Source organism: Salvelinus namaycush, chromosome 37, assembly GCF_016432855.1.
Source record: "Salvelinus namaycush isolate Seneca chromosome 37, SaNama_1.0, whole genome shotgun sequence".
NCBI lineage: Eukaryota > Metazoa > Chordata > Actinopteri > Salmoniformes > Salmonidae > Salvelinus > Salvelinus namaycush.
The window spans coordinates 28,718,688-28,790,776 of NC_052343.1; the positions used below are offsets into that span (position 1 = coordinate 28,718,688).

Here is a 72,089-nt window from a genome sequence, read left to right on the forward strand (position 1 = left end):
GTTAAGGCAAAAACCCAAAGGTTGCGAGGTCGAATCTCATCATGGACAACTTTTCAACTACATACAACTTTTAACCACTTTGCAACTACTTAGCATGTTAGCTAACACTTCCCCTAACCCCAACCCTAACCTTAACCTTTTTAGTTAACGCTTCCTCTAACCCTAACCTCAACCCTTTTAGCTAACCCTTCCCCTAACTCTAACCTTTACCCTTTAACCTTACTCCTAAGCGAAATGCCCTTAGACCAGGTTGACCTAGCGTATGGTCCAATTTATAACACTTGTTGGAGCAATCAGTAAATGAGCAAAGTTCCATGCTTACATGAGTCTATTCAATTCAGTACTTTCTGAGAAGAATATCACCAATCAGCTTTAGAATCAGCATCATACTGAGCACCATATAGCACTACTGCCCAAAATGTTTACGAATTGAATCCATTGTAACCTTGAAGCACAGAGTGCAGACTGACGATATTTGGAATGAGTTTGAGGTAACGGGTTTAAAACATTTTTGAGATACTACAACATAGTTAAGTATTTTGTTTGGGTTCTCCAGTCTTGTAGCTAAGACATTTTATTTGTGATAGCAGGAAGCATCCCATCCGTTTTGACTTGATCTCCTCCAAGTACCAGACAGCCTTTCAATCTTCTTATCGCAAAGGATTTCATTTCAAGCCCATGAGGATGTAGACAAAAACTTTCAGGTTATTTTGGTTTCAGAAATAATCATGTTAAAAGGCTAAGCATAGAGAAAACCAGTGTTCCTCTTAAGGCTTTGGATTAAAAAAAATATTTGGTTGATAATGCTTCACTTTTAAGAGACATCTGTGTTTGTTGCTAATAAAGATATTTCCTATGCCATCACACAAGCTTTGTGTTCACATCTGCTCTTTCAGGAGTGTTTACCTGTTTGTGGTAGTTAAAGATGCAATCCGGGATCTTAAGCATTTACAAATTCGTAACACATCATACGAAATGGATGACATTTTCTGGGACCCGTTTTGGCTCGTGAGCACTACTTTTCAAAACTACTGGCTAAAATTATACAGAACCTTTGGAGCATCACTTTAAGGCTTTATTGTGTTCTGAGGAAATCCAGTCAGTGAGATGACCTTTAACATCACACTAGCTAACCAGTACTCTCCATTCTCTGTGCTGTGGAAAGAAGGGCCACAGTTTTAAGTTGCCTGCAGTCATGGTCCTTCAAGACAATCAGCCTTGATTAACCTTCAAAGATACACAAAAATAAACATGTGCACGCAGACACACACACACACACACACACACACACACACACACACACACACACACACACACACAGACACACACACGCACACGCAGACACACACACACACACGCAGACACACACACACACACACACACACACACACACACACACACACACACACACACACACACACACACACACACACACACACACACACACACACACACACACACACACACACACACACACACTTGACAAGGTGATGAGTGATCTCTATTTATAGGGATGACCTTTGGAGAAACAACAATAAGCATCTGAAGGTGAACACTTGATGTGAGGGCTCTGATCTTATCAGTGAGGGAGGATGGCAGAGGCATTGGGGGTAAAGAGGGTTTTACTCCCTAACATGACAAAGACACTTGCGTGGTTTGCGTTGTGTGTTTGTGTGCATGTTGTTTGTGTCATTGCTATGCTATAACACTAAAAGGCCCACTCCCAATGACACACTTTCCTGGCTGACCCCCAGCGTTCTATAGACTGGCATGAGAAGCCAGAGCTGACCCCCAGCGTGCTATAGCCTGGCATGAGAAGCCAGAGCTGACCCCCAGCGTGCTATAGCCTGGCATGAGAAGCCAGAGCTGACCCCCAGCGTGCTATAGACTGGCATGAGAAGCCAGAGCTGACCCCCAGCGTGCTATAGCCTGGCATGAGAAGCCAGAGCTGACCCCCATCGTGCTATAGCCTGGCATGAGAAGCCAGAGCTGACCCCCAGCGTGCTATTGCCTGGCATGAGAAGCCAGAGCTGACCCCCAGCGTACTATAGCGTGGCATGAGAAGCCAGTTGGCAAACACTAGCGAGCATGACACAAAAAAGTGTGCTTTGTTCTGTCTCTGTTCTTTTTTCTATCCTGTCTCCCTTTCTTCTCCACTTTCTCCTGCTTTCTCTCTCTTCCAACTCTCTCCCCCCCTTCGTACCTCCCAGACACAGAGAGAGAGAGAGAGGGAGAGAGAGAGAGAGAGAGAGAGAGAGAGAGAGAGAGATAATGGAACAGTCACATGTGGAGTGAGGGGATTGACATGCTTTCACATTAGCCTGAGGGCTGTGTTTGTGTCGGAGTGGGTTGGGTAGTTTATTGATCAGTATTATCGGCCTAATCATGGATTGATCATCTACAGGCATGTGAGAAAAATAGGGGAGAGCAAGAGAAACAGGGAGAGTGAGACAAAGAGGAGAAAGTGAAGTAAGAGTGAACTGTTGAAGTGGCTTTGGTCTAACAATGGGTTACAGCCTGTTGTAAACTAGACCATTAGACCATTCACTCACTGGTCTACACACACACACACAAACACACATATTGTACACACACACACACACACACACACACACACACACACACACACACACACACACACACACACACACACACACACACACACACACACACACACACACAATGCCTCCTTTGGCCCCCGTGAAGTGAGGTCATGCTATAGTCTATAAGCTGATTTCCTGTGTAGTTGCGCAATAGCCTTGTGTTATACCAGACCAGGAGTGCATTTTAACACTACTGCTGGGTAGGATTAGCAGGAGTCATGCTGCTGGGACTATTCTGGGATTACTCCATCCTATTACTCCATCCGGATTTCCTTTTTTCATCAACCATGATAGGAGATTGTGAGAGGAGACAGCGGGAGAAAGAGATCGGGGGAATCTTGAGACAGTAGACTCACTACCCTCTGTCTCTTTATTCTCAGACAGACAGAGAAAACCGTCTGTGCATTGAATAGTGAGAGTCTGTCCTGAGAAAGAGCAAGAAGAAGGAAGGTCTACACTTGACAGGTTCAGCACACTTCCAGCTGTAAACAAATCTACACAAAAAAACATATAAAGTGTTGGTCCCATGTTTCATGAGCTGAAATCAAAGATCCCAGATATGTTCCGCACGCACAAATGTGTTTACATCCCTGTTAGTTAGCATTTCTCCTTTGCCAAGATGATCCATCCACCTGACAGGTATGGCATATCAAGAAGCTGATTAAACAGCATGATCATTACACAGGTGCACCTTGTGCTGGTGACAATAAAAAGCCAGTCTAAAATGTGCAGTTTTGTCACACAACACAATGCCACAGATGTCTCAGGTTTTGAGGGAGTGTGCAATTGGCATGCTGACTGCAGGAATGTCCACCAGAGCTGTTGCCAAATAATTTTATGTTCATTTATCTTCCATAAGCAATCTCCAACATTGTTTTAGAGAATTTGGCAATACTTCCAACCGGCCCCACAACTGCAGACCATGTTTAACCACACCAGCCCAGGACCTCCACATCCGGCTTCTTCACCTGCTGGATTGTATGAGACCAGCCACCCGGACAGCTGATGAAACTGTAGGTTTGCACAACCAAATAATTTCTGCACAAACTGTCAGAAACCCCCTCAGGAAAGCTCATCTGCGTGCTTGCCGTCCTCACCAGGGTCTTGACCTGACTGCAGTTCGGCGTCATAACCCACTTCTGTGGGAAAATGCTCACCTTTGATAGCCACTGGCACGCTGGAGAAGTCTTCTCTTCACAAATGAATGCCGGTTTCAACTGTACCGGGCACATGGCAGACAGCGTGTATGGCGTCATGTAGGCGAGCGGTTTGCTGATGTCAACGTTGTGAACAGAGTGCCCCATGGTGGTGGTGGGGTTATGGTATGGGCAGGCATAAATTACGTACAACGAACACAATTGCATTTTATCAATGGCAATTTGAATGGACAGAGATACTGGGACGAGATCATGAGGCCCATTGTCGTGCCATTCATCCACCACCATCAAATCAAATCAAAGTTTATTTGTCACGTGTGCCGAATACAACAGGTGTAGAATACAACTTGAAGCTCTCAACCTGCTCCACTACAGCCCCGTCGATGAGAATTGGGGCGTGCTCGGTCCTCCTTTTCCTGTAGTCCACAATCATCTCCTTAGTCTTGGTTACGTTGAGGGATAGGTTGTTATTCTGGCACCACCCAGCCAGGTCTTTGACTTCCTCCCTATAGACTGTCTCGTCGTGGTTGGTGATCAGGCCTACCACTGTTGTGCAGTCTACAAACTTAATGATGGTGTTGGAGTCGTGCCTGGCCATGCAGTCATGAGTGAAGAGGGAGTACAGGAGGGGACTGAGCACGCACCCCTGAGGGGCCCCTGTGTTGAGGATCAGCGTGGCGGATATGTTACCTACCCTTACCACCTGGGGGCGGCCTGTCAGGAAGTCCAGGATCCAGTGGCAGAGGGAGGTGTTTAGTCCCAGGGTCTTGAGCTTATTGATGAGCTTTGAGGGCACTATGGTGTTGAACGTTGAGCTATAGTCAATGAATAGCATTCTCACATAGGTGTTTCTCTTGTCCAGGTAGGAAAGGGCAGTGTGGAAGGCAATAGAGATTGCATCATCTGTGGATCTGTTGGGGCGGTATGCAAATTGGAGTGGGTCTAGGGTTTCTGGGATAATGGTGTTGATGTGAGCCATGACCAGCCTTTCAAAGCACTTCATGACTACAGACGTGAGTGCTACGGGTCAGTAGTCATTTAGGCAGGTTACCTTAGTGTTCTTGGGAACAGGCACTATGGTGGTCTGCTTAAAACATGTTGGTATTACAGACTAGGACAGGGAGAGGTTGAAAATGTCAATGAAGACACTTACCAGTTGGTCAGGGCATGCTCACAGTACACGTCCTGGTAACCCTGGTAAGCCTTGTTAATGTTGACCTGTTTAAAGGTCTTACTCACATCGGCTGCGGAGAGCGTGATCACACAGTCTTCCGGAACAGCTGGTGCTCTTATGCATGTTTCAGTGTTATTTGCCTCGAAGCGAGCATAGAAGTGGTTTAGCTCGTCTGGTAGGCTCGTGTCACTGGGCAGCTCTCGGCTGTCCTTCCCTTTCTAGTCTGTAATGGTTTGCAAGCCATGCCACATCCGATGAGTGTCAAAGCCGGTGTAGTACGATTCGATCTTAGTCCTGTATTGATGCTTTGCCTGATTCTGTCACGCCCTGATCTGTTTCACCTGTCTTTGTGATTGTCTCCACCCACCTCCAGGTGTCACCTGTTTTCCCCATTAGTCCCCGGTGTATTTATCCCTGTGTTTCCTGTCTCTCTGTGCCAGTTCGTCTTGTTTTGTCAAGTCAACCAGCGTTTTTCCTAGCTCCTATTTTTCCCAGTCTCTGTCTTTTCCTAGCCCTCCTGGTGTTGACTCTTGTCTGTCCTGACGTCATATCCACCTGCCTGACCACTCTGCCTGTTCTGACCTTGAGCCTGCCTATCCCCTTGTACTGTTTGGACTCGGACCTAATCACTGAACCCCTGCCTGTCCTGACCTCGAGCCTGCCTATCGCCTGGTACTGTTTGGACTCTGACCTGGTTTATGAACTCTTGCATGTCCCCGACCTGCCTTTTGCCTAGCCCTTTTGTTATAATAAATATCGGAGCTCAACCATCTGCCTCCTGTGTCTGCATTTGGGTCTCACTTTGTGCCCTTATAGTTTGATGGTTCATCGGAGGGCATAGCGGAATTTCTTATAAGCTTCCGGGTTAGAGTTCCGCTCCTTGAAAGCGGCAGCTCTAGCCTTTAGCTCAGTGTGGATGTTGCCTGTAATCTTTGGCTTCTGGTTGGGGTATGTATGTACAGTCACTGTGGGGACAACATCATCGTCATATCATGTTGATGAAGCCAATGACTGATGTGGTGTACTCCTCAATGCCATCGGAGGAATGCCGGAACATATTCCAGTCTGTGCAAAACAGTCCAGTAGTTTAGCATCTGCTTCATCATTAGAACATCACAACATAATTAAAGATGGTTCATCGGAGGGCATAGCGGAATTTCTTATAAGCTTCCGGGTTAGAGTTCCGCTCCTTGAAAGCGGCAGCTCTAGCCTTTAGCTCAGTGTGGATGAGATACCCTAGACATCCCTCCAGGATCTTAAACACATCAACTTTGTAAGATATAGTATATTACGAATTGAATTTGTAACATATACCAATTGAACAGGATGTAACATATATGAAATGTTTGACATCCTACACAATTTGATGACATGGTACACAAAAAAAGGGGACCACTTTTGGCTCTTGAGCATCACTTCCGGCTGAAATTATACAAAAGTTAGAGAGTGCAATTTAACATTTTCTAGACATCACTGTACTTGTAGCCTAACACCCCCTCCCACACACCCCCACTTTCTACAGCCTGTCATTTCCATATTTGCGTCTTTCACACGAACCTTGTGCCTTCATTCCTTATTTTCCGTGATGATATCATGACTCGGTAGCCCTACAGCTTGGGTTTTAGAGAGATTGAGCCATCGAGTTACAGAGCGGGGGAGAAGGCTATCCAGTCTCCCAGCTGCATGCTCTCTAATAACCAAAGCCTGGAGAAGAGAGGAGAGGGAGAGGGAGGGGGACTCAACAGGGAGGCAATGAAACGGACTCATCCGCGTAACTAGACACTACCAGTTCAGTTCGGTGGTCAGAGCATGCGAGAGCGTAGCTAGACCAACCGCATTCAGTTATAACTACAAAGGAATAGAGAGGGAGAAAATTGAAGTGTTCCAGCCTAGGGAGGCGGCGAGGACAGGAGTAACACATAGGCTACTGGCGGCTTTCGAGCGTCACGGGCATATACACCCCGTGTCCAGAATTTACGGCCATTCTTGGCATCAGCCTATTGTACAAAATTGCGGATTTATAACTGAGTGAAGTCGGGGATAGTCATCGACAGTCCTATCCCTCACAATGAAGAAAAACAATTCAGCTAAACGGGTAAGGTTCTGAAACGATGCAAGTGATGATCACTTCACCTTCAATGTAATAACGGGTTTCTGGTTAGCTGCTATTACAAAGAATGTAACAACAAGCTACAATGTAACGAGTGTTGTATTTAATAAACACGTCAATGCTATTTGATACGTTACTGACTCGGTTACTTTGTAGCCAAGTCTCAGTCCAAACTCCAAAGTGATGCATTTGTTAGACATGCTAATTTGCTTTATTTATTCATTGTCTAACTGGAGAATGTCCCCCACTATCTTAACTTGATCAACACGATTATATTTGACAAGAGATCTAGCAATGTAGAGTTTAAAAGTGTTCTGATGAAATGCTTGTTGTGGATGCTGTGAAAGACAAACGTTTTAAGGGAGTGCTCTTTTTGTGTATAACGGAATCATTTTAAAACGAGCTTTATTTTTTGGAATGTAATTGTCTAACGTGGTCGGTGCAGCCTAACTGAGATCATAAGATGGTGACAAAAACACTAGCCCAAGAAAAACTGTGCGCGCAAGGAATGTGACAGCATCTACATGACAAAGGAAATGACAGGGGGCTGAGTCGCCTCACAAAAAGACTCTCCTCTTTTTCTTGTCTGTTCAGTCCCACTTTCGAATCTAAACTAGGTGCTCTGGCAATTTCATGTCTTGAACTGCTACTTTGTTGCTTTCGTTGAATATGCAGGGCCCGCAGGACACAAACCAGCACAACACGCAGCCAGACAAAATCGGTTGGATTCGCAAGTTCTGTGGCAAAGGGATATTTAGGGAGATCTGGAAAAATCGTTTTGTAATACTCAAAGGGGACCAACTTTACATCTCAGAGAAAGAGGTAAGTGTCGCCTCTTCATTGAACAGCTGACATTTACACACCTTGACATTTTTTGGAGCATTGAACACGTATTTTTTAAACTTTTCAAATGCAAACAGAAACAGCACATCTTAGACACACATTTTGGGGTACATTGTAATAGTCCTTGTTGAGCATCAACACTGTGAAATATAGGCTACTTTATGACATCATACGGTGGTTTATAAATGACAGTATTTCCAGTGACAACATACAGTAAGTATATGGAAGTGTTTAACCATGTGGTCATGTAGCAGTCTCAAGAGATACCCTAGACATGCTCTCCTCTGTTCTGGATCCACTCAGACTGGTGGACCAAATCAGCCACTCCAAAAGCTTTGTGTGTGTGTATTTGTGTGTGTGTGTTCAGGTTCACTTAAGGCTTCACATAAATCTCTGTATCCTCCCGCCAAGCCTCATCTATCATCCCTCTGGGGCTGGTGAGCCAACGAGTTCTGTCTTTTTCTCTCTCTCTCTCTCATTCTCTCTCCCTCACCTTGTCTGTCTGTCCGTCCGTCCGTCCGTCCGTCCGTCCGTCCGTCCGTCCGTCCGTCCGTCCGTCCGTCCGTCCGTCCCTCCCTCCCTCCCTCCCTCCCTCCCTCCCTCCCTCCCTCCCTCCCTCCCTCCCTCCCTCCCTCCCTCCCTCTCCTTCTCTCTCTCCGTCTCTCTCTCTGCTTCTCTCTCATTCTCTCTCCCTCACCTTGTCTGTCTGTCTGTCTGTCTGTCTGTCTGTCTGTCTGTCTGTCTGTCTGTCTGTCTGTCTGTCTGTCTGTCTGTCTGTCTGTCTGTCTGTCTGTCTGTCTGTCTGTCTGTCTGTCCCCTCTCCTTCTCTCTCTCCGTCTCTCTCTCTGCTTCTCTCTCTCTCTCTCTCCCTGTCAGCAACAAACCTGAGCTGCAGCACACCTTCCACCTCACTGGATACCCAACATTATAGATGAAAAAACTCCACTGTATGTCTGCTCTACACTATACTTCAGTTCTTTGACCTACAGTGTCTGTTATCATTGCAGTCAGACGTCAGTTAGAGTGCTTTGAATGGCTGAAGTCTGATTCATTACTCCTGTTAGTTGTTCACAGCAAAACAGCTTGACAGAAGATTAGAAAGTATCCCCATCTCAAATCTACGCTCATAGAGTGTTTATTAATAGAGGAAGTCTCCAGAGAACTCTAGCACATGGGTCTAGCCTTATGACAGAAGGACTTGTCGTAGAGATAACCCTAGATGGTAATAAGGCGCGCAGTAAGTGCCGTGGTCAGGCTCACTGAGAACAGAGAGCTCCAGGCATAGCTACGAGACAGCACAACAGCACCCGCATGGTTGTGGTGTTGCAATATTAAGGCCTTAATGAACGTTGTGGTAACCATAGTGACAGAGCCAGCCTGTGATGTGTCAGGGTGATTGCTACAGATATTAAACAGAAGCAATAATGAGCCACATAGTCAGAGTCAATGTGGTGCTTGATACAAGGCAGAGGCCGTTTTAAACCGCTTAGCTGAGAGTTACAGGGAATTTGCTACAAACGCACATGTACGCACGCACGCGCACAAACACACACACACACACACACACACACACACTGACTGCGATCGGGCACTGACAGTTCTCTTGCTGGGCTTGCTTTAGAGTTGCAGGGTATTAGTATTCTGCCAAGCTCAGCTGAAGCTTACAGGAGGATGTGTTGGCAGCTTCTAAGGGACCACTTTAACACCTTACTCCAATAGTAAACAGAACTCCAGGGATCACAGTGGAATCTGACAGACTCTGAAGATTCCAAACTGTGATCGAATCAATCCTAACATATTCACAGCTTTGAGGGAAAGTAGCCTTTGAGAGTTGAATATCAAGGCATATGTGGCAAAGAAATGGGTTTTGGTCACTTGAAGAGGTCACCAAGCGTATCAATGTAGTGCCCTTTTCAGTCATTTGTCACAGAATGATAAATAAAACCACCCAGAGCTAAGTACCCCAAAATAACTAACCTCAGGAGACAATAGCAAAGGAAAGCTTCCCTTTGGAAACCCCACCAGATAGAACATTAGCTTTTATCATTGTCAGATAAAATGGTGAATTCATGATCATTTCCCATTGACATTCTGTCATGGAGCATGTTAAGGTGGGTGACGTCAGTGCAGCTTGTATATTCACCCACCAAGCCTTCACTTGAGTTGACTGCCATCACTTATTAAGTGTCAGCAGTCCTGAGAGAGATTTTTACGATGGAGGGAGCATGAGTCACAGGTCCAGTCTGTAATCAACCTGCTAGCCCCCTTTCCCTACACTTTTCCAAGGGTCTTTTTAGACCTGTGAGAATCTGATGGCTGTTAACAATATGGCTGGAACTCTATGCAGCCAACGGGTTGGCCAAATTCTATTCTTTCAGATCTGTAACTGATGACCCTGCGCAACAAGTAGCTTGGGTCCATATCAAGTGGCTAGCAGGTAGGTCTAAAGTCTATGGTCAACAAAGAAAGTGCCTTTCTCGACTTTCCTCGTGGCTTTTAGGGCCAAATGTCAACCCAGCATTATTTTTCAAGACAGTGCGGGCATGAGGTCAGGTTTCATGGAGATCTGAGAGGAAAGGCCTCCCCGTAGTTGGGACAGCTGTGAGGAGCGAGCTCTGGCAAGTGGGAGAGCGCCGATTTCACCTCGCTGACCAACCTGTTCCAGCCTGACGTCTGTCATGTTCTGATTCAGTCTCTGTCCACTTTCGCTATGATGTCTGGTGTGTTTCACTACACTTTTTACATACCTAACCACATTCCCGGTTCCCAATTCACTATGATGCTTATACTGTCCTCAACCAAAGAGACAACTAAGTTAGACTGGCAGATATGAGCCATGGACATATTGACTGAATTAGTTCCTTCTGAGTGTTGTTCTTTGCCCAAATAAGGAAGATGTTTCTTCCCTGTGGGGTATTTTGAAACAGTCTTTTTCTCTCTTCTGCTTTGTGTGTTAGAGGGTTATTGGTCAGAGCACCAAACAGTACTTCCTCTCAGAAACTGACCGCATAACCTTCTTCAAATGACTCGTCAAGACTTGGAGGGACAATCCCCTAGGTAACACCAGCACACAACAAGAAACTTTAGTCCATGAAGTTTATCAAATCAAATGTTATTTGTCACATCGAATACAACCGCGAAATGCTTACTTACGAGCCAACAATTCAAAGTTTTCAAAAAGTAAGTAAGAAAAATTTGCAAAATAACTAAATGAAAAAGAGTAACAGAAGAAAAGAACAATAAAGTGGCTATATAGAAAGGGGTACCGGTACCGAGTCAATGTGCAGGGGTACGGGTTAGTCAAGGTAATTGAGGTAATATGTTCATGTAGGTAGGAGTAAAGTGACTGTGCATAGATAATAAACAGAGAGTAACAGCAGTGTATGTGAAGAGTGTGTAGGAATGTGAATGTATGTGTATGTGTGTGGCGTCAATATGCATGTGTGTATGTGTTTTGTGTGTGTGTGTGTCCATATGTGTGTGTGTTGGAGTGTCAGTGTAGTATGTGTGAGTGTGTGGTTAGAGTCCAGTGAGTGTACATGGAGCCTGTGCAAAAGAGTCCGTGTAAAACATGTGAATAAACAATAATAAAATAAGACGGTCAATGTAAATAGTCCAGGTAGCCATTTTATTAACTGTTCAGCAGTCTTATGGCTTGGGGGTAGAAGCTGTTTAGAAGCCTCTTAGACCTAGACTCGGCGCTCCGGTACCGCTTGCCGTGCGGTAGCGGAGAGAACAGTCTATGACTTGGGTGGCCGGGGACTTTGACCATTTTTAGGGCCTTCCTCTGTCACCGCCTAGTATAGAGGTCCTGGATGGCAGGGAGCTCGGCCCCGATGATGTACTGGGCCGTACGCACTACCCTCTTTAGTGCCTTGCGGTCGGATGCAGAGCAGTTGCCATACCAGGCAGCGATGGATGCTCTTGATGGTGCAGCTGTAGAACTTTTTGAGGATCTGAGCTCACATGCCAAATCTTTTCAGCCTCCTGAGACGGAATAGGCGTTGTCGTGTCCTCTTCACGACAGTGTTGGTGTGTTTGGACCATGATAGGTCCTTAGCAATGTTCCCTCTAAGCTGCGCGCGGGTGCGCAGCTCCCCTGGGACTGCTGCGTAGAAGAAATATCAGCCTGCGCAGAGAAGCGTAAAATTGAACTTCACTCAACTTTCTAGAGATAACACTATCATCGTTTCCCTTTACTGTGGGAATTGTGATCGAATCAACGCAATATTAGCCACTTTCAATGCAACATACAGAAACAAAATTAACAATGCAAGACTTAGTATGCAAAACGAACTATGCAAGAGATTTTGTTGTAGGCAGAACGCATCAGAGTAGGATTCTATTGCATTGACAAGAACTCAGGCCCGTACTCTACACACACCGGTGCCCCTAAACCAATCAGAGCTGCAGTAGGCCTATATGCAAATAGATCAATCCATATAAGGATCTGTGCCAGTCACATTGAACTGGACTGTTTTTACAGCATGAGCGGTCATCAGTAGATGAGCTTGTTTTGAGGTCAAAGCGAGAGCTACATCTACCGACGTGTGCACATTTGGACATTTGTTCATATCCTTTGCTAGTTAGTGAGTTAATAGTCCAGTTTTAGATAATTTGTAGTCATCAATGGGGGGAGTGATTGCTTCCTACAAAAGCACAAAAGGTTTGCATTTTGAAAAGCGAGTCAGGTAAGGAGCTTTTTTTGTCTTAAAGGGGCAGTGTTGTGTCCAATAGGCAGAGGGTAGCATAATTTGTCTGATTCTCCGTAATAATGGTATGTGAATAATGATGCATTTTATTTTGTAAAGTGGTTTCTTGCATCAAACAACACAACAACATTTTCAGTCACCTCCTTTGTCTGAAGGATAAACAGGTTAATGTCAAGCCCTGCATGTTTTTTTCAAAAGTCAAAAGTCATGGAATGTAGGCCTATGTTGAACACCACACATTGGCTGAACGATAGAACAGCTATTTCCATGTTCAAATGTAATGGGATGCATTTCCCCCCTTGTTTCTGATGGTAGGCCACTCTGGTAGGCCTACATTATGATCAAATAGCTACAGTAGACTACTTGGCCACTGTTAAAACTAACTTAAAGCGGGTAACATTGGAACATTGATCCTTAGTGATGTGGACACCAAGAAGCTCTCGACCTGCTCCACTAGTGCCCTGTCAATGTGAATGGGGGTATGCTCGGCCCTCGTTTTCCTCTTTGTCTTGCTCACGTTGAGGGAGAGGTTGCTGTCCTGGCACCACACTGCCAGGTCTCTGACCTCCTCCCTATCGGCTGTTTCATTGTCGTCGGTGATCAGGCCTACCACCCTTGTGTCAACGGCAAACGTAATGATGGTGTTGGAGTCGTGCGTGGCCACAGTCTTGGGAGGGTCAGCGTGGCGGATGGTGTTGAGGGTCAGCGTGGCGGATGGTGTTGAGGGTCAGCGTGGCGGATGGTGTTGAGGGTCAGCGTGGCGGATGGTGTTGAGGGTCAGCGTGGCGGATGGTGTTGAGGGTCAGCGTGGCGGATGGTGTTGAGGGTCAGCGTGGCGGATGGTGTTGAGGGTCAGCATGGCGGATGTGGTGTTGAGGGTCAGCATGGCGGATGGTGTTAAGGGTCAGCGTGGCGGATGTGGTGTTGAGGGTCAGCATGGCGGATGTGGTGTTGAGGGTCAGCATGGCGGATGGTGTTGAGGGTCAGCATGGCGGATGTGGTGTTGAGGGTCAGCATGGCGGATGGTGTTGAGGGTCAGCGTGGCGGATGGTGTTGAGGGTCAGCGTGGCGGATGGTGTTGAGGGTCAGCATGGCGGATTGTGTTGAGGGTCAGCGTGGCGGATGGTGTTGAGGGTCAGTATGGCGGATGTGGTGTTGCCTTACCTCACCATCTGGGGGCGGCCCATCAGAAAGTCCAGGATCCAGTTGCAGAGGGAGGTGTTCAGTCATTATCATTCCTCTGTTATCTCAATACTGGAATACCCCGTAGACATGAATTCACTGGGTCTTAGTTCCTTTGGCTTGATGAGGTCTTATTCTATTGGGTTGATGAGGTCTTAGTCCATTGGGTTGCACACAAACCTCTTTTGTTTGATTTGTGAGTTATCAAGTCATGCCTGGCAGTGTGCTTTCACTTAAGCCGATAACCTCATTGCCCAGTGGATTTCTGAAACGCTCTGCACATGATTTGCTATCTTGAAGTGGAGCATGTGCTACAGGCGCCGATCCAGTTTGTCAGCTCAACACTGCTAAGCACTAGATCCATTTTGAGACTGTTTTCAGCCCACAGCCCCACACTATACTTTCTGCTTCCTCATTGGTATCATCATACTTCCTAACTAAAGGCTGCAGTGTTTATTTGCACTAGTTTCTCTTCCTGGACCTGTTCTTATTGAGTCAGTCAAGGGGATGGTATGAGGGAAAGCAGTGTGAGAAAGATCATCTGTTTGAATTTTAGATGAGCCTGATCAGTCCCAGAACGGGTGGATTTCACTTCACAACCACAGCTTTTCTTCAATGAAACCATTCTAGCAACCTGCTCAGTGATTCATTCAGTGTTGAGGCACATAAAGATTTAGCTCCTTACATTTGAATTAAAACATAGGCTTACCGCAAGCAGTCCGTTAGCCTTGGCTTTGTCCTGAAGGGGAGGAGATGTTTTCTGTTTGTCTAAAGGGAATGATGCAATGGAGGAAGGGAGGGAGGGACGAAGGGGGGAGAGAGTTGGAAGAGAGAGAAAGCAGGAGAAAGTGGGGAAGAAAGGGAGACAGGATAGAAAAAAGAACAGAGACAGAACAAAGCAAACTTCTTTTTGAAATGCACTTTTTTGTGTCATGCTCGCTAGTGTTTGCCAACTGGCTTCTCATGCCAGGCTATAGCACGCTGGGGGTCAGCGCCAGGAAAGTGTGTCATTGGGAGTGGGCCTTTTAGTGTTATAGCATAGCAATGACACAAACAACATGCACACAAACACACAGCGCAAACCATGCAAGTGTCTTTGTCATGTTAGGGAGTAAAACCATGCAAGTGTCTTTGTCATGTTAGGGAGTAAAACCAACAATGTTTATTGACGTCTGTTTGTCTTCTTCTCCATTTCTCTCTCTCTCTGTCTTTGATTGGACAGAGGTAATTCAATCTGGATGATTGTTTAATCCCCAGGCCTCACTCTCTCCCTCACACTCTCTCTCTCTCTTTCTCTCTCTCTCTCTGCTTTCTCTCTCTATCTCTGCTCTCTCTCTGCTCTCTCTATCTCTGCTCTCTCTCTCTCCTCTTTCTATCTCTGCTCTCTCTCTCTCTATGCTCTCCCTATCTCTGCTCTCTCTCTCTCTGCTCTCTCTCTCTCTCTCTGCTCTCTCTGCTCTCTCTATCTCTGCTTTCTCTCTGCTATCTCTCTATCCCTGCTCTCTCTATCTCTGCTCTCTCTCTCTGCTATCTCTCTCTCTGCACTCTCTCTCTGTCTACCTCTACCTCCCTTCCCTCTCTATCTACTTCTACCACCTCTACCTCCCTTCCCTCTCTGTCTACCTCTACCTCCTTTCCCTCTCTGTCTACCTCTATCTCCCTTCCCTCTCTGTCTACCTCTACCTCCCTTCCCTCTCTGTCTACCTCTACCTCCCCTCTCTCTCCCTCTGTGTTCTGAATGGGAGTGGTGGGTCTGTGCTAGTGAGCCTCCAGCTGCCCATCAGGAGGGTGAGGGGAGTAGTGGGTTAGATGAGGATGGGCTGCTAGTTTCCATGCCAACCTATAGAAGTCTCCAAAGCCTGGCACGGGGCAGACCATAAGTCCTCATCCTCCCTCCGGAAAGATGCCATGCTGAATGTAATCATGGGCTGGACTCAAGGTGTGAATGAGATGAACAGAAACCACTCTGTGTCTGGTAATAATAACAGTTTGGTGGGGGCTTGTATGTGTCCTATTTCACACATGTACAAGTGGGTATTGGAAGTGTATTTTTTGCATATCCCACCTCCCCTGAGACACCCTCGGAGAGTGGGGTCACGGCCAGGGTCAGCCATTATCAACGGTGACCTTTGGAGCAATTAGGGTTAAGTGCCTTGCTTAAGGGAACATCAGCAGATTTTTCACCTCATCGGCTCAGGGATTCAAACCCGGGACTTTTCTTACTGCCCCAACGCTATAATCGCTAGGCTGCCTGCCGCCCAGATGCATATGTTATGGTTGTGCTGCTTGTGCATTGTGCATTTTGGACTCACCCCTTGTTACAAAGATGCAGAGTTGTTGAATCCAGCAGACTGTTTAGGGGACTGGTATTGAGTCAAGGATGAACCCAAATGAGGAGCCTTCCATTTTAAAAGTGGATAGCAAAGGCTAGTTTATAGTGACACCTCAATGCCTAGGTGTTCCACATGTTCTAGAAGACAGGGTGGAGGGGGGCATGACTCATTAATGCACTGGTCCAAACTGCCTGATTCCAGTGCTGCTGTACTTTTAGCGTTTGCATCAGGGCCATTAAACTCTGGCAGGGAGGATGATGATGGATTCAACAGGCTGTAAACGCTCAGTACTCTTTTTCTCATTTTAATGTATTTAGATCACACTCCAGCCTTGCCAGAAATGCTATGTTAACTCAAATGTTATCCACTGACTGGGGGAGTTGTGGTAAGAGCAATGTAACAAGACAAAATGATCTTTAAATGAAAAAGGGGTTTTTGGGGGTTGGAATATGGAGAAGAGTTTGAAGGTACCTGCCTAGATGGGACACACCTCACCTATCCACTCAGAATGTTGTTGTCAAGATCAAAACAAGGTTGGATGGGAGATGAATAGTTGTAGCTCAGAATGTTTTGCTGCAGAAACGGTAATGATATAAAGTAGGCCAGAGTAAGAGCGGTGTTTCCCACACCATTACTGAGGCGGGCCTCCGTTGCTTCCAACACAACAGGCTGGTGCAGTAGGTAATGGATAAGCATGGCCAGAGTAAGAGCGGTGTTTCCCACACCATTACTGAGGTGGGCCTCCGTTGCTTCCATCACAACAGGCTGGTGCAGTAGGTAATGGATAAGCATGGCCAGAGTAAGAGCGGTGTTTCCCACACCATTACTGAGGTGGGCCTCCGTTGCTTCCAACACAACAGGCTGCTGCAGTAGGTAATGGATAAGCATGGCCAGAGTAAGAGCGGTGTTTCCCACACCATTACTGAGGCGGGCCTCCGTTGCTTCCAACACAACAGGCTGGTGCAGTAGGTAATGGATAAGCATGGCCAGAGTAAGAGCGGTGTTTCCCACACCATTACTGAGGTGGGCCTCCGTTGCTTCCAACACAACAGGCTGCTGCAGTAGGTAATGGATAAGCATGGCCAGAGTAAGAGCGGTGTTTCCCACACCATTACTGAGGCGGGCCTCCGTTGCTTCCAACACAACAGGCTGGTGCAGTAGGTAATGGATAAGCATGGCCAGAGTAAGAGCGGTGTTTCCCACACCATTACTGAGGTGGGCCTCCGTTGCTTCCAACACAACAGGCTGGTGCAGTAGGTAATGGATAAGCATGGCCAGAGTAAGAGCGGTGTTTCCCACACCATTACTGAGGCGGGCCTCCGTTGCTTCCAACACAACAGGCTGCTGCAGTAGGTAATGGATAAGCATGGCCAGAGTAAGAGCGGTGTTTCCCACACCATTACTGAGGTGGGCCTCCGTTGCTTCCAACACAACAGGCTGGTGCAGTAGGTAATGGATAAGCATGGCCAGAGTAAGAGCGGTGTTTCCCACACCATTACTGAGGCGGGCCTCCGTTGCTTCCAACACAACAGGCTGGTGCAGTAGGTAATGGATAAGCATGGCCAGAGTAAGAGCGGTGTTTCCCACACCATTACTGAGGTGGGCCTCCGTTGCTTCCAACACAACAGGCTGGTGCAGTAGGTAATGGATAAGCATGGCCAGAGTAAGAGCGGTGTTTCCCACACCATTACTGAGGTGGGCCTCCGTTGCTTCCAACACAACAGGCTGGTGCAGTAGGTAATGGATAAGCATGGCCAGAGTAAGAGCGGTGTTTCCCACACCATTACTGAGGTGGGCCTCCGTTGCTTCCAACACAACAGGCTGGTGCAGTAGGTAATGGATAAGCATGGCCAGAGTAAGAGCGGTGTTTCCCACACCATTACTGAGGTGGGCCTCCGTTGCTTCCAACACAACAGGCTGCTGCAGTAGGTAATGGATAAGCATGGCCAGAGTAAGAGCGGTGTTTCCCACACCATTACTGAGGTGGGCCTCCGTTGCTTCCAACACAACAGGCTGGTGCAGTAGGTAATGGATAAGCATGGCCAGAGTAAGAGCGGTGTTTCCCACACCATTACTGAGGTGGGCCTCTGTTGCTTCCAACACAACAGGCTGGTGCAGTAGGTAATGGATAAGCATGGCCAGAGTAAGAGCGGTGTTTCCCACACCATTACTGAGGCGGGCCTCCGTTGCTTCCAACACAACAGGCTGGTGCAGTAGGTAATGGATAAGCATGGCCAGAGTAAAAGCGAAACAGAATTTTTTTTGGATTGATGGGAAGTGTGGGATGATGATGAGAAAGGATTGGAGCAGGTCTGATTAGAGGCCCAGCATTAGATGCTATCAGAATGATCTCACACGTACAGTAGAAATAATTCAGAGGATGCTATGACTCCCTGTCAGCTGCGTCTGACTCATCCCTGTAATGGGATCCTGTTAGGCCCTGCAGGTCCTCCTATTGAACAGCACCACTTATACTCCCTCTATGGAAAAGCATTTTACTATACAGCAGTGAAACAATGGAACCAACCCAAGTGTTTACCAGCGTTGCCATTAGCCAATTGTTTCCTCATGCATGTCAGTGTATGACCAGATTTATCACAATGGTACCTCATTGCTCCTGTGTCAAAGGTCAGTAAACAGTGTGTTGCTGTGTGGGTTATAAGGGTTGCGTTTGGAGAGTACCATCATTACCTGCTATTGTAATCTCCAACTCAGCTTAGCCAAAAAGGAGCTGGTGCGTTCCACTGAATTTGCTCTCTAAATTTGACACAAGTTATTTGCATGGCTTGGTTCAGACAGGCTTCACACTTTGAATGAACAAAATGAATAAAAACGTGTTAACGTCTAGTTGTAGAACCACGTCAACGGCACCCTATGTGTCCATTCCACTTCCTCATGGTGAGACTACGGGTGTCACGTTCCTGACCTGTTTTCCTTGTTTTTGTATGTGTTTAGTTGGTCAGGGCGTGAGTTGGGGTGGGCATTCTATGTTATGTGTTTCTATGTTGGGTTAAATGTGTTGCCTGATATGGTTCTCAATTAGGGGCAGGTGTTTGACGTTTCCTCTGATTGAGAACCATATTAAGGTAGGCTGTTCTCACTGTTTGTTTGTGGGTGATTGTTCCTGTGTCTGTGTCTGTTGCACCACACGGGACTGTTTCGTTTGTTCGTTCGTTTGGCTAGTCTTACCTGTTCGTGCGTTCTTCGTGTCTATGTAGAACGTTTGTAGCTTTTGTATTGCACTTACGTTTGTAGCTTCACGGTCGTTTGTTGTTTTGTTTTGTTATAAGTGTTCGTTTCGTGTTTAACTCGTCTCTAATAAAAGAGAATGTATTTTTCACACGCTGCGCCTTGGTCCACTCATTATCCTCAAGACGATCGTGACAGAATTAGCCACCAAACCGGGACTAAGCAGCAGCAGGAGCAGCGCATAAAGGATTCTTGGACTTGGGAGGAGATACTGGAAGGTAAGGGACCTTGGGCTCAACCGGGAGAATATCGCCTCCCTCGTGAAGAGCTGGAGGCAGCTAAAGCCGAGAGGAGGCGATATGAGGAGGCAGCACGGAAGCAAGGCTGGAAGCCCGAGAGTCAAACCCAAAAATGTCTTGGGGGGGGGGGGGCTACAAGGGAGTGTGGCGAAGTCAGGTAGGAGACCTGCGCCAACTCCCCGAGCTTACCGTGGAGCGCGATAGTACGGGCAGACACCTTGTTATGCGGTAGAGCGCACGGTGTCTCCTGTACGTGTGCATAGCCCGGTGCGGGTTATGGCAGGGCTAGATTGAGTATTGAGCCGGATGTCATGAAGCCGGCCCAACGCATCTGGCCTCCAGTGCGTCTCCTCGGGCCGGCATACATGGCACCAGCCTTACGCATGGTGTCCCCGGTTCGCCTACACAGCCTACACGCACTGGTCGGGCTACGGGGAGCATACAACCGGGTAAGGTTGGGCAGGCTCAGTGCTCAAGGGAGCCAGTACGCCTGCACGGTCCGGTATTTCCGGCGCCACCTCCCCGCCCCAGCCCAGTACCACCAGTGCCTACACCACGCACCAGGCTTCCTGTGCATCTCCAGAGCCCTGTTCCTCCTCCACGCACTAGCCCTATGGTGCGTGTCTTCAGCCCGGTACCACCAGTTCCGGCACCATGCACCAAGCCTCCTGTGCGTCTCCAGAGCCCTGTTCCCCCTCCACGCACTAGCCCTATGGTGCGTGTCTCCTGCCCATTACCACCAGTGCCTACACCAGGCACCAAGCCTCCTGTGCGTCTCCAGAGTCCTGTGCGTCCTGTTGCTGCTCCCCGCACTAGCCTGAAGGTGCGTGTCCTTAGCCCGGTACCTCCAGTTCCGGCACCACGCACTAGGCCTAGAGTGCGCCTCAGCCGGCCAGAGTCTGCCGTCTGCCCAGCGGCGCCTGAACTGCCCGTCTGCCCAACGCCGTCTGAGCTGTCCGTCTGCCCAGCGGCGCCTGAACTGCCCGTCTGCCCAACGCCGTCTGAGCTGTCCGTCTGCCAAGCGCCGCCTGAACTGCCTGTCTGTACTGAGCCTTCAAAGCCGCCCGTCTGTACTGAGCCTGCAAAGCCGCCCGTCTGTACTGAGCCTTCAAAGCCGCCCATCTGTCCTGAGCCTTCAGAGCCGCCCGTGTTCTCACTGTTTGTTTGTGGGTGATTGTTCCTGTGTCTGTGTCTGTTGCACCACACGGGACTGTTTCGTTTGTTCGTTCGTTTGGCTAGTCTTACCTGTTCGTGCGTTCTTCGTGTCTATGTAAAACGTTTGTAGCTTTTGTATTGCACTTATGTTTGTAGCTTCACGGTCGTTTGTTGTTTTGTTTTGTTATGTGTTCGTTTCGTGTTTAACTCGTCTCTAATAAAAGAGAATGTATTTTTCACACGCTGCGCCTTGGTCCACTCATTATCCTCAAGACGATCGTGACAACGGGACCAAATCTGACCTCACTATTTGCATTAAGACTCATAATTAGGGTTACAGTCACAGGGTCAGGTTCTCACCACGATCTACTACTCACTCCCCTCCTGTGTTAGTAGCACCCAACTGAAATAAAGGTTGAGGTGATTTAGGAATTATAAACAATTCATTCAATACTGTCAGAGTGTTTTTGGCTTTTGACACCATATCATTTGAACCTTCATCACCCTGTCTGTGGCTGTAACTGTCACTAACCGGCTGAGTTCTCCTGAGACCTACACGACTGAAGTGACAAAGCAGTGTTATGTGGGGAGACCAAGATTCTCTACCACCTAGTAGAATGCACTCAACCACTGTTTTTTAACCTGTCTAGCCCCTGCGTTCCGCTAGCGGAACTCCTCCCACATTCCACTGAAAAGGCAGAGCGCGAAATTCAAAAAATATTTTTTTAGAAATATTTAACTTTCACACATTAACAAGTCCAATACAGCTAATGAAAGATACACATCTTGTGAATACAGCCAACATGTCCGATTTTTTAAATGTTTTACAGGGAAAACACAATATATATTTATGTTAGCTCACCAACAAATAGAAAAAAGCACAGACATTTTTCACAGCACAGGTAGCAAAATCAAAATCAACCAAACTAACCTAGAACAAACCAAAGAAACCAAGAAACAACTTAATCAGATGACAGTCTTATAACATGTTATACAATAAATCTATGTTTTGTTCGAAAAATGTGCATATTTGAGCTATAAATCAGTTTTACATTACTGCTACCATCATAGCTACAGTCAGAAATAGCACGGGAGTAGCCAGAGTAAATACAGACACCAACGTCAACTACCTAATTACACATCATAAAACATTTCAGAAAAATATATGGTGGATAGCAAATGAAAGACAAAGATCTTGTGAATATAGCCAATATTTCCGATTTTTAAAATGTTTTACAGCGAAAACACCACGTATATTTATGTTAGCTCACCACCAAATACAAAAGACAGACAGACATTTTTCACAGCACCGGTAGCATGCAGGTAGCATGCACAAAGCCAACCTAACTAACCTAGAACCAACCTAACTAACCTAGAAACAACTCCCTCAGATGACAGTCCTATAACATGTTACACAATAAATCTATGTTTTGTTTAAAAAATGTGCATATTTGAGCTATAAATCAGTTTTACATTACTGCTACCATCATAGCTACAGTCAGAAATAGCACGGGAGTAGCCAGAGTAAATACAGACACCAACGTCAACTACCTAATTACTCATCATAAAACATTTCAGAGAAATATATGGTGGATAGCAAATGAAAGACAAAGATCTTGTGAATACAGCCAATATTTCCGATTTTTGAAGTGTTTTACAGCGAAAACACAATATATCGTTATATTAGCTTACTACAATAGCTATCACACAACAGCATTGATTCAAGGCAAACGGTAGCGATAGCACAGTTCGACAGATATATGAAATAGCATCCCAAATTGGGTCCTTATCTTTGTTGATCTTCCATCAGAATGTTGTACAAGGGGTCCTTTGTTCAGAACCGTCTTTGTTTGGATCCAGAACGAACTATTTCCCTCTTGAATTAGCAAGCACACTGGCCGTGCGGCGCTAACCTCTCCTTCTTGAACAAATTCCTCCAACGCATCACGTCTAAAGTCCCGAATAAATTTCAATAATATAATTAAACTATATTGAAAAAACATACTTTAGGATGATATTGTGACATGTATCAAATAAAATCGAAGCCGGAGATCATATTCACCACACCATCATATTTAACGACGGTTTTCCAGGAGGCGATTCCAGGTCCAACTTCGCGCCTTCCAAAAAAAAATAATGGCGGACCTCTCACTCCAAGAGGTTGTATTCAATCCCAGAACGAGATAATCAAGTCATTTCTGCTCTCACTTCCGCATGACACCCAGGGGAAGGTGTATGACGTGTTTCTACAGTCATAAGTGACATGCCCTTTTATAGACAAGCTCTTGAAGAGAGACCTCGCTTTTGGAAATCTCACTTCCGGATAGGAAATGGGCTGTAAAAAGAGTTCTGTTTCACTTAGAGAAATAATTAGAACGGTTTTAGAAACTAGAGAGTGTTTTCTATCCAATATTAATAATAATATGCATATTGTACGAGCAAGAATTGAGTACGAGGCCGTTTAAATTGGATACGATTTTCCCCAAAAGTGAAAACAGCACCCCCTGTCCTTAAAGGAAGTAGTACAAGAGTCAACCGTAGAGACAAGGGCTTGTTATGTCTGTCTACATATGAGAATACACTACCTCTATTTTTGTGAATGTGTTACCTCTACCTGTTGCTACAAGTTGGTGTCACTTGGCTGTGGCGTGCCACTGACAATTAGCTACTTCTATTATGTTTTAAAGATCTGAAGGGACTGGACAGGTGAAGCTATATAAAGATGGTTCCACCAAGCATCTCAATAGGCTCAGGGGAGTTTTCCTTCTATTGCTTTTACCCATTACCTTCATCTCTGCAAACACTGATGTGATGGGGTCGACGAGGCTAGTGGCTGTTTTCAGTCCAGGCATGGCTTCAGGAACCTCACCTGGTATGAGCACCGTGTCTGAGAAGCCATCACTCAGTTGATCCACACAGATGGAGAGGGGCTGTGACTCACATGAACACGGTGACTCATACTGCTGATGTAGGACGACATTTGGATTGTGCTGGCACAATTCTCAGTGTGATTTATATAGACATACTGTATATTAGAAACTGAGGTGTTGGGAGTTATTAACACTTGAACATTATGCAAGTGTGTTGAAAATTCCCTTAATTTTTTAAGGCAGAATTAGTTTTGTTCCTAACACAGTGAATACAGAACGCCACACAACATGGACAGAGAGCTTAAAAGCAATTTGTTGTTGTCTTCATTCCTTTAGTTTGTCCTCAACTCAGTAAGAACTGGGAGTGGGCATTGGTCAATACCCTAACCTGACAAAGGAGAAAGAGAGAGAGAGTGAGGGAGATCAAGAGAGACGGAAGTCAGCCTCGTGGGTTCTATACTGCTTTTCCTTTTCAAGCACTGAGGAAAGTAATCTGTCATGCTGTTCGTTTCTCCGTGCTCACGTGGCGTCTCATTCCATTCTGCCTCTGGATCAAGGCACTTCTCCAAACATTAGATTTTTTTTCTGGAGCAGCTGTGTTTTTCTCTTCAAAAGCACAGTTAACGGTTGGCTCTCCCGCCCCCTGCCTCCCTCCCTGTCCTCACCTGTTCCTCTGTCCAACAAGAGCCAGAGACCGCTGCCAAGTCGTGGCTATGGGAGCATGGGAGGGGGTACAGGGGGTGTTACTGAGGCTATTTCTGTATCTTTGATATCACCAGTGCATGTTGCCATGCTCCCATCCCTCCCATCTCACTGATAGCCGCCCAACGCTACTCCATGCAACTTTAATGAGATGGGCCCATACTGTATACCTTCCCTGGGTGATCTGATCTTTCTGGAGAAGGGAGATTGAGAGTGTGTGGATTCACGTTTTAGTGCCTGAATGTCTCATAATTTATTAATGTAGTAGTTAGAGATGCTCGCTGAATCTGGTGGGCATCTTGATCTGTACAGATGTGGCTGAAACTTTTTGGATGTTCTAGAGCAGTGGTTCCCAAACTTTTTATAGTCCCGTACCCCTTCAAACGTTCAACCTCCAGCTGCGTACCCCCTCTAGCACCAGGGTCAGCGCACTCTCAAATGTTGTTTTTTGCCATCATTGTAACCCTGCCACACACACACTATACAATACATTTATTAAACAAAGAATGGGTGTGAATTTTTGTCACAACCCGGCTTGTGGGAAGTGACAAAGAGCTCGTATAGGACCAGGGCACAAATAACAATAATCAATAATTTTGCTCTTTATTTAACCATCTTACATATAAAACCTTATTTGTTCATCGAAAATTGTGAATAACTCACCACAGGTTAATGAGAAGGGTGTGCTTGAAAGGATGCACATAACTCTGCAATGTTGAGTTGTATTGGAGAGAGTCTCAGTCTTAAATCATTTGTGCCTGTATTTTCATGCTAGTGAGGGCCGAGAATCAAATCTCAAATAGGTACGTGGTTGCAAAGGGCATCAGTGTCCCAGGGTAGGATACTCTGAGCGCAGCCCAATCCAGAAATCTGGTAGTGGCTTCTGATTAAATAAAATTTTCACAGAACCGTTTGTTGCAATTTCGATGAGGCTCTCTTGTTCAGATATCAGTAAGTGAACTGGAGGCAGGGCATGAAAGGGGTAACGAATCCAGTTGTTTGTGTCATTCGCTTTGGGAAAGTACCTGCGTAATTGCACACCCAACTCACTTAGGTGCTTTGCTAAATCACATTTGACATTATCCGTAAGCTTGAGTTCATTTGCACAGAAAAAATCATACAATGATGGAAAGACCTGTGTGTTGTCCTTGTTAATGCAAACAGAGAAGAGCTCCAACTTCTTAATCATAGCCTCAATTTTGTCCCACACATTGAATATAGTTGCTGAGAGTCCCTGTAATCCCTCCTAGATTCAGATCATTCAGCCTAGAAAAAACATCACCCAGATAGGCCAGTCGTGTGAGAAACTCGTCATCATGCAAGCGGTCACACAAGTGAAAATTATGGTCAGTAAAGAAAACTTTAAGCTCGTCTCTCAATTCAAAAAAACGTGTCATTACTTTGCCCCCCAGGCTTTCCCTTGGCAGCAAGAGCCTCTCGGTGGATGCTGCAGTGTACCCAAGTGGCGTCGGGAGCAACTGCTTGCACGCGAGTTACCACTCCACTATGTCTCCCTGTCATGGCTTTTGCACCATCAGTACCGATACCAACACAACTTGACCACCGAAGTCCATTTGATGTCACGAAGCTGTCCAGTACTTTAAAAATATCCTCTCCTGTTGTCCTGGTTTCCAGTGGTTTGCAGAAGAGGATGTCTTCCTTGACCCCCATAAACGTAACGGACATATACCAGGAGCTGTGCCAGGCCGCCACGTCTGTTGACTCATCCAGCTGTAACGCATAGAATTCACTGGCTTGTATAAGAAGCAGTAATTGTTTCAAAACATCTCTTGCAATGTCACTGATGCGTCGTGAAACAGTGTTTTTTGATGAAGGCATTGTCTGTATAGTTTCTTTGGCCTTTTACCCCAGCATTGTCCCAGCCATATCCGCGGCAGAAGCAAGAATTAAGTCCTCCACAATAGTATGGGGCTTGCCTGTCCTAGCCACTCAGTAGCTCACCATATAAGATGCTTCTAGTCCCTTCTTATTAATGGTATCTGTTGCTTTTATACATGTCTTACTACTCGAAAGTCGTCTTAATTCTCGCTCAAAAAACTCCTGTGGCTTATTTTTCAAATTGGCATGTTTGTTTCTAAATGTCTGCGCAAGAGTGAAGGCTTCATTGAGTTGTGAGAGAGTACTTTTGCACATATAACACACTGTGGCTGTGGAAAGGCACAATTCCCAATATAAGTGAACCCCAAGTCAATGTAGTTCTCATCATATTTGTGCCTCTTCGATGGTCCAACGTCCCTGTCCCTAGAATTACTGATGCTAGTGTTGGATGTGCTCGTGGAAGGAGAACAACTTGTGTCGTCGACAGGTGCAGGTGTAGTACTGCTGGTAGTACTACCAGTAGAGCTGGTATGTGTCTCTATGGACACTGGCCTTACTTTTTTTAACCATATATACATTTTTCAAGCAAACGGAACGAGCAGCAGCTACGTTTGGCTAGATACGGACCGTTAGTGGAATCCCCGTGAGAGAGTACCGGTTAATGTGATTGGATGTTAATTATTTGACTAGGCTACCTGTATTTGACATTGTGTTGTTATTTCGCTGAACACTAGATGGTTTAATTTTATTTTTGGCAGTGGAACGAGGTTACTCAGGCAAGTAAAAAAACTCACCCAAATATATAGCCCCGTTGGAAAATATAAATGGACTGTTTGAAAATGTGAATCACATAAATATACTTTTAAAAATGTGAATCACTGTTTGAAAATGTGAATCATAGTTTTATTTGGCGTACCCCCGACGGCATTGCGTACCCCAGTTTGGGAAAACCTGTTCTAGAGAATCTCCCCTGGAGGCAGCTGGTGTGAAACAGAGTCCATGTATGTGTCCTCATAAACCATGATTTACATAGACACTGGGCCAGAGAGCTTAAAGGGTCCCTACTTTTTAGAGGCGATTATACCATGACGGCACATCGTCACTGTCATCATCCTCGATTGATCACTGTCTCAGTCAAGATTAGTCTTACATCAGGTGTTGGTTGAAGTCAGGAAACTCCTGGGATTAGTCAGGATACTCCTGGGATTAGTCAGGATACTCCTGGGATTAGTCAGGATACTCCTGGGATTAGTCAGGATACTCCTGGGATTAGAATATAAAAAATACAACACCTATACAGGGAACTATAATGTTCCCCTGGGGAGATGAATGCACCAATTACAGGGCTAGCCTCATAGGCTCCACCTCCACCCAGTACCATGAGGTGATCCTCTGTAACTCTATCAGTAGTTTGTAACACCAGGCGAGTGGGTTCCCTTCTTGGGGCCATTTGTAAGTCACTCTGGATAAAAGCTTCTGCTACGTGGCATATATTGTTATATATTATGTGGAATAGTGCTTGTAAATACACAGAGGGAAAATGCATGATTCCATCATGTACAGTCAAGATGCAGGGAATTCAGTTTTTTCAACCCAAGCACTGGCCCTTTAACCTGAAGGGAACTCACCCTATGAGTGATTATAGGGTATTGGCTGCACTTTGGTGAAACTGGGGATGGTGATTAGTGGTTACATGATACATAATCTGATGTGTTTCAGGCCTGCTTGTGACCTCACAGATATACTTTATACCACTGGAAAACATGTATCATATATGATCATGAGTGGTAGGAGAGAGATCCACAATATGCTGTTTTTATTCATCAGTATCATTGGGGGATATTTTGGAGGGGCCTCATCCTTTTGGAAAGTGTTACCTTGAAAAGGGATGCCCTTACTTTAATCTCAATGCAATACATAAGAGCTGTTAATTATTCACCACACCCCCCCAATCCGCAACGGAAAATGTCCCCCGTAGTTTTGTCGGCACAGCACGTCCTCAGCCAAAATTAGCACCGGCATCTTTTGTGTGGCGAGCACTTGGGTTTCTTGTTGAAGGTCTATGTATAGCCAGGGCCAAGCCTTGGAATAGCTGAATGCTACAAAGAGCCTCCAACAAAGCCGGACAAGATGGCGTTTTGAGATCCGTTTCTTCCTAGGCAGGTATCAGGGCCACCGAACACAGGGCTTTGTTGTTTTTCCACCTCTGGACTTTAATGGCTGGTCTTGAAATAGGGCCTCCTTCACAAAAGAGTCCAAACCAAGCTTGACGGGGGGACTATGAGTTCTCCATGTTCCTTGGCGAAAAGATATGGGCTCCAAGCTTAACAAACACACTGTTTGGTTATCACCTACTTGTGACACGTCACGTGAGCAGAGTCCGGCTCAGGTTCTGGCTCTGTTGAGGCTACATCAGATAGGCTTCTCCTCAGAGGATACCCTGGTCTGTCTTGACACTAGCCGAGGTCACCTAGCCTCAACGAGTCTCCTCCTGCCCTGACCCCTAAACCCAGCTGAAACAGTATTAATATATCTCCTGTCCTGACCACTAAACCCATCTGAAACAGTATTAATATACAGGTATCTCCTGTCCTGACCACTAAACCCATCTGAAACAGTATTAATATATCTCCTGTCCTGACCACTAAACCCAACTGAAACAGTATTAATATACAGGTATCTCCTGCCCTGCCCTGACCACTAAACCCACCTGAAACAGTATTAATATATCTCCTGTCCTGACCACTAAACCCATCTGAAACAGTATTAATATATCTCCTGTCCTGACCACTAAACCCATCTGAACCAGTATTAATATATATTCTGTCCTGACCACTAAACCCAACTGAAACAGTATTAATATATCTCCTGTCCTGTCCTGACCACTAAACCCACCTGAAACAGTATTAATATATCTCCTGTCCTGACCACTAAACCCATCTGAACCAGTATTAATATATATTCTGTCCTGACCACTAAACCCATCTGAAACAGTATTAATATATCTCCTGTCCTGACCACTAAACCCAACTGAAACAGTATTAATATACAGGTATCTCCTGCCCTGACCACTAAACCCATCTGAAACAGTATTAATATATCTCCTGTCTTGACCACTAAACCCATCTGAACCAGTATTAATATACAGGTATCTCCTGCCCTGACCCCTAAACCCATCTGAAACAGTATTAATATATATCCTGTCCTGACCACTAAACCCAACTGAAACAGTATTAAAATACAGGTATCTCCTGCCCTGACCACTAAACCCATCTGAAACAGTATTAATATATCTCCTGTCCTGACCACTAAACCCAACTGAAACAGTATTAATATACAGGTATCTCCTGCCCTGACCACTAAACCCATCTGAAACAGTATTAATATATCTCCTGTCTTGACCACTAAACCCATCTGAACCAGTATTAATATATCTCCTGCCCTGACCACTAAACCCATCTGAAACAGTATTAATATATCTCCTGCCCTGACCACTAAACCCAACTGAAACAGTATTAATATATCTCCTGTCCTGACCACTAAACCCAACTGAAACAGTATTAATATACAGGTATCTCCTACCCTGACCACTAAACCCATCTGAAACAGTATTAATATACAGGTATCTCCTGCCCTGACCACTAAACCCATCTGAAACAGTATTAATATATCTCCTGTCCTGACCACTAAACCCAACTGAAACAGTATTAATATACAGGTATCTCCTGCCCTGACCCCTAAACCCATCTGAAACAGTATTAATATATCTCCTGCCCTGACCACTAAACCCATCTGAAACAGTATTAATATATCTCCTGCCCTGACCACTAAACCCAACTGAAACAGTATTAATATATCTCCTGTCCTGACCACTAAACCCAACTGAAACAGTATTAATATACAGGTATCTCCTACCCTGACCACTAAACCCATCTGAAACAGTATTAATATACAGGTATCTCCTGCCCTGACCACTAAACCCATCTGAAACAGTATTAATATATCTCCTGTCCTGACCACTAAACCCAACTGAAACAGTATTAATATACAGGTATCTCCTGCCCTGACCCCTAAACCCATCTGAAACAGTATTAATATATATCCTGTCCTGACCACTAAACCCAACTGAAACAGTATTAAAATACAGGTATCTCCTGCCCTGACCACTAAACCCATCTGAAACAGTATTAATATATCTCCTGTCCTGACCACTAAACCCAACTGAAACAGTATTAATATACAGGTATCTCCTGCCCTGACCACTAAACCCATCTGAAACAGTATTAATATATCTCCTGTCCTGACCACTAAACCCAACTGAAACAGTATTAATATATCTCCTGTCCTGACCCCTAAACCCATCTGAAACAGTATTAATATATCTCCTGTCCTGACCACTAAACCCATCTGAAACAGTATTAATATATATTCTGTCCTGACCACTAAACCCATCTGAAACAGTATTAATATATCTCCTGTCCTGACCACTAAACCCAACTGAAACAGTATTAATATACAGGTATCTCCTACCCTGACCACTAAACCCATCTGAAACAGTATTAATATACAGGTATCTCCTGCCCTGACCACTAAACCCATCTGAAACAGTATTAATATATCTCCTGTCCTGACCACTAAACCCAACTGAAACAGTATTAATATACAGGTATCTCCTGCCCTGACCCCTAAACCCATCTGAAACAGTATTAATATATATCCTGTCCTGACCACTAAACCCATCTGAAACAGTATTAATATATCTCCTGTCCTGACCACTAAACCCAACTGAAACAGTATTAATATACAGGTATCTCCTGCCCTGACCACTAAACCCATCTGAAACAGTATTAATATATCTCCTGTCCTGACCACTAAACCCATCTGAAACAGTATTAATATACAGGTATCTCCTGCCCTGACCACTAAACCCACCTGAAACAGTATTAATATATCTCCTGTCCTGACCACTAAACCCAACTGAAACAGTATTAATATACAGGTATCTCCTGCCCTGACCACTAAACCCATCTGAAACAGTATTAATATATCTCCTGCCCTGACCACTAAACCCATCTGAAACAGTATTAATATATCTCCTGTCCTGACCACTAAACCCATCTGAAACAGTATTAATATACAGGTATCTCCTGCCCTGACCACTAAACCCTACTGAAAAGGTATTAATATATATCATGTCCTGACCACTAAACCCTACTGAAACGGTATTAATATATATCCTGTCCTGACCACTAAACCCATCTGAAACAGTATTAGTATATCTCCTGTCCTGACCACTAAACCCTACTGAAACGGTATTAATATATATCCTGTCCTGACCACTAAACCTAACTGAACCAGTATTATGTGACACTCCCTCCTCTCTCCCATTCTATCCAGTAGGTTCAGACATTGCTGACTTGCAATATGCTGCCTTTGAGTTCTAAGAAGAGTGACAATGTTGGCCTGACCACTGCGTTCTGGAGGCACCTCTGAGAGGGAAGAAGAGTGTAGAGTCAAAGTTGACTGGACTAGCGTTGGCATTGCCCTGCTACCTATCCTGTCCTGCTGTCTCCCAGGCCAGGCATGCGTCCAGCCATGTGTGTGTCCTACAGCTTCTGCACAGTTTGGTCAGTCTCTATCCTGCTCCACTAATGGAAATTGATTGCCACTTAGCGAGGGCCTATTTGTGCTGAGGGGTCAAGTGACGTCAGCGCAGGTCCTGCTGTGCGCTGGGAACCAGTTGAGAGAGAGGCTTTCTAACAGTAAACCAACCAGGGTGATGTTTGAGGCATAGCACAGTCACACCAATTCTGGTCTTCTCCCTCCTGAAATCATACAGTGGACAGTACAGGGTGTCTCTCCACTCAACCACAGGAAGTCATAGAAGATGACAAGGTGACATGGTCATCATCATAGCTTGATGTGAGACTTCCCCAGAGTCCTGTGACTTAAAAGTACCAGAATGATAGTGACAAGATTTGCTTTTTCATCAGCAGAAGAGAGAGGAAAGAACTGGTGTCTGTGGATAGACAGTATGGTGGATAGACAGTATGGTGGATAGTGTGGTGGATAGACAATATGGTGGATAGACAGTATGGTGGATAGACAGTGTGGTGGATAGACAGTATGGTGGATAGACAGTGTGGTGGATAGACAGTATGCTGGATAGACAGTATGGTGGATAGTGTGGTGGATAGACAATATGGTGGATAGACAGTATGGTGGATAGACAGTGTGGTGGATAGACAGTATGCTGGATAGACAGTATGGTGGATAGTGTGGTGGATAGACAATATGGTGGATAGACAGTATGGTGGATAGACAGTGTGGTGGATAGACAGTATGGTGGATAGACAGTGTGGTGAATAGACAGTGTGGTGGATAGACAGTGTTGTGAATAGACAGTGTGGTGGATAGACAGTGTGGTGAATAGACAGTGTGGTGGATAGACAGTATGGTGGATAGACAGTGTGGTGGATAGACAGTATGGTGGATAGACAGTATGGTGGATAGACAGTATGGTGAATAGACAGTGTGGTGGATAGACAGTGTGGTGAATAGACAGTGTGGTGGATAGACTGTGTGGTGGATAGACAGTATGGTGGATAGACAGTGTGGTGGATAGACAGTGTGGTGAATAGACAGTGTGGTGGATAGACAGTATGGTGGATAGTGTGGTGGATAGACAGTGTGGTGGATAGACAGTGTGGTGGATAGACAGTGTGGTGGATAGACAGTGTGGTGAATAGACAGTGTAGTGGATAGACAATATGGTGGATAGACAGTGTGGTGGATAGACAGTGTGGTGGGTAGACAGTATGGTGGATAGACAGTGTGGTGAATAGACAGTGTGGTGGATAGACAGTGTGGTGGATAGACAGTATGGTGGATAGACAGTGTGGTGGATAGACAGTGTGGTGGATAGACAGTATGGTGGATAGACAGTGTGGTGGGTAGACAGTGTGGTGGATAGACAGTGTGGTGGATAGACAGTGTGGTGAATAGACAGTGTGGTGGATAGACAGTGTGGTGGATAGACAGTGTGGTGGATAGACAGTGTGGTGGATAGACAGTATGGTGGATAGACAGTATGGTGAATAGACAGTGTGGTGGATAGACAGTATCATGCATACAGTCTGTGGTTATCAGTCCCAGACACTGTCACAGAGAAAGAGGAAGACAGACTCAAGTCTGGCTTTGTGGCTCTGAGCTCCAACATCACATTGGCTCAGGATCCCCCCCTCCCTGATGAGGAGTGACAAAGTGTGTGTGGAGGGGGGGATTAAAACCAAAGTGAGTGTCAGCGCTGAGGGGGACATGTGTTGGGAGGGAGGGGGTTGGCCGAGGGTTATGATATCTCCCAAAACCTTCTGTCGGGTGCCATCTACTCTTTCAATCCTAAACCCACAGCCCAACTCACCCACCCACCCAGGGCCACAACACATCTCCCAACAGCGGTGCCGTATAGCTGAAATCTAATCCTTTGTAAACACTTTAAATCACCCAAATGTATCATGTTTATGCAATAACCATTTCTGTTTTTGAATTGTTATTCCTGTCTGAAAGCACAAATAAGTATTCTTATAAACCCATTTTCTAAATACATGTATTAATATTTTTCCTGACTGTCTGTCTGACCATTAGCTTACCAGCTAGATAACTAACAGATATCTGCCTTGTCTCAATGCAAACAGGCCTTTTGATTGTTCTACGGCAGCGTTTCTCAAACTCGGTTCTCGGGACCCCAAGCCACAAAGCCAGACTTGAGTCTGTCTTCCTCTTTCTCTGTGACAGTGTCTGGGACTGATAACCACAGACTGTATGCATGATACTGTCTATCCACCATACTGTCTATCCACCACACTGTCTATCCACCATACTGTCTATCCACCACACTGTCTATTCACCACACTGTCTATCCACCATACTGTCTATCCACCACACTGTCTATTCACCACACTGTCTATTCACCACACTGTCTATCCACCATACTGTCTATCCACCACACTGTCTATTCACCACAATGTCTATCCACCATACTGTCTATCCACCATACTGTCTACCCACCACACTGTCTATCCACCATACTGTCTATCCACCATACTGTCTATTCACCACACTGTCTATTCACCACACTGTCTATCCACCATGCCCCTAACACTACATCTTATTCAAATGATCAAAGCTTGATGATTAGTTGATCATTTGATCATCAATCAGCTGTGTAGTGTTAGGGCAAAAACCAAAACGTGCACCTCTGGGGGTCCCCAGGACCGAGTTTGGGAAACCCTGTTGTAAGGAGTGTGTATGGCTCCACCAAGGTTCAGAAAACTGAAATCACGAGAGGCAGCGAGCGGTATGTTGACTCACTGAGGCACCTTTATGTACCAAAGTTTAACAATATTTTAATTTAGTCTTTTGTACGCCCAATAAAACTTTTAACTTTATGGGGTGGATGGCTGTCATGTCATCACACTGTCCCATGATAGACGGTCCCGTGGGGGTTGTGTCATAGGCCCACAGCTGTGCCCCATGTGGCAACTGGCTGCCCCGGACCTGAACTCACATTGCCACCATGCCACCTGGGGAGGGTTAAGATGGTGACACTTTACTGGTGACCTCTTACAAACCTAGGGCCATATAAAATCTGTGATGCGGAGAACGTGGACGGAATCACGGAATCCAGACATTTAACCATAATTCAACGATGTTCAAACATTTATTGAACTTAGTAGGATATCAATTACATTTGCCCAAGTTTATCATAAGACATTAACAGACTGCATCAGTGATTCGTATTTCCTGCAACTTCCTGAATAGGCAACGAGAAATCCCCCTGTCTGTGTATGTGAGGTGAGCACATCTACCTCTTTGTGTAGCGGTTAGCGATGATGCTAATGAAAACAGTCTTCTGGTAGATGGAAAGGCTTTTCCAAAAAACTTCTCAATTAAATGTTAACTACAAAGTAGCGTATGCTGACCTGGCAGAATGATATAATTATTATTTTCATAAATCCAGTGGGTATTTGTTTAGCAAACTCTACCATCATATGTGTGCTACAAAAACATGCTAAACAACAGACTCTTGCTAGGTGTACACTTGAATTAAAGGGTAACTATAATCCAAAATCTAATCTTCTCAAATTTTTCCCAGACCTCAAAAGTGGTCTCCTGATGTGGTTTAAGCATTGTTGTGGACAGACACAAAGCCGTGTCTGACCTTAATCCAATTAGCTGTTGTGTTGTCACTGGGTGCTGCCTGTTCAGTCTATTGCCTTTGTCCTGGGATGTGTTTGGTGGTGGGGTGGGGGCGGGGGACGTCAGATTAATAACACAAGTTATTAACAACACGGACCAGGAGGGAGTTTGTGTCTAGGAAGGGTTGAGGGTTGGGGCTTATTGTGCACGTTGTGATTAGTCCAGCATGTTCCGGACCGGTTGTGTCCTTCAAGAATTGATGGCCTCCTGCCCTATCTGCACCCTGCAGCGTTATTGGATGACTGCCTTTGTTTCTATTTGAGTGACTTCGTGCCTGCTAGCTCCGCCTTTACACCATACAGCCTCACACATCACATGGGAGACGTCCTTTATCTCTCTCACAGTTTTCAGGGACACAGAATACACTATTACAGTTCATACAGTTCATTCTGTTGAAGTTGACATCTGTATTGGAGTCTTAGCTTTCTGTTCAACATCTCCATCTATCTACTGTGTCTATCTGAAACATCTCCATCTATCTACTGTGTCTATCTGAAACATCTCCATCTATCTACTGTGTCTATCTGAAACATCTCCATCTATCTACTGTATCTATCTGAAACATCTCCATCTATCTACTGTGTCTATCTGAAACATTTCCATCTATCTACTGTGTCTATCTGAAACATCTCCATCTATCTACTGTGTCTATCTGAAACATTTCCATCTATCTACTGTGTCTATCTGAAACATCTCCATCTATCTACTGTGTCTATCTGAAACATCTCCATCTATCTACTGTGTCTATCTGAAACATTTCCATCTATCTACTGTGTCTATCTGAAACATCTCCATCTATCTACTGTGTCTATCTGAAACATTTCCATCTATCTACTGTGTCTATCTGAAACATCTCCATCTATCTACTGTGTCTATCTGAAACATCTCCATCTGTCTATTGTGTCTATCTGAAACATCTCCATCTATCTATTGTGTCTAACTGAAACATCTGTCCGTTGTGTCTATCTGAAACATCTGTCTATTGTGTCTATCTGAAACATCTCAATCTGTCCATTGTGTCTATCTGAAACATCTTCTATTGTGTCTATCTGAAACATCTGTCCAATGTGTCTACCTGAAACATCTGTCTATTGTGTCTATCTGAAACATCTGTCCATTGTGTCTCTCTAAAACATCTGTCCATTGTGTCTATCTGAAACATCTGAAACATCTGTCCATTGTGTCTATCTGCAACATCTGAAACATCTGTCCATTGTGTCTATCTGCAGGTGAAGGATGAGAAGAAGATCCAGGAGGTGGTTGACCTGACAGATTACGAGCGTTCTGAGGAGCTCCGCAAGGCCAAGAGCCGCAGCAAGAAGAACCACAGCAAGTTCACCCTGCTGCGCTCCAGAACCCCAGGCAACACGGTGGGTCCACAGGAAGTGTCCACAAGAACCCAGATCTAGAATCTTGGAAAGAGCAAACCTGTACCTCAAAGTACTCTACCACAATAGCAACACAATCAATACTTACATCTTAAACACACTGTTGAGATGAGTTTCACGGTGCTGTAGCCAGACATTAACATAGTCAGATCAGTTACAGCAGCCAGATTGATTGACAGGCTGATTGACACTCACCTGACCCGGCTCGCCAGACCGGGCCACCACCCTGTACACACTGTCCTTAGTCATTAGCCATGATCCCCTTTGACTCTACTTAGCTCCTCCCACCTCTGTCTCTGCCCAGAGACACTGTCCTCCCTCCCTCTGTTCCCTCCCTCCTTCTGTTCCCTCCTTCCTTCTGTTCCCTCCCTTTCACAGGGACATTGTGTTCCAGACTCGCCACACCTCCAACTCCTACACCCAGTATATGATCACCAACGCTGATGGACAGACTAACTTGAGAAACAGAGTGAAAGTGTCAAATTCCCAATGCTTGTAGACCATTTGAAATCTGACAGTTTGCCAGTCCAGTTCACCTTTGAAACATGGAAAGGCTCTTCTGGTGAGGCAGTGATTCCCCCATGACCCCTACACACACTAGGGGGGGGGGGCATTTGACGTTTTTTTTTATGTTTGAGTACTCAAATCCGTTTTTTAAATAATATGTAGAACACAAGACCCCCGCTGGAAAAAATATGTGTCCATTTATCTATAGACATAACCTGTATGACCCTTGGTTTCTTTTCTGTTGTGCCCTGCAAATGCACATATACAAATGGAACACTAACATGGTCTCCAAGTCCTGTTCAGGCAGCCACAAAGCACAATCCACCAAATAGTTTTACAGTAATTGACACAAATGTAATCTCTGGTTAAAGGTCATGCATTGACTTCCGTTCCAGTACTCCATTACTCATACCCATCTCTAACACACACATGCACTCACAAAGTGGCGCACACACACGCACACACACGCACACATACACCATCTGCAGGCTCTCCCAGAACCCCCAGAGCAGCAGGAGGATAGGGTATCACGTTGGGTTGTCAGGTCAGGAAGCTTGTGTTTCAGCACACAGACAGACACAGACTGAGAGTGATTCTCAGAGTCTCCACACAGCTGCAGTTTCCTGTAGCCTCAGTGGGAGAAAGAGCGCCATATGGTCATATCTGTGTGTGAATGTGTGCGTGAGTGATATGGGTTTCTGGAATGGTACCTATATGAAAGGTATCCCTTACAGATGGTTGACTGAGAACTATGCATGTTAGGATTTTCAACACTCCCTTCATGCTCAGTTACACAATATTGTGCAAGGCCCTGGCTTCTTACATTCCCACTCTCTCTCTCTCGTTTGTGTCTGTCAGGTCCCTAACCTGGTGTTCCTGGCTGTTAGTCCAGAGGAGAAGGAGTCCTGGATAAACGCCTTAAATGGAGCAATCACCAGATCCAAGAACAGCATCCTGGATGAGGTGAGACACACCCCTCGGCGCACCTCCACTCTCCTTCTCATCTTCCTCTCTCTCTCTCTCTTATAAACAACACTTCATCTGTCACATGGCCAATTGCAAGAGGATATCTTACTGAATGCACTTTTGAGGAATGGAATCCATTGACCCGCCCCTCATTCACACACACCCTCATGACCCGACACTAAACTCCCACAGCATGTTGACATGTATAAAGTGCTTCAGAAATAGAAGGACCTGTTATAGTATCTTACATTCTATCTTAAACTGGTTTCCTGATGAGGGCATTTTCTGGGTTTCAGTCTAGTGTAGTGTAGATGAAATGACCTCTATAAAGAAGAGAGACAGGTGGTGACAGATGTGACAGTCTTCTAGCTGAGGCTGCTGATCAAAGGATTCCCTCTCTGTTTGGGGATGATGGGATGGATCCTTCATCCCTCCTTCTCACCGTAGGTCAATCGCCCTGATGACATCAATAGACAGACGGTAGGGGAGCAGCTTGATGTGAAATAACATGTATACACACTAAAACACACATATACATTCACACACACACACACTGAGCTTTTATGCATTTAACGCATCGTGTCAACACCACCCTTATACAGTATAAGGCCACAACACACACATTTGACATAATCCACAAACACACACACATGGATGGACACATGCACACACACACTGATGCACGAAAGCACACGCATGCACACACACACGCACCCTATCACACAGCTATAGATGGCCCAAACTGTACAGGTCCCTATCACACAGCTATAGATGGCCCAAACTGTACAGGTCCCTATCACACAGCTATAGATGGCCCAAACTGTACAGGTCCCTATCACACAGCTATAGATGGCCCAAACTGTACAGGTCCCTATCACACAGCTATGGATGGCCCAAACTGTACAGGTCCCTATCACACAGCTATAGATGGCCCAAACTGTACAGGTCCCTATCACACAGCTATAGATGGCCCAAACTGTACAGGTCCCTATCACACAGCTATAGATGGCCCGAACTGTACAGGTCCCTATCACACAGCTATAGATGGCCCGAACTGTACAGGTCCCTATCACACAGCTATAGATGGCCCAAACTGTACAGGTCCCTATCACACAGCTATAGATGGCCCAAACTGTACAGGTCCCTATCACACAGCTATAGATGGCCCGAACTGTACAGGTCCCTATCACACAGCTATAGATGGCCCGAACTGTACAGGTCCCTATCACACAGCTATAGATGGCCCAAACTGTACAGGTCCCTATCACACAGCTATAGATGGCCCAAACTGTACAGGTCCCTATCACACAGCTATAGATGGCCCAAACTGTACAGGTCCCTATCATACAGCTATAGATGGCCCAAACTGTACAGGTCCCTATCACACAGCTATAGATGGCCCAAACTGTACAGGTCCCTATCACACAGCTATAGATGGCCCGAACTGTACAGGTCCCTATCACACAGCTATAGATGGCCCAAACTGTACAGGTCCCTATCACACAGCTATAGATGGCCCAAACTGTACAGGTCCCTATCACACAGCTATAGATGGCCCGAACTGTACAGGTCCCTATCACACAGCTATAGATGGCCCAAACTGTACAGGTCCCTATCACAGAGCTATGGATGGCCCAAACTGTACAGGTCCCTATCACACAGCTATAGATGGCCCGAACTGTACAGGTCCCTATCACACAGCTATAGATGGCCCGAACTGTACAGGTCCCTATCACACAGCTATAGATGGGAGAAGCAGAAGCACTCTCACAATGACTATCCAAATCCATGACATCACTGTTAAAGAAACAGAACGAATACAACATTGAGCTACTTTCACATCAAATAAAATACAATTAGAGGACAAATGGTCAGGTGTGTGGATGGACTCGGAACAACAGCACCAGCACTGTGAGAGAGATCAATTACCTCCAGGGCTCCAGTGTCTCTGCTGCTGAATAGCCTGATGACATCAGAGACGGGATTCACTCTTCCACCAGGATGGGGTTTCATTGCTCTCAACTGTAGGGTTATCACAGGTGGAGTCCTACATGATGGTACACACGTACTGTAGATCTATGTTGATAAACCTGCATTGAATTGCAATGCAACATTGCAACATTGGTTGCTATTATACACATAATGTATGTGTATAATAGCGAACCTAGTGCCCTTAAATACACCCTTATTTTTATTTTTATTTAACCTTTATTTAACTCGGCAAATCAGTTAAGAACAAATTGTTATTTACAATGACGGCCTAGGAACAGTGGGTTAACTGCCTTGTTCAGGGGCACTTTTACTGAACACAGTACCCTGACAAGACAGTCACATGATTGGATGGCGTTTTAAAACATCCTCAAAAACTCTATTCAATCTGTGGATTCCTCCTGGTCGGCTGTATCACATAGAAATACTAGATTGACTTCAGAATATTGTCTTACAATAGATGAACTAGATACATGTTGACAATTGGATGTGGGACAATTGCTGATCCAAGGTTTTTGTCAAAGGATGATGGATAAAAAAATCTGGTTGAGTTTGGGTTTAGTCATTGGTTGTTATGTCAGAAAGAAGGCAGGTCATAGCTGTAACTGCATACATTACATGATTGTGGAGCGACAAGCTTACAAAATAACACAACAGTATGTTTAGCAGAACATAAAAGATGCACCCATCATATAATCACCATTTAACCCACTCTGTGTTATGTCCAACACCGGAGATGGATAATGTTGACAAACACCGGAGTTGGATAATGGATAATGTTGGCAAACAAATTAAATTAAATCCCTTAAAGTTTGAGGAATGAGTGGCACTTTGCTGTAATGGAATGACTCCACCACGCCTGCTCCCAAAACCCATAACCTCCCCTCTAAAACCTCTAACCTCCCCTCTAAAACCCATAACCTCCCCTCTAAAACCCATAACCTCCCCTCTAAAACTCCTAACCTCCACTCTAAAACCCATAACCTCCCCTCTAAAACCCCTAACCTCCCCTCTAAAACCTCTAACCTCCCCTCTAAAACCCTTAACCTCCCCTCTAAAACCTCTAACCTCCCCTCTAAAACCCCTAACCTCCCCTCTAAAACCTCTAACCTCCCCTCTAAAACCACTAACCTCCCCTCTAAAACCCCTAACCTCCCCTCTAAAACCTCTAACCTCCCCTCTAAAACCTCTAACCTCCCCTCTAAAACCTCTAACCTCCCCTCTAAAACCCCTAGCCTCCCCTCTAAAACCTCTAGCCTCCCCTCTAAAACCTCTAACCTCCCCTCTAAAACCTCTAACCTCCCCTCTAAAACCCTTAACCTACCCTCTAAAACCCCTAACCTCCCCTCTAAAACCCCTAACCTCCCCTCTAAAACCTCTAACCTCCCCTCTAAAACCCTTAACCACCCCTCTAAAACCCCTAACCTCCCCTCTAAAACCTCTAACCTCCCCTCTAAAACACCTAACCTCCCCTCTAAAACCCATAACCTCCCCTCTAAAACCTCTACAGGGAGTCAGGGGACATTTAAAAAAAAATATATTTAACCTTTATTTAACTAGGCAAGTCAGTTAAGAACAAATTCTTATTTTTTATTTTATTTCACCTTTATTTAACCAGGTAGGCCAGTTGAGAACAAGTTCTCATTTACAACTGCAACCTGGCCAAGATAAAGCAAAGCAGTGCGACACAAACAACAACACAGAGTTACACATGGAATAAACAAACGCACAGTCAATAACACAATAGAAAAAATCTATATACAGTGTGTGCAAATGAGGTAAGATTAGGGAGGTAAGGCAATAAATAGGCCGTAGTGGCGAAGTAATTACAATTTAGCAATTAAACACGGGAGTGATAGATGTGCAGAAGATGAATGTGCAAGTAGAGATACTGGGGTGCAAAGGAGCAACAACAAAAAAATAACAATATGGGGATGAGGTAGTTGGATGGGCTATTTACAGATGGGCTGTGTACAGGTGCAATGATCTGTGAGCTGCTCTGATAGCTGATGCTTAAAGTTAGTGAGGGAGATATGAGTCTCCAGCTTCAGTGATTTTTGCAATTCGTTCCAGTCATTGGCAGCAGAGAACTGGGAATTTATTTACAATGACGGCCTACACCGGCCAAACCTGGACGACGCTGGGCCAATTGTGCACCGCCCTATGGGACTCTCAATCACAGCTGGTTGTGATGCAGCCTGGATAGCTAACCTAGTGCTCTTAACTGCACACATATGCTGGTGATCTCCATCTTTTCTCGTTCCACCTGATAATGTAATGGCTAGAAGCTTTCAGATCCAATTGACAATTATGACGTTGATATTAGACATAAAATCCCAGCGGATAAAATATTACATGTTGCTTAGTCCCACTAGCCAGTGAATAAACTACACTCCAGCTGAACTCACTTCATCAGTGGAGACGGTGTTATCACTAGATGACAGTACATACGTGTTGGTCATCAGTGTAGCTATAGGTTAGCTATAGGTTATCTATAGGGCTAAACTCACTTCATCAGTGGAGACGGTGTTATCACTAGTTAACAGTGCAGACGTGTTGGTCGTCAGTGTAGCTATAGGTTAGCTATGGGTTAGCTATAGGTTAGCTATAGGTTAGCTATAGGGCTGAACTCACTTCATCAGTGGGGACGGTGTTATCACTAGTTAACAGTGCAGACGTGTTGGTCATCAGTGTAGCTATAGGTTAGCTATGGGTTAGCTATAGGTTAGCTATAGGTTAGCTATAGGGCTGAACTCACTTCATCAGTGGGGACGGTGTTATCACTAGTTAACAGTGCAGACGTGTTGGTCGTCAGTGTAGCTATAGGTTAGCTATAGGTTAGCTATAGGTTAGCGGCCTGTTTCCCAAGGCCTTATGCAAATTGTTGTGGCCCATTTGGCCCAGTGAGTCACATGCCTGTACATGATCAATCCATGATTAGGCCGATAATACTGATCAATAAACTACCCAACCCACTCCAACACAAACACAGCCCTCAGGCTAATGGGAAAGCATGTCAATCCCCTCACTCCACATGTGACTGTTCCATTATCTAGCTCTCTCTCTCTCTCTCTCTCTCTCTCTCTCTCTCTCTCTCTCTCTCTCTCTCTCTCTCTCTCTCTCTCTCTCTCTCTCTCTCTCTCTCTCTCTCTCTCTCTCTCTCTCTCTCTCTCTCTCTCTCTCTCTCTCTCTCTCTCTCTCTCTCTCTCTCTCTCTCTCTCTCTCTCTTTCATCTTTCTTTATCTCTTTCTTTTTTTCTTGCTTCCTTTCAGGTCATGGTTGAGGATGAAAACCTTCTGTCCCATCTCACACGGGACAGGGCTAAGATCCCTCACACACGGCGCCTGCCTACACGAGGACACATCATGGCTGTGGTAGGTATCCTGCTACTCCTGGCCTGTCTTGTCTTAGCCCTCCTTATTACCACAACGGCTGGTTGGAGACAATTCCAACTCGGTCAATTGAGCTTTAATTCATTGAGTCAGTTGGACATGGTAATGATCAAACTACTTTCAACTGGAATTTTACATAAGTTTAATCCAATTAATTTCCTAACTTAACTAAATCACAATGGGCCTTACCCTGATCTCAGTGTTTCTCACTGTGTCTAATATCACTAACAGACTGTTTCTCCTTGCTCCGTGTCCAGGCCTCCACTTCTACCTCTGACGGCATGTTGACCCTTGACCTGATCCAGGAGGAGGACAGCCCCAGCACAGACGGCCAGGACACCTGTGACAAGAGCTTCCGGGCCAACCTGGACAAATCCACTCAGCTCGACTGCCTCAGGTCCAAAACAGAGGGTGCCATCAGTAGCATCTGTCTAGCGACTCCCGCAGAGGTCACTGGGAAGTCCCAGAGCCTTCCGCGCGATACTGGGGTCACCTGGGACGATAAACAGCAACTTCAGAGCCCGATGGGGAAGTCCTGCACTCCTCAGCCGGGCAAGAGGCTCACACCGGCTGAGAAAAGCCGCTGCGCCTCCATGGACGAGATCCTCTCACACTCCGGGACGCAGGCCACCAAACCCAGGACATCCATCCCCCGCTCTGCCACCTCTGCCCCCCCTGGCAACCTGACGCCCATCAGCCAGCTGCAGGACCTAATCGCTCAGAAGCTGGAGAGAACTCAGGAGCTGCTGATGCAGGTGCAGGGGGCGAAGGGGGAGGAGGTGGAGCGGGGGAAGGGGAAAGGGAAGGACTCTCCAGGTTCCAAGGGCTCCAGGGGTTCCTCGGACGGGGCCCGGGCAGAGGCAGAGAGGCTGCTGAAGGAGGCAGCGTCCACATGGGGTCAGGCCAAGGATGTTCTAGAGGAGGTGAAGGAGCTGAGAGCGCTCTACCGTCAGCTGGACTCCCCGCCCGCCACCCCTGCCTCCCTCTCACCCCTCACACCCTCCAACAGCGGCAAGCAGACTGACTACAGGAAGAGCATGATGTGACCGTCAGAGAACTCAACACAGACTGGACTATGAATCCCTAAGCAAAAAAACAACTCAACATGCAAAGCCACAATAGTGTTAAATATGTCTGTTTCTCTCCTTCTGTGTCCTTTCATTTGATTGATGCTGTGACAAAGTGAGGACATTCAGTTGCCCAACGACGTCCCCTGTGCTTGACCACTGTGCCCTTACATGTCTGCTTGATGAAGGGTGTGGGGGGCAAAGCGAAGGGGCCAATCTAGGATCTGAGGTACATGTTGGCCAGGGAGTCCAGTAGAGATCCTGTCTCTCTGTACTGACCAGCTGCTGAAAGACCTTGTGATACTGCAGTGTCGGGTTTTGCTCACAATCTCAATGTTTTCCTCTGCGTTGGTTGTCAAAGAGGGGATGTTGCAAGGTTTGGGCGGGGAATCAGAAGGGCTTTGCTCTCCAGGGATAGACACACAGTGGTTGAGGATGACTCAGATTACAGGAAGGGAAACATGGTGTCCAGACCAGCCCGCATGTTGGGAATGTGAATGTTTTCCTTTTTCTGTTACACAACACACTGGAACGTTGGTCTGAGCCAGATTCCCAACAACCACCACTCTAAAACCAACATCAGCCCACCGTACACCGTACAGTACAGCATCCTCCCTCCCTCCCTCTGCTGCTCTGGGAATGGAGCTCAGTGGACTCCTCATCTCTGCTGGTCCATTATGATTCACAGGAACAAGGGGAACCAGTTCACATAGTCAGAACACACTGGCCTTCCATAGGGTGTTTCTGTCTGTTTCCATGAGCCATATGATACAGTCAAAATGGAGGACGTCTGTCTGGGTTGTGTTGTTACTAGATGGTACCTAATAGGACAGGGCTGTTCCTTTCCTGTAGGCCTACAACCAGTTGTCTTCAGCCAGTTGCCACTGCAGCCATTGATTCTCATGCTGCTGTAGAGTCATGGAGCCGGGGTGGCGTCTGTGTGTGTCTGGTATGAGTGGTGATTCTCATGCTACTGTAGAGCCATGGAGCCGGGATGGCGTCTGTGTGTGTCTGGTATGAGTGGTGATTCTCATGCTACTGTAGAGCCATGGAGCCGGGATGGCGTCTGTGTGTGTCTGGTATGAGTGGTGATTCTCATGCTACTGTAGAGCCATGGAGCCGGGATGGCGTCTGTGTGTGTCTGGTATGAGTGGTGATTCTCATGCTACTGTAGAGCCATGGAGCCGGGATGGCGTCTGTGTGTGTCTGGTGTGAGTGGTGATTATCATGTTACTGTAGAGCCATGGAGCCGGGATGGCGTCTGTGTGTGTCTGTTGTGAGTGGTGAATATCATGCTACTGTAGAGCCATGGAGCCGGGATGGCGTCTGTGTGTGTCTGGTGTGAGTGGGAAGCATGACATAGAGGTCAGATGCAGTACTGAGGAGAGGAACCACTTGTAAGTGATTTGCTAAAATAGTAATAATAACAGAATTGCACTATGAAGGAAGGCTGTAAAACAAGAGAATGAAACTGGTGGGTGGAAACTGGAGAGAACAGATTCTGTTCATTCTGTTCTACATTTTTGATACGACAATCTAGTGTTTCTAGAAACATACAGGCTGCATAGTTCCAACGCCGTGATACCTAAGACAGTCGCTCAGCTCGCTACTGTTTGAAAATCTGAGCTTCTCAAAGGTACAATGTGTGTAAACAATGTTGTTGATGAACGCATCCCTCCGGCTAGCTAACAGTGATGCTAATGCTTGACCTCTGACCTCCCTGTCCTACTTAAGGTCTTATAGGGTTTATGACAGAGAAGAGAGCTATGCAACGTAGCACAAACACACACAACCACAACGAGAGAGAGAGTGAGAGAGAGAGAGAGAGAGAGAGAGAGAGAGAGAGAGAGAGAGAGAGAGAGAGAGAAAGAGAAAGAGAGAGAGAGCAGCGGCCAATGGACTGCGTCGCCTAATCAAAACATCCAGTGCGCCTCTCCAGAGCACCCCGCCTTGTTTTATAGTCAGTAGCTACACATGTTATGTGTTCGCACAGTGCTGTGGAAATGGTTCGCTCTGGACTGTCAGACAGACAAAAACAGTGTTATGATTATGTTGTTATCATTGTTTGTATTTTTTATTTGTTTAAAATGCTTTTGTAGGATGATTTAAGGCACGCTTTAGAGAAGAAAATGGCCGGGGCATTCTAGAATGTTCACGCTCTTAGAATGCTCAACTGGAAACTCTGCATATTGTAGTGTTACTCTGTTTGTTCAACCAACAACCACAACCCAATAACAGAAGTCAAAAATCATTAACGTTGAAGTTGGATATGGACATAAAAGAGGGTGAGGTGAAAAAGGTATGTTAGAAAGAAGACAAGAGGAAACATTTAACTGAGTAGGCCATAAACAATATTTTTACTAGTATGTCTATTATTGTTGTTGTTATTTAGTTTTATCTGGGATGAAGTACTATCTTGTGTGAGGCTGAACACAAAACGTTTGTGCAATCCTGAAAAGATTGATATGACAGCCGATGCACTGTACATACTCGGAGCAGTTGGAATCATCTCACAGGATGTTGCTGTATTTTCTTATTGCGTTGCGTTATGATGGAGACGGAAGTGGCTTTGCTTTGCACTGATGTTCATCACTTCTGGACTGTCAAAGTACTTGAGACATAACCACTTGTGCAATTATAACAATCAGCCTAATTCAGACAACCAGTGTTCTACATTGAATGTTTGCTTTTTTAAGTCAAAACCTAGCCGAGAATTGTAATAAAATGATTTTTGTATGTCCATTCAGAAGAATACCCTACTGGAATATAGGGCTGGTTTTCATAGGAAATGCTGAGGTAGGAAGTGATTGATCCAAGCATTGTTTTTATGGCAGCAATAATACCATCTTCAAGCTATGCCAAAGATAATATGGCTGTACAAGGAAATAAAACTATTCCCATTGAAATACTTTGATAATGTAAATAAGGATGTTTCATATTTTCTAGTTGACAATGTAAACGTCAGCCTACTTGTTCTGACAACCATACCACATGTTGTGTGAAATGGTTGGTCACACCAACTCCAACCTTAATAATCCATCAAACACCAAGTCAACTTCTCCAGCCGCAATGCATTCTGGGATATAATAATAATATAATATTTGCCATTTGGCAGACATTTTTATCAAAAGCGATTTACAGTCATGCATGCATCCATTTTATGTATGGGTGGCCCCTGGAATCGAACCCTCAGGTATGGCAGTACAAGCGCCATGCTCTACCACCTGAGCCATACAGGACCAGGATACAGGATCTGTGGCCACAAGTTGTGAAATCCAGCCAATATTGGCCACACATGGTCACACACAAACACATAACATTCCATCATGACTGTTTTGTTATTTCTGTAAGGTGAAATGTTTTCCTTCTTTTTATGTATGACATGTTTATGTTGTCATACTTTCAGTTTCCTTTCCAATTTTGTTCACCAAATGTGGGTCTGGCACCAAAACAGTAGCTACCGCAGCCTTAAATACCAAGAGGAATATAGGAAAGTTACTCAGCAACTACAATGATTGTCCCCCAGCTATTTACAAAATCCTAATTCTTGTGCATTATGGATGAGATGAAGATTGTACCATAGGAATACAATAGCAGAGTAGGAGCTAGGTGGATTACTAGATGGGAATGGAGAAGGCATTGTACACAGACTCAGAGGTTTAAATCCTGCTCCCTCAGGGTTCCATTTGAATCAATTGTGCTAAACAAAAGAAATGGAAAATTCTCTTCATTTTTGACCAAATCTGTTCAAGAGCATTTGAAACTACACTCACACTCTCTCTGCCAGTCTGTAGAAACTGTATGTACACACACACACACACACACACACACACACACACACACACACACACACACACACACACACACACACACACACACACACACACACACACACACACACACACACACACACACACACACACACACACACACACACACACACACACACAGACAAACACACAGACAAACACACGTCACACACACACAGGAATGATTCCATGCATGTGTGCACCTCACACCATGTGGCAGGAGCAGCCTGCTAGTCCGACACAGACAGACAGAGAGCTGGGCCTACGGCATGACGGACTGTGTGTTATCATCCTCCTGTGTTGTCACTGCCAAAGGCAGTACAGAGATGGTGGCACCTCCTTAAAACTGGGTGAGATGTGGCACCGATGTTCACAGCCCCATAGAGGCAGGAAGAGAAACAGATACTGACAGTGATTTTAAATGAGACACAAAAATACACCACAGAAATGAAGAAGCCAGAACACAGCCGAGAGAAGTCTACTGTGTGAATAGAATACAACCAATACATCCTCTGCCCAATGCACACTTAAATATGCATACATATTACCCTGTCTTTCTCTCGCTCTGTCTCTCTCTCTTTCTGTCTTTTGTTTTCTCTCTGTCTCTCATTCTCTCGCTCACTCTCGCGCACTCTTTCTCGCTCACTCTCTGTCTCTCGTTCTTTCTCTCTCGCTGTCTCTCTCTCTCTCGGCCTGTGGAGATCCTGTTACTCCATTGGGCAGAATCCCCTCCCAGAGGGCAGCAGGCCCCTGTGGCCTCCACGCCAAGCCCTGCTCATTAAACACATGGGAGAGGTCCCTCTGCCTCCTCAAATTAGGACTGACGCTGCTCTGCTCCGTGACTAACTGCAGTCACACTCCAGATGTCAACACTTCATCCAACAGCGCAGCAGACAGGAAGAAGCTTGCTGTTACCACGAGTCTAATGGGTGTATATGATTTTATGAGCGACACTCCGCGTTGACTTACACATTGAGGAAGAAAAGCATCTTATGGTCACCTCAAGCATCCTTGAGGTATTTGTTTAGCACACGTGTTACCGTCATTGTAGGCCGTCATTGTAAATAAGAATTTGTTCTTAACTGACTTGCCTAGTTAAATAAAGGTTAAATAAAAAAATATATATACTGTATATTGAAAAAATATACATAAACTCAGCAAAAAAAGAAACGTCCTCTCACTGTCAACTGTGTTGCAAACTTAACATGTGTAAATATTTGTATGAACATAACAAGATTCAACAACTGAGACATAAACTGAACAAATTCCACAGACATGTGACTAACAGAAATGGAATAATGTGTCCCTGAACAAAGGGGGGGTCAAAATCAGAAGTAACAGTCAGTATCTGGTGTGGCCACCAGCTGCATTAAGTACTGCAGTGAATCTCCTCATGGACTGCACCAGATTTGCCAGTTCTTGCTGTGAGATGTTACCACACTCTTCCACCAAGGCACCAGCAAGTTCCCGGACATTTCTGGGGGGAATGGCCCTAGCCCTCACCCTCCGATCCCAACAGGTCCCAGACGTGCTCAATGGGATTGAGATCCGGGCTCTTCGCTGGCCATGGCAGAACACTGACATTCTTGTCTTGCAGGAAATCCCTCACAGAACGAGCAGTATAGCTGGTGGCATTGCCATGCTGGAGGGTCATGTCAGGATGAGTCTGCAGGAAGGGTACCACATGAGGGAGGAGGATTTCTTCCCTGTAACGCACAGCATTGAGATAGCTTGCAATGACAACAAGCTCAGTCCGATGAAGCTGTGACACACCGCCACAGACCATAACGGACCCTCCACCTCCAAATCGATCCCGCTCCAGAGTACAGGCCTCGGTGTAACGCTCATTCCTTCGACGATAAACGCAAATCCGACCATCACCCCTGGTGAGACAAAACCGCGACTCGTCAGTGAAGAGCACTTTTGCCAGTCCTGTCTGGTCCAGCGGCAGTGGGTTTGTGCCCATAGGCTACACTGTTTCTGGTGAGGACCTGCCTTACAACAGGCCTACAAACCCTCAGTCCAGCCTCTCTCAGCCTATTGCGGACAGTCTGGGCACTGACGGGGGATTGTGCGTTCCTGGTGTAACTCGGCAGTTGTTGTTGCCATCCTGTACCTGTCCCGCAGGTGTGAAGTTTGGATGTACCAATCCTGTGCAGGTGTTGTTACGCGTGGTCTGCCACTGCGAGGATGATCAGCTGTCCGTCCTGTATCCCTGTAGTGCTGTCTTAGGCGTCTCACAGTATGGACATTGTAATTTATTGCCTTGGCCACATCTGCAGTCCTCATGCCTCCTTGCAGCATGCCTAAGGCACGTTCATGCAGATGAGCAGGGACCCTGGGCATCTTTCTTTTGGTGTTTTTCAGAGTCAGTAGAAAGGCCTCTTTAGTGTCCTAAGTTTTCATAACTGTAACCTTAATTGCCTACCGTCTCTAAGCTGTTAGTGTCTTAACGACCGCTCCACAGGTGCATGTTCATTAATTGTTTATGGTTCTTTGAACAAGCATGGGAAACAGTGTTTAAACCCTTTACAATGAAGATCTGTGAAGTTATTTGGATTTTTACGAATTATTTTTGAAAGACAGGGTCCTGAAAAAGGGACGTTTCTTTTTTTGCTGAGTTTACAGTACCTAACTACAGTCATGGGTAGACGTAACATAGTAAAGGTAAATCTGTCTCTCTCCATTAAGTATGATATGTTACATATCGTATGGTATGTATTAATTTGTGGATGTCAATAATCAATTTTGTATGATATGTTACAAATTCCAATTTATTGTGGCTAACCTAGGTGGCTGACGTTAGCTAGTCTTGCGGTTACGGTTAAAGGGTAGGTAGCATAAACGTAACCACATGTAACATGTGGATTTGCATTAGTATACACATCAAAGGTTCCAATGCCAAGTTACGCCTCACTGTAAAAACAACAACTGTTATTTCATAAAACCGATCAGAATTCCGAAAAATACCATAGTCATGTTGGAAAATGTTTTTCTGGGGTGTGATGTAATATGGAGGATCTGGCAAGCAGGCCTATTCCCTATAATGTAAACAGAAATAACTTCAAATATATATCTTCAAATTAAACCAAATAGTTTGCACTCATGACTACTGGTTTCAATAAAATCTTCAGACAATTTACAAGCAAATAGTTTATAATTCATTTAGACAAATCAACTTGCAAGGTTACAAGCCAACTTGCCTGCTAACGTTAGACCTACCAGCGTGCTAATGTTACGTTTACACTGAATCAACTTGCAAGGTTACTAGCCAACTAGCCTGCTAATGTTAGCCCTACTAGCCTGCTAACATTAGCCCTACCAGCCTGCAAATGTTACATTAGCACTGAATGAGTCACCCAGTTGCTTTCAACACCTAGCTTGCAGCTACATTAAAGTAAACCAACGTTTTGGAAATATATAATGCCATTTAACTGTCACGCCCTGATCTGTTTCACCTGTCCTTGTGCTTGTCTCCACCCCCCTCCACGCGTCACCCATCTTCCCAATTATCCCCTGTGTATTTATACCTGTGTCCTCTGTCTGTTTGTTGCCAGTTCGTCTTGTTTGTCAAGCTTATCAGCGTTTTTCCTGTCAACTCCTGTTTTTCCCAGTCTCTCTTTTTCTCGTCCTCCTGGTTTTTCACCCTTGTCTGTCCTGACCCTGTACCCGCCCGCCTGACCACTCTGCCTGTCCCTGACCCTGAGCCTACCTGCCGTCCTGTATCTTTGCTCCACCTCTGGATTACCGACCTCTGCCTGACCTGACCCTGAGCCTGCCTGCCATCCTGTACCTTGGCCTCTACTCTGGATTATCGACCCCTTGCCTGCCCCTGTGGTTACAATAAACATTGTTACTTCACAAAGTCTGCACTTGGGTCTTACCTTGATACCTGATACTAACCAGTTATCAAAGAATATTAGCTACATGCAGTTATCTTAGCCAGAAAGCTAGCCAGTCAGCTAATGTTAGCTATTTAGCCAACTTGCTGTTAGCCTAGTCAGCCTAGCCAACCACCACGGTTATGGTCGGCAAGCTAGAGCCCAACTACAGTAGACCAGCTTGAACACAACTAACACAACACAACTAAAACATAATCGCAGATTAAAAGCGAAGAGAGAGCAGAGATTTACAGATTGATGGCTCGGGCCCATTCGATGGTAAAACTTTTAAAAGAGTGCAGGCTGAGTTAGCTACGAAAGCGAGGGGGAGGTTGGCGCTTCACCAGGCTGAGGGAGAGTCAGGGACATCCAATAGCTATATAGAGAGAAAAATCAAAAGCAGATAGATTCTGCTAAGGTGGAAAAAGTTACAAAACTCCCGTAGCCTACTTCACAGAGAACATGCCGAAAAGTTGACAAAACAAAAAGGAGAACAGACAAGGTACTACACAATTAGAGCCAGCATGTATGATTTTCTCTTTCGTTTTGAGCCCACGGCTAGACGACACCAGAGCCTGCCGTGCTAACGGGTTCCCACTAGATAAAACAGCCACAAAGTCTGTGAACAGCATGAGATGTGGGTAACGTTAGTGAGCTTGAGCTAGCTACCGCGCTAGCATACAAACTCGGTAGCACTGAGTAGATCCTCCATATGACATTGAGAAATAGTTAATTGTGGGTAGTTAAGAAGATATCCAGAAACAAGTTAATAAATATGTAATAATCCAAAATCATAACTATGTTTGTATAGGTAACCAGATCATGGCTACAACTAAGTTACTAAGTCTTTGACCACACTGTGTTGTTACATTGATGTCATTATTACTACTCTTTAAGGTTAGAATTAAGATTAGGGTTACGTTAAAGGGTTAAGGTTATCATTAGGGGAAGGGTCAGCTAAGTAGTTGCAAAGTAGCTAAAAATTTGTAAGTAGTTGCAAAGTTGTTAACTAGCTAAAGTTGTCTGTGATGAGATTCGAATATGCAACCTTTGGGTTGCTAGACATTCACGTTATACACCCAACCATCCACCATGACCAACCAATCTCCTTTTGTTTTTGCCTTAAGTAACCTTCTGTCTTATGTTACGATACCAAACATAACATATCATACTAATTTGAGTAACCCAAATTTACATTTACTATTTTACGTCTAGTCTATGAGACCAGGCTGGTGTTACCCCCAATTAACATTAGTGTTCAGTGAATATAAACTATGAGCAAGAAAAAGGAAGATGAAGAATGTCTACAACACAAGTGCCTCTTCCTGATTCCACTCGGCTGTGTGCGGTTAGTCACGGACTGTGTCTAGAAATAACAGAAGCAGAGCCGATCACGCTCCTCTCAGCAACACACACACGGTCTGGTCTGTCTGTCTCAGACGGTGTCATGGCTCTGTTCAGAGCAGCCTAAGTACTTAAATTGAGCGTTCTTGGCTCAGTTCCATCATTTCCACTGAAAAAAAATCAGAAAAACTTGGAGGTTTATCCAACTGGCCTGTGATCTTCTTGTGACTGATGTTCCAAGAACTCTGTCTTTCATATGTTTTCTCAAACATGAATAGTCAGATTTGTCAAAACATTTAAGCAACCCATGCTGTATAATGTAATAAAGTATTACATAGCAACAAATCTTTATCTGGTGCTAACATGGTGTGTCCAAACCCAATATACGACTCCATCTATGTTCTGCCAGAGACCTCTCCTTGCCATTTAGCCATATTGACTTATACCACCTCAAAGAATACTGCAGCATATGTTGCACATTTCTCCTTTTAAATTCTACTCTAATGCTGTTTCCACATTGGTGTTCCAGTCCAACTCAAGCTGTTTCATTTTACCACACTGCATGATGGGAGTGAGACAGATGTCCTGCCAACAGGCATTCTGGGTACAGAGCTCATGTCGTGGAAACCATGCAAAGCTGCTGCTCTCCGGGTCTGCCTTTGATTTGCATAAATTTGCCTTCCAGAATTGGAAGGACCACAACAAGGTGTTCTGCCTTAGGAGTGAAGAGATGCTTCATGGGAGAGCCTACATGTCACGGATCCCTCTGGAACTTTCATTGCGCACACCTTGCCCCTATTCCCACTGATTGTATTTGTAAACTCAGCAAAAAAATAAACATACCTTTTTCAGGACCTTGTTTTCCAAATAAATCCAAATAACTTCACAGATCTTCATTGTAAAGGGTTTAAACACTGTTTCCCATGCTTGTTCAATGAATCATAAACAATTAATGAACATGCACCTGTGGAGCGGTCGTAAAGACACTAACAACTTAGAGACGGTAGTCACAGTTCTGAAAACGTAGGACACTAAAGAAGGCCTTTCTACTGACTCTGAAAAACACCAAAAGAAAGACGCCCAGGGTCCCTGCTCATCTGCATGAACGTGCCTTAGGCATGCTGCAAGGAGGCATGACACCTGCGGGACAGGTACAGGATGGAAACAAGAACTACCCGAGATACACCAGGAACGCACAATCCCTCCATCAGTGCTCAGACTGTCCTCAATAGGTTGAGAAAGGCTGGACTGGGGGCTTGTAGGCCTGTTGTAGGCCTGTTGTAGGCTTGTAGGCCTGCTCTCTTCCGGCGCCGACCGAGATGGCCGCCTCGCTTCGCGTTCCTAGGGAACTATGCAGTATTTTGTTTTTTTATGTGTTATTCCTTACATTGGTACCCCAGGTAATCTTAGGTTTCATTACATACAGTCGGGAGGAACTACTGAATATAAGAGCAACGTCAACTCACCATCGTTACAACCAGGAATATGACTCTTCCGAAGAGGATCCTGTGTTTTGCCTTCCACCCAATACAATGGATCTGATCCCAGCCGGTGACCCTAAACAACGACGCCGAAAAAGGGGCAAACGAAGCGGTCTCCTGGTCAGGCTTCGGAGACGGGCACATCGCGCTCCACTCCCTAGCATACTACTCGCCAATGTCCAGTCTCTTGACAATAAGGTTGATGAAATCCGAGCAAGGGTAACATTCCAGAGAGACATCAGGGATTGTAACGTTCTTTGCTTCACGGAAACATGGCTCACTCAAGAGACGCTAACGGAGTCGTTGCAGCCAGCTGGTTTCTTCACGCATCGCGCCGACAGAAACAAACATCTTTCTGGTAAGAAGAGGGGCGGGGGTGTATGCCTTATGATCAACGAGACGTGGTGTGATCATAACAACATACAGGAACTCAAGTCATTCTGTTCACCAGATTTAGAATTCACACACCCTGAGGCTGCATTCATCGTAGCTGGGGATTTTAACAAGGCTAATCTGAAAACAAAACTCCCTAAATTCTATCAGCATATCGATTGTGCTACCAGGGCTGGTAAAACCTTGGATCATTGTTATACTAACTTCCGCGACGCATATAAGGCCCTCCCCCGCCCTCCTTTCGGAAAAGCTGACCACGACTCCATTTTGTTGCTTCCAGCCTACAAACCGAAACTAAAACAGCAAGCTCCCGCGCTCAGATCTGTTCAACGCTGGTCCGACCAATCTGATTCAACGCTTCAAGACTGCTTCGATCACGTGGATTGGGATATGTTCCGCATTGCGTCCAACAACAACATTGACGAATACGCTGATTCGGTGAGCGAGTTCATTAGAAAGTGCATTGACGATGTCGTACCCACAGCAACGATTAAAACATTCCCAAACCAGAAACCGTGGATTGATGGCAGCATTCGCGTGAAACTGAAAGCGCGAACCACTGCTTTTAACCAGGGCAAGGTGACCGGAAACATGACCGAATACAAACAGTGTAGCTATTCCCTCCGCAAGGCAATCAAACAAGCTAAGTCCCAGTATAGAGACAAAGTAGAGTCGCAATTCAACAGCTCAGACACAAGAGGTATGTGGCAATCACGGATTACAAAAAGAAAACCAGCCCCGTCGCGGACCAGGATGTCTTGCTCCCAGACAGATTAAATAACTTTTTTGCTCGCTTTGAGGACAATACAGCGCCACTGACACGGCCCACTACCAAAACATGCGGACTCTCCTTCACTGCAGCCGAGGTGAGTAAAACATTTAAACGTGTTAACCCTCGCAAGGCTGCAGGCCCAGACGGCATTCCCAGCCGCGTCCTCAGAGCATGCGCAGACCAGCTGGCTGGTGTGTTTAAGGACATATTCAATCAATCCTTATCCCAGTCTGCTGTTCCCACATGCTTCAAGAGGGCCACCATTGTTCCTGTTCCCAAGAAAGCTAAGGTAACTGAGCTAAACGACTACCGCCCCGTAGCACTCACTTCCGTCATCATGAAGTGCTTTGAGAGACTAGTCAAGGACCATATCACCTCCACCCTACCTGACACCCTAGACCCACTCCAATTTGCTTACCGACCCAATAGGTCCACAGACGACGCAATCGCAACCACACTGCACACTGCCCTAACCCATCTGGACAAGAGGAATACCTATGTGAGAATGCTGTTCATCGACTACAGCTCAGCATTTAACACCATAGTACCCTCCAAACTCGTCATCAAGCTCGAGACCCTGGGTCTCGACCCCGCCCTGTGCAACTGGGTCCTGGACTTCCTGATGGGCCGCCCCCAGGTGGTGAGGGTAGGTAACTACATCTCCACCCCGCTGATCCTCAACACTGGGGCCCCACAAGGGTGCGTTCTGAGCCCTCTCCTGTACTCCCTGTTCACCCACGACTGCGTGGCCATGCACGCCTCCAACTCAATCATCAAGTTTGCGGACGACACTACAGTGGTAGGCTTGATTACCAACAACGACGAGACGGCCTACAGGGAGGAGGTGAGGGCCCTCGGAGTGTGGTGTCAGGAAAATAATCTCACACTCAACGTCAACAAAACAAAGGAGATGATTGTGGACTTCAGGAAACAGCAGAGGGAGCACCCCCCTATCCACATCGACGGGACAGTAGTGGAGAAGGTGGAAAGTTTTAAGTTCCTCGGTGTACACATCACCGACAAACTGAATTGGTCCACCCACACAGACAGCGTTGTGAAGAAGGCGCAGCAGCGCCTCTTCAACCTCAGGAGGCTGAAGAAATTCGGCTTGTCACCAAAAGCACTCACAAACTTCTACAGATGCACAATCGAGAGCATCCTGTCGGGCTGTATCACCGCCTGGTACGGCAACTGCTCCACCCACAACCGTAAGGCTCTCCAGAGGGTAGTGAGGTCTGCACAACGCATCACCGGGGGCAAACTACCTGCCCTCCAGGACACCTACACCACCCGATGTCACAGGAAGGCCATAAAGATCATCAAGGACAACAACCACCCGAGCCACTGCCTGTTCACCCCGCTATCATCCAGAAGGCGAGGTCAGTACAGGTGCATCAAAGCAGGGACCGAGAGACTGAAAAACAGCTTCTATCTCAAGGCCATCAGACTGTTAAACAGCCACCACTAACATTTAGTGGCCGCTGCCAACATACTGACTCAACTCCAGCCACTTTAATAATGGGAATTGATGGAAATTATGTAAAAATGTATCACTAGCCACTTTAAACAATGCCACTTAATATAATGTTTACATACCCTACATTACTCATCTCATATGTATATGTATATACTGTACTGTATATCATCCACTGCATCTTGCCATCTTTATGTAACACATGTATCACTAGCCACTTTAAACTATGCCACTTTATGTTTACATACCCTACATTACTCATCTCATATGTATAGACTGTACACTATACCATCTACTGGAACTTGCCTATGCCGTTCTGTACCATCACTCATTCATATATCTTTATGTACATATTCTTTATCCCTTTACACTTGTGTGTATAAGGTAGTAGTTGTGGAATTGTTAGGTTAGATTACTTGTTGGTTATTACTGCATTGTCGGAACTAGAAGCACAAGCATTTCGCTACACTCGCATTAACATCTGCTAACCATGTGTATGTGACAAATAAAAATTTGATTTGATTTGATTTGTAGGGCAGGTCCTCACCAGACATCACCGGCAACAACGTCGCCTATGGGTACAAACCCACCGTCACTGGACGAGACAGAACTGGCAAATCTGGTGCAGTCCATGAGGAGGAGATGCACTGCAGTACTTAATGCAGCTGGTGGCCACACCAGATACCGACTGTTACTTTTGATTTTGACCCCCCCCCCTTTGTTCAGGGACACATTATTCCATTTCTGTTTGGTCACATGTCTGTGGAACTTGTTCAGTTTATGTCTCAGTTGTTGAATCTTGTTATGTTCATACAAATATTTACACATGTTAAGTTTGCTGAAAATAAATGCAGTTGACAGTGAGAGGACGCTTATTTTTTTGCTGAGTTTATATTTGTCCTTTGTTCACCATGGTGCTGTCAATTATTGTTACAATGTCCGTTGGTGCGTGTGAGTACCTGTGCTGTGTGTTTGGGCTTTCGTGCCATTGTGGATTGCGCAGATGATTATGGGTCTGGTCCCGTGTGATAATCATTGTGCGCGTGTGTTATCTATTCAAGGTTCTCCTCGTCTTTTGTTTGGGTTTCAACCCTCTGTTTTTGTTACTTGTTTGTTTGGTCTTCGTCCCGTGCTTTTACACGGCACGCCGTAATTTGGTGCGTAATAAAAAAAACGATTACGCATTCCTGCGCCTCTCTCCCGAATCATTTATATCAGCGTGACACTATATCTCTGGAATACTACAACTGACAAAGTTTGTGAGGGTTCATACGCCATGACACCTGCAAAGAATGTTCTGCTCTAACCTTATTGCAGGACAATATGCTACTGGCCAATATTCCTGAGCTTGTCATTCAGACAAGTCTGCATCATGTAAAGAGACCAGGGGCTCTATTCAATCTGCATTGTGGAATTTCTGCTTTACAGCGTGATTCAAATTTAAAGGCAATGTTCTCACTTTAGTGGAGACCACATTCACGGTAAAAGTTGCATATGTTGGCTGAATCTGAAACGACCTTTACATTTCTATTGAGGAATCTGCGACGCTTCAGCCATACAGACTGAATAGAGACCCAAGTCATGAGATCATTGGGCACTAAAGCAGGCTATCATTTATTTTTTACATTCACTTTACATTTTGTTTTGCCTAGCTATATCCAAGCTCATTTGATTTGACTTTGCTTACATCTGATTTTGCCTTGAACTATTTGCAACTCCCCTCACCCCATCAGAAGATGATGTATTTTGTGAATGTGCTCTGTTGTGTTCAGTGGGGATTTATTTTAGCTTTGATCACCATGGAGATTTGGTTGTGATGGGGTGAGATTGTGTTGGGCTGAGCCTCCAGGTCCAGGGGGAGAGAAGAGGAGAGAAGAGGAGGAGAGAGGGGAGAGAAGGGAAGGAGAGGAAGGGAGAGGACATGAGAGGAGGAGGAGAAAGGGGAAAGGAGGAGAGGAGGAGAAATGGGAGAGGAGAGGAAGGGAGAGGAGTAGAGGGGAAAGGAGGGGAGAGGAGACGCCCTCCAGCTGCTTGGCCTTTGTACCCGTCTGACTCTGCTCCTCTCTGGGGATGGGACAGTCTCTGAGCTCTCTAGGGGATTCAAGATGGTAGGAGCAGTGGGCCGTGAGGGATAGAGCGGGAGGACACAGGCAGTGTGTGTGTGTGTGTGTGTGTGTGTGTGTGTGTGTGTGTGTGTGTGTGTGTGTGTGTGTGTGTGTGTGTGTGTGTGTGTGTGTGTGTGTGTGTGTGTGTGTTTAATTCCAGGGATGTGTTCTGCTGATACACTCCTTTTGGGAGATTCCCTTCTTTGCTGTGTCAGCAGTCTGTCAGAGTCTTAAAAGACAGCCGAAGCTCCAGTGAGGCCACTGACCTCCTGTAAGTGTGCACTGGCTTGCTTCTGTGTGTGGAAACGGAGAACGATTTGTTAAGAAGAAAAGAAATCACAAATCCCCCATTGTCAACCATACATAATTGATGCATAAGTTAACCATGCTTAGCCATGTGTGCATATGGAAGGTAGGCAGGCAGACAAAAAGCCCAGCGTAACTGCAGCGGCTCAGGGGGAAACCCTTCCCCCTAAAAGCTGATTGTCCATATAAGGCAAGGAGCAGCCCGAGCACTGTGATTTGCTGGCTTACAGACACAGTGAGGGAGGAGGGGAAGGTTAATGCGGGTGTGTGTGTGTGTGTGTGTGTGTGTGTGTGTGTGTGTGTGTGTGTGTGTGTGTGTGTGTGTGTGTGTGTGTGTGTGTGTGTGTGTGTGTGTGTGTGTGTGTGTGTGTGTGTGTGTGTGTGTGTGTGTGTGTGTGTGTGTGTGTGTGCATGAATGCGTGTTTGTATTTGTGTAGCGATGAGGGAAGTAGCTGAGGACCAAAAAACAAACATCAATAATAAATTGATGATCAATATAACAGTGTGTACGTATAGTGATAGTAGAAGTTATGTGAAATCAACTCCACCGTGTACAGCAGCATGTGGATTTATGGGAATGTGTGTTGACATGCAGTAGTAGATATGCGTATCGTATGGCCTAAGTGTACATGGTATGTGTCTGTGTGTGATTCCAGGCCAGAGGGGATTTATGGGGCCTGGGATAGCTATAGAATGCATGATGACAGAGTTATGCAACTGCAGTGGACAATGACTCCATATAATCAGAGATGCTGACTGATGAAAGAGTCCATCAGCCACCTGACAAGGCCATGCTCTATACAATCTCTCTCTCTCCTTATCTCTCTCTTTCTCTCTCTCTCTCTTTCTCTCTCTCTCTGTTTCTCTCTCTTTCTCTCTCTCTCTGTTTCTCTCTCTCTTTCTCTCTCCTCTCTCTCTCTCACTCACTCTCTCTGTTTCTCTTTCTCTCTCCTCTCTCCCTCTGTTTCTCACTTTCTGTCTGTTTATCTCTATCTTTCTCTCTCTTTCTCTCTCTCTCTCTCTCAGTTTCTCTTTCTCTGTTTCTCTCTCTGTCTCACTCTCTACCCCCCTTTCTGTCCCTCTCTCTCTGTTTCTGTCCTTCTTTCTGTCTCTCTCTCTCTTTCTCTCTCTCTCTGTTTCTCTCTCTTTCTCTCTCTCTCTCTCTCTTTCTCTCTCTCTCTGTTTCTCTCTCCTCTCTCTCTCTCACTCACTCTCTCTGTTTCTCTTTCTCTCTCCTCTCTCCCTCTGTTTCTCACTTTCTGTCTGTTTATCTCTATCTTTCTCTCTCTTTCTTTCTCTCTCTCTCTCTCTCTCTCTCTCTGTTTCTCTCTCAGTTTCTCTTTCTCTGTTTCTCTCTCTGTCTCTCTTCTCTCTCTCTCACTCTCTACCCCCCTTTCTGTCCCTCTCTCTCTGTTTCTGTCCTTCTTTCTGTCTCTCTCTCTCTCTCTCTCTTGCCAGACAATGTTAAGTGGTGCTTCCTCCCAAACTGGACAACAATGACAGATCTAATGTCTGTGCTATTGTGTGTAGCTGTGAATTATTCAACAGCAGGCAGACAGCCCTAACCCTCATCAGCTTTCAAACAGTAGTATCGCAGTGTGGTAATGTTGTTTTCAGTAAGCATTTCTCAAAGACACAATCCATTGTCTTTCTGCTAGTGTAATGTGTTGTGTTTTATGGATTATTCTTCTGTGAAACCGATTTCCTCTTGTTTTCAACTATGCTACTATAAACTCCCCTTTCAAAAGGTGTTAGGGTGACATATTCTGATATATAAAATCTATAAATTGTTGTGTATTGTGATAACATTCTGATTGAGTGTGATCTCTTGTGCATGTGATCATCACACAGTATCAACTTCAAACAGCTCCCTCAAACAGTCCACAGAGCGTCATTCATCATATCACTGAGTAACGATACCCCTGGATGCCTCCACTGAATGAAGTGGCCTCTATTGCCCTTGGAAGTGCTCCAGTGGAGCCCTAAATGGGGGCACTTGTGCCCTGGTGATCTGCTCACCCCTGCATGGCCCCAGGCAGGGAACATGGAGGCTCAGGGACAGGGGTGGTGAGGGGTACTGACTGACCCTGACATTGGCCATGCGGGGAGTCATCCTGGAGGTCACCCTGGGTCACCTTGTGGAGTCTGCTTCTCTCTGCTGTTACAGTGCCTTCCTCTGTCCAGTCCACTGATGATGCAGTGTGTCTGACGGCTAGGGAGGGTAGGGAGGTGGTGGTGATGGAGGAGGGAGGGAGGGATAGCCCAGCAGATGTTACACGCAGACTTGACAGACGCTTTTGTGACTCTGGAATGCGTTCAAAAGCGCGATGAGTTATGATCCCCGGCAGGATTGGGCGCTGGGCTGGCTGAATCCCTCCGATGAGCAGGGAGAGGAAGAGACGGATGGTATGTGATTTGGCACAGGGCAGGCAGAGGCTGGTGGGTGAGGAGGCAGTGGCTGGTTGGTGAGGAGGGAGGGGATGAGGGGGGGAAATCTCTAATCTTGTTGATGAGTGGTGCTGCCCGGGGTGAGCCAGCCGTGGTGGGACATGCCACCTTTTAGTGTGGTGCCCTACTCGGATCGCTAAGCTACTCTGTCTGTCACTGCCAGCCACAGTTCACCTCAATACACTGGGCTTTGATCCCTCTGGCCTGGGTATTAGGCCCCATGACCTAGCTTCTGTTGTACTGGGGTGGATGTACAGTATTAACAGATGTTGAGACGGATCACAGAACACCACCATTATCAGACTATGGAGGGGCCAGGGATGATGATAGCAGATAGCTACACAGCATTACACAAACAGGGCTAATCAGTCATATGCTTTTAACTAATGAAATCTTGCTGATTTAGTATTTAGTATTTAGAGCCAGTGGGTACTCTTCCTGGTGTTCAAACAGGAAACAACACAACAAATAAAATACATAGTTTAAAGTTTTCTACTATACTACTATAAACTCCCCTTTCAAAAAGTGTTGGGGTGACATATTCTGATATACACTGAGCGTACAAAAGATAAAAAAACACCTTCCTGATATTGAGTTGCACCCCTCCCCCTTTGCCCTCAGAACAGCCTCCATTCTTTGGGGCATGGACTCTTCAAGGTGTCAAAAAGCGTTCCACAAGGATGCTGGCCCATGTTGACTCCAATGCTTCCCACAGTTATGTAAAGTTTGCTGTTAGTCCTTTGGGTGGTGGTCCATTCTAAATACACACTGGAAACTGTTGAGCGTGAAAAACCCAGCAGTGTGGCAGTTCTTCACACAAACCGGTGTGACTGGCACCTACTACCATACCCGGTTCAAAGGCACTTCAATCTTTTGTCTTGCCCAGTCATCCTCTGAATGGCACACATATACAATCCATGTGTCAATTGTCTCAATAATTAAAAATGATTCTTAACCTGTCTCCTCCCCTTCATCTAAACTTATTGAAGTGGATGTAACAAGTTGCATCAATAAGGAATAATATCTTTCACCTCGATTCACCTGGTCAGTCTGTCTGGAAGAGCAGGTGTTCTTAATGTTTTGTATACTCAGTGTATATAATATTATTATATTATATACAGTACTAGTCAAAAGTTGACACACCTACTCATTGAAGGGTTTTTCTTTATTTTTACTATTTTCTACTTTGTAGAATAATAGTGAAGACATCGAAACTATGAAATAACACATATGGAATCATGTAGTAAGCAAAAAAGTATTTTAGATTCTTCAAAGTAGCATTTTCTCAACCAGCTTCACCTGGAATTATTTTCCAACAGTCTTGAAGGAGTTCCCACATATGCTGAGCACTTGTTTGGCTGCTTTTCCTTCACTCTGCAGTCCAACTCATCTCAAACCGTCTCAATTGGGTTGAGGTCGGGTGATTGTGGAGGCCAGGTCATTTGATGCAGCACTCCATCACTCTCCTTATTGGTCAAATAGCCCTTACACAGCCTTGAGGTGTGTTGGGTCATTGTCCTGTTGAAAAACAAATGATAGTCCCACTAACTGCAAACCAGAAGGGATGGCATATCGCTGCAGAATGCTGTAGTAGCCATGCTGGTTAAGTGTGCCTTGAACTCTAAATAAATCACAGTGTCACCAGCAAAGCACCCCCACACCACGACACCTCCTCCTCCATGCATCCATTCACCTACTCTTCGTCTCACAAAGACATGACGGTTGGAACCAAAAATCTCAAATTTAGACTCATCAGACCAAAGGACAGATTTCCACCGGTCTAATGTCAATTGCTCGTGTTTCTTGGCCCAAGCAAGTCTCTTCTTCTTATTGGTGTCCTTTAGTAGTGGTTTCTTTGCAGCAATTCAACCATGAAGGCCTGATTCACGCAGTCTCCTCTGAACAGTTGATGTTGAGATGTGTCTGTTACTTGAACTCTGTGAAGCATTTATTTGGGCTGCAATGTCTGAGGTTGGTAAGTCTAATGAACTTGTACTTTGCAGCAGAGGTAACTTTGAGGTACAGGTGAACCTGTAGCCATATTACTTCAACAGCATTTGACATGAGATCCTCTCTAGGCTTTATAGGAATATGACTCTGAATATCAATAGCAATATCTCTCTTGCCGTTCCTGTCTCTTCCGTAGATGTTATAACCATATATTGCTACCACTGTATCATCAAAGGAATTATCTGAGTTTCAGATATAGCTAGTTTATGAATGCTTTCTGTTGTTAGCAAGTTGATTTCATTAATCTTGTTTCTTAGGATACATATGTTAATGTGGGACATTTTTTGCCCTTTTCTGGGAATCTTGATTGTATTGCTTTACTGGGATTCTTATCAGAGGAAGACATGACAGCGATATTTATACTAGAACTGATAGCACAGGGTTCACTGTTCAGTGGGCTTCTTGCTATGGCAAAACATCTCAGTCATAACAGTAGAAGTCAGGTTCATAGGCACATGATTACTGCTGACAATAGCTATCGGATTGACAGAAGCATTTAGAGTAACATAAATTTGGTTACTTACATTGTGACTGCCAACACACCTGGGAAAAAGTACATTTTCAGCAGCACTACGATATCTCAGCAACACAATCGTAGAGATTATCTGAGCAGGGCTTGAGTTACTGAAAAGTAATTGTCTCAACACGGCCTTGAAATGCGAGGAAAGGGCCCAGGCACCAAGATGACTTGGATGGACTCTATCATTCCTGTAGAGCATCTTCTGTTTCCAAAAGTTGTCTATAAAAGTTATGCCAACAAAGCTTTTATACTGTATTGCCAGTAGCCTGCTGAATCTTTTGCTGCCGCAGCCCAGCGATGGCACTGGGCCTGAAATAATCGCACGCTTTTTGCAGTCTTTCAGAGTTGAAACGAGTTCTTTAAAATCCAGTTTCGGCAGTTCCAAAATAGCCCTCCTAATGTCATTTGACTTGATATGATTGACTAAAACACAAAATCTGATTTTATCAAAACGAACACGTCTGTGCTATGCAACATGAAAAAAATGGAACAATCTTCCTGTGGTTTGGTAAAAAGATAACACCTATTTTGGAATGTACTTTTTTTTCTGCTCTAATTACTTTGGTAACCAGTTTATAACAGCAATAAGGCACCTCCGCATTGCGTCACACATAACAGCCCTTAGTGGTATATTGGCCATATAGCATAACTCTGGCCTTATTGCTTAAATATAACTTGACTCATGAGCTTAGTTCAACTGTCGTACCCCATCAGAACCCAAAATAGCTTGTTTTTCAATGTTTATTAACAAAACTATATAGCCTCAAAACATGGCTAAAACTCATTTAGATATTATGGATGATCCTTAGCTTTGTATGAATTTGTCCAGTCCCATCCCTCAGCTTTTAACCAAAACCAGGGGAGTGCATTATTAGCTTCAACTGCTGATTGCCGCTTGAAACCTAAAAAAAATGTAACTCAACAAAAGAAAATGACCTGATTAAAATTACAGCTAGCTAGGTTTTTTTTCTTCTCAAGTATTTGGGGCTTTTAGGTTTCATTCAGAACCCAAATCCAATGCAAAACATAATGAAGTGTCAGAGCTGAATGTTGCCTGGTTTGAGGTTTCTGGGCTTTCAATGTTAAACTACGGGCTATAGCACCACCACCTGGTTCACATCCTCAACTGTTCTCTATTCAGAGTTCAGACCTACTGATGGGTTACACATCCATTAGATATCTGAATACAACTGACCCGTGACCAGAAACACTTCATCTGGAGGGTCAAAGTTAGTACTACGCCCATTAAATAACTCGACGGGAAAAAGTTAAAACATAAGAATTAACAGAATTTATTTTTTATGTAAAAAGACGTCAGAAAATTAATTAACATCAATTCCAAAACATTACTTTCTCAACAGCTGAGGCAAAAAAAAAAAAAAATGTTGCGCATCAGGATCTGAAGCTTTACATCCTGACATGTGCTTTGTGTTTATTAAAAATAAAAAAGGACAGAGATATTGCATGTTCTATAAAAAATAAAATAAAAAAAGCAAATACTACACAGAAAAGATAAAAGGTCTATTTACATAGTCATACAAGTTTAAAATTCTGGCACAGTAAAACCATAAAACTCCAAACAGAAACAAAAAGGATACAGAATTTTTTTTTTTCATTGGGATATGACAGAAGTCCAGGGTACCAAGTTGGATTCAGGACAGATGAGACCATTAACTGTGTTCCTGTTTATCACCAGGTCCTTCTGAGAGATGGGGTCCACCTGAGCTTTAGAATGTCACTAAACTGGTCCAAAATTAACTCAGTGTAGCCTGAATACGAATTAGCTCTTTAAACCCACCTCTCATCAAGGGCTTCCTTGATGATGATCAGAGCTACAGTAAGAGACCTGAAAACTACATTACCCAGAGAGCTGAAAACTACATCACCCAGAGTCATCTGCAGCCCTAGCACAATACATTAAAAATAAAACTTACAAATCGGCGGTTTGTGGAATTAAAAGTGACTTGATGACAACGCGATTGGACAAACTTTAAAAGGTATCAAATCCCAAGTCCTAAACAAAGTACTTAGGAAACAGTCAGCAATCCCTACAATACAGCGCGGGTAGGGTACATATAGTGTAGGTGAACAGATAGGAGGGGATACCGACTCACTAAGGTTCCTTTCTGCCCGGGTCACTGTTAAACATTACTCGTTGGCCACGTGTCTACATATAAACCAGTGGAGGCTGGTGGGAGGAGCTACATGAGGATTGTAACGGCTAGAATGGAACCGAGCCAAACGTGTGGTTTCCATATGTTTGATGTGGTTGATACCCGAGTGGCACAGCGGTCTAAGGCACTGCATCTCAGTGCTAGAGGCGTAACTACAGACCTTGGTTCAATTCCAGGCTGTATTACAACCGGCTATGATTGGGAGTCCCATAGGGCAGCGCACAATTGGCCCAGCATTGTCCGGGTTAGGGGTTGGCCATCATTGTAAATAAGAATTTGTTTTTAACTGACTTGCCTAGTTAAATAAATGTTAAATAAAAAAATATATACATCGTTCCATTGATTCCAGTCTAGCCAGAACAATGAGCCTGTCCTCCTATAGCTCCTCCCATATAAACCTTACTATGAGCCAACCAGACAGCACCTGGAGCTTTTCGCTTGACAACTAAAGTCTTGGGAGAACATGGCATAGGAGACAATCACAACCAGATGGACTTGAAATGGGCCACTACAACTTCTCACCAGAGTTAAACATCACCTTGTCTGAATGCTATAGCCCCTCCCCACATCTGTCATGTTACAAAACCACATTCCATTTTATAATTCTAAACCGCTTTCCTTTTTGTATGGAACATGTACAAAACAAATTAAACACTTAGATTCTACAGTAATATCTATGGTATACAAAAAAAAAAAAAAAAACGATTTCCTGTTCCTGTAGTTCTGGCCTAGTTGTGATCCCATGCTGTTACAGGAGGGGCTAGTCGTCATCTCCATCGCTGTCATCTCCCTCGTCCTCTGCATCCCTCTTCCGTTTCTCTCCCTGGACTCCTACTCCATCCTCTTCCTCCTCCTCTTCAACATAGTCATCATCATCTTCCTCATCCTAGGGCCAGAGAACATTTTAATCAACATGACTAGGAGTTATCTTTTCCTGTAGGAATTTTAGACCCAACATACCAACGGCTAGAGTCCCTACTTCTATTTTAAGGGGAAACGGAACATAGGTTGAAAATACTCCATCCCCGAAAAGCTGAAACATCCGCTTTCTGTCAACACCACTCTGGGTGGTAATCACTAGCTTTCTGTCAACACCACTCTGGGTGGTAATCACTAGCTTTCTGTCAACACCACTCTGGGTGGTAATCACTAGCTTTCTGTCAACACCACTCTGGGTGGTAATCACTAGCTTTCTGTCAACGTGTAGAATCAGGAAATAAATGTAAATTGACATCTGGCGTGTATCCTCTAAGAGACTTGGACTATACACTGTCTCGTGTGTATCCTCTAAGAGACTTGGACTATACACTGTCTCGTGTGTATCCTCTAAGAGACTTGGACTATACACTGTCTCGTGTGTATCCTCTAAGAGACTTGGACTATACACTGTCTCGTGTGTATCCTCTAAGAGACTTGGACTATACACTGTCTCGTGTGTATCCTCTAAGAGACTTGGACTATACACTGTCTCGTGTGTATCCTCTAAGAGACTTGGACTATACACTGTCTCGTGTGTATCCTCTAAGAGACTTGGACTATACACTGTCTCGTGTGTATCCTCTAAGAGACTTGGACTATACACTGTCTCGTGTGTATCCTCTAAGAGACTTGGACTATACACTGTCTCGTGTGTATCCTCTAAGAGACTTGGACTATACACTGTCTCGTGTGTATCCTCTAAGAGACTTGGACTATACACTGTCTCGTGTGTATCCTCTAAGAGACTTGGACTATACACTGTCTCGTGTGTATCCTCTAAGAGACTTGGACTATACACTGTCTCGTGTGTATCCTCTAAGAGACTTGGACTATACACTGTCTCGTGTGTATCCTCTAAGAGACAGACTGTTAGCTGCACATGGGTTTGATGAATGATTACCTGAATGCCATCCTTCATCAGGTAGGACAGTCCCACCTCTTCGCCCTCGGAACCCTCATCATCCTCGTCATCGTCCCCATCTCTGGTGGGGCCGGCTGTGTGCTCGTCATCTGTGGGGAGGACAACATTGGGTTAATTCTTTGTAATGGTCTAGGACGAAGGCACATGTCTTCAGTTTATCCTCCCAGCCTTTCCTCAGTCCGTCCCCTCCCAGCCCTGTGTTGCTCACCATCATCAGCCTCTGAGTCTAGCCCCTCGTTGTCATCTGTGGGGAGGACAACATTGGGTTAATTCTTTGTAATGCTCTAGGACAAGGGCACACGTCTCAAGTCTTTCCTCCCAGCCCCGTCTTTGCTCACCATCGTCAGCCTCTGAGTCTGGCACCTCGTTGTCTTCGTGGTCATAGCCATCCAGGAAGTTGACCTGGGGCAGCAGCTCAAAGACACTCTCCCTGTAGTCCTCCAGAGTAGTGATCTCACAGCTGTACAGGTCCAGACTCTTCAGGTTCTTCAGGTTTTTCTGCAATCACAATGTGATGCTGTTAAGATTCTGTAATAATGATTGTGATTGGAATCCATTAAGTGGATTGTACTTTGTTGGGTCTACCAGGTGTGTTTATGGGGGTTCCCTTACCAGAGGCTTCACAGTGCTGAGTTCCTTGATCTTGTTGCCGCTCAGGTTGAGATACGTCAGGTTGGGACACTTCTCAGACAGCTGGTCCAGACCTCCAACGATCATGTTATCACTGATCTCCAGCTGAAGAGGACAGATATTGATTCATCTGAAAAAATACTACGTTCACAAGTATTATATAGTACATAGACAAAAAATGCTTAATATCTTAATGTCCACTTGACTACTATAGTATGTGGCTAGATAGATGAATACATTTTTACTTGCATTACATTTTTTTTTATGTGGGTGAACCATCTTAACCTCTCCATGACCAGTGGCAAAATAGGATCTTGGACCGAAGATGATGCTCACCTTGAGCAGTTTTGGCAGGGAGGGCAGCTTAGCCAGGGAGGTGAGCCCCACGTTGACCATGCTGAGGAACTCCAGCTCTTTGTAGTCATCTGACAGCCCTTCCACCTCTCCATCACTGGACCTACAGTTGTCCACCACCAGCTCAGCCACCTGTGGAACAATTTGAATTACTGGTAAATGATACAGAATCATTGAGTTTGTTTTTATGAACTTGTTGCTATATTGTGCAAGAAATATAGAATATGAATAAATGACGTAGCATACTAGTATTCGTTTTGAACTACGCTAGAGAATGTCAACATCCTTCCTGCCTGCAACTCCCCCTCATCATACGAAAGTTAGCTCATGATCAGAGTGGGCGCGGCCACTATCCCCAGCCAGAGAAGTCGTTAATTGTTACTGTCGCTGGAACTATAGCTAACTAACGTTACAAAGTAACACTAGCTACTAGCGGACGTAGTTAGCTAGCCATAAAGTAACGTATCTTGGTGAGGTTTAAATTGATCATGTACTAGTCATACCCCTTACAAAGTCAACGGCCCAGCGTATAGCAATTGGCCAACACTTTCATAGAGCTTCAACTTCGTATCAACCGATGCAACATTTGATGTACGAACGCAAGGCTACAAAGTAATTATCCGCACAACGATGGGCGGCATTCTGCACAACTTTACCTTGCAAAACGCCACGCGGGCGCATAGGTTGCATGAAATGCATTCCAAAGATGGGTAGTTACAATATGTACCTATGTGATTGATAGCCTTGTATTTGCGGAGAACGCAAATTCAGTTAGTTCGCTGTTTAAAAGACCAAATAAACACTACTTTCACACAAGCCACTTCTATTCAGTATGCGCAAACAACTCCATTGTGTTCTTCAAAACAACTCGTGGAGCTGGTCGGCTCTACGCTAGCAAATCCAAGGAGAATTTATTATAGGGCATTGCTAACTAGCTAGGCTACTAAAGTCCATGTAGGCTACCAATAGTGTTTGATAATTCTTAACATGGCCATTATTTGGGTTGGGAAAGCTTGAACTCCATTTAACTAACTAACGTTACGGGTTAGGAGTCTAGCTAGCCAGCATTGGCGCTAGCTACATGTAGCTAGCTAGCTGATGTCCTTGGTAGCGCTAACTCAGTCAGAGTAAGTCGCGCCACCATCAAGATTCTGATCCCATTTTAGTTCGAATCGATTTCTATCGCATCCTCTTTGTGGCAACCACCCATATGTGATTTATTATCCGATATTTTGTTGGCACACCAGTTGTATACTATAAGTTAGCAAGCTAAAGGGTATCGAGCATCGTCATTTCGCATCCACCATGGTTGAGTCGTCATCCTTCACAAAATGCATTGGGAAATAAATAAATAAAGACGTAATACTATACCTCGGCTGGGGTCTTGTTCCTCAACTCCAAACTGATCCTCTTCTCCATCTCCATTTTGAAGACAAACGAAAGCACAAAATCAAAGGAAAAATGAAAATAAAAAGCCGACCACTCAAGCGCTCAGTAACTCCAACCTTCTTCTGTCTATGGCTGATAGGCGATAACCAAACCACCATGTTACCTCGCACCCAACCCCCTTTCTAAGACACGCCTTCTTCCACATGAATATTACGTTTTTCTGTTTTTAATCATGCTATTGGGCCAGCTATTGCGCCATTCAACAGGGACCGCCCTAATTTACATAATATGGCTTGGTGGTAGTTGTAATTGGTCAGGATTGCGTGGTCATTTAATACAGGTCAACCAATGAGATGATAAATAC

At 45.1% G+C, this 72,089-nt stretch overlaps 2 protein-coding genes across 2 annotated transcripts; one reads left to right on the forward strand and one right to left on the reverse strand.

Annotated features, from left to right (window-relative positions):
- Window positions 1-6,663: 6,663 nt before the first annotated feature.
- plekho1b (pleckstrin homology domain containing, family O member 1b) lies at window positions 6,664-47,630 on the forward strand. The gene is made up of 6 exons (XM_038977339.1): window positions 6,664-7,029; window positions 7,720-7,866; window positions 36,656-36,796; window positions 38,180-38,284; window positions 43,549-43,650; window positions 43,926-47,630. Exons 1-6 carry the CDS (start codon window positions 7,003-7,005, stop codon window positions 44,712-44,714), a joined length of 1,311 nt encoding a protein of 436 aa, XP_038833267.1. The 5' UTR covers window positions 6,664-7,002; the 3' UTR covers window positions 44,715-47,630.
- Window positions 47,631-67,684: 20,054 nt separating this feature from the next.
- On the reverse strand, window positions 67,685-71,898 carry LOC120031409 (acidic leucine-rich nuclear phosphoprotein 32 family member E-like). The gene is made up of 7 exons (XM_038977146.1): window positions 71,708-71,898; window positions 70,319-70,468; window positions 69,965-70,087; window positions 69,691-69,850; window positions 69,561-69,596; window positions 69,332-69,441; window positions 67,685-68,338 (listed from the first exon to the last, which is right to left on the reverse strand). Exons 1-7 carry the CDS (start codon window positions 71,759-71,761, stop codon window positions 68,213-68,215), a joined length of 759 nt encoding a protein of 252 aa, XP_038833074.1. The 5' UTR covers window positions 71,762-71,898; the 3' UTR covers window positions 67,685-68,212.
- Window positions 71,899-72,089: the final 191 nt, after the last annotated feature.

What these genes read in the sequence shown, in the direction of transcription:
- plekho1b (XM_038977339.1), top strand. Translation starts at nt 7,003, where the DNA reads ATGAAGAAAAACAATTCAGCTAAACGG. An exon ending in AGAACAGCATCCTGGATGAG is followed by an intron (nt 38,285 to 43,548) that starts GTGAGACACACC and finishes GCTTCCTTTCAG; the next exon opens with GTCATGGTTGAGGATGAAAA. An exon ending in GAGGACACATCATGGCTGTG is followed by an intron (nt 43,651 to 43,925) that starts GTAGGTATCCTG and finishes CTCCGTGTCCAG; the next exon opens with GCCTCCACTTCTACCTCTGA.
- LOC120031409 (XM_038977146.1), bottom strand. Translation starts at nt 71,761, where the DNA reads ATGGAGATGGAGAAGAGGATCAGTTTGGAGTTGAGGAACAAGACCCCA. An exon ending in CCCTGCCAAAACTGCTCAAG is followed by an intron (nt 70,088 to 70,318) that starts GTGAGCATCATC and finishes TGTCCTCTTCAG; the next exon opens with CTGGAGATCAGTGATAACAT. An exon ending in AGACTCAGAGGCTGATGATG is followed by an intron (nt 69,442 to 69,560) that starts GTGAGCAACACA and finishes TCCTCCCCACAG; the next exon opens with ATGACGAGCACACAGCCGGC.